The 72089-nt window shown below is 40.3% G+C and overlaps 1 protein-coding gene and 4 long non-coding RNA genes across 8 annotated transcripts in view; 1 reads left to right on the forward strand and 4 right to left on the reverse strand.

Annotated features, from left to right (window-relative positions):
* Nucleotides 1–5735, reverse strand: part of LOC131014053 (uncharacterized) — a 5744-nt gene extending 9 nt beyond the window's left edge. Inside the window, exons 1-3 of one of the 2 annotated variants that reach the window (XR_009097997.1) lie at nucleotides 5530–5735; nucleotides 4191–5431; nucleotides 1–652 (exon numbers count right to left, since the gene is read on the reverse strand). The exon at nucleotides 1–652 is cut by the window's left edge and continues 9 nt beyond it. This is a non-coding gene — a long non-coding RNA (uncharacterized LOC131014053). Of the gene's footprint in view, nucleotides 653–3912; nucleotides 4120–4190; nucleotides 5432–5529 lie in introns of those variants that run through there. The other variant, XR_009097996.1, reaches the window with a different exon arrangement.
* A 10294-nt stretch (nucleotides 5736–16029) lies between these two features.
* LOC131014059 (uncharacterized) lies at nucleotides 16030–17240 on the reverse strand. Its single transcript, XR_009098005.1, has 2 exons — nucleotides 16935–17240; nucleotides 16030–16342 (listed from the first exon to the last, which is right to left on the reverse strand). It is a non-coding gene; the product is annotated as an uncharacterized LOC131014059 (long non-coding RNA).
* A 21487-nt stretch (nucleotides 17241–38727) lies between these two features.
* LOC131014056 (uncharacterized) lies at nucleotides 38728–40978 on the forward strand. Of its 3 annotated transcripts, none has more exons than XR_009098001.1 (4): nucleotides 38728–39719; nucleotides 39873–40227; nucleotides 40548–40661; nucleotides 40764–40978. It is a non-coding gene; the product is annotated as an uncharacterized LOC131014056 (long non-coding RNA). The 3 variants fall into 3 exon arrangements; XR_009098002.1 differs by having other exon boundaries at nucleotides 39873–39980; nucleotides 40159–40227; nucleotides 40548–40978; XR_009098000.1 differs by having other exon boundaries at nucleotides 40548–40978.
* Nucleotides 40979–42975: 1997 nt separating this feature from the next.
* On the reverse strand, nucleotides 42976–45273 carry LOC131014057 (uncharacterized). Its single transcript, XR_009098003.1, has 3 exons — nucleotides 45079–45273; nucleotides 43629–43691; nucleotides 42976–43039 (listed from the first exon to the last, which is right to left on the reverse strand). It is a non-coding gene; the product is annotated as an uncharacterized LOC131014057 (long non-coding RNA).
* Nucleotides 45274–63798: 18525 nt separating this feature from the next.
* LOC131018642 (uncharacterized) lies at nucleotides 63799–65058 on the reverse strand. Its single transcript, XM_057947358.1, has one exon. It carries the CDS (start codon nucleotides 65056–65058, stop codon nucleotides 63799–63801), a length of 1260 nt encoding a protein of 419 aa, XP_057803341.1.
* Between the last annotated feature and the right edge of the window lie 7031 nt (nucleotides 65059–72089).

A 72089-nucleotide genomic window follows, 5' to 3' on the forward strand; every position in this document is an offset into this window, starting at 1 on the left:
TATGTGATCACAGTTTGTATATCATTGAAAACTGAAAAGAGATCAGCTTGAAAAAAAAACTGAAATAGAGATTACAGTTTGTTTTATCACGTACTGTTCCAAATATTTCTGAAACAAGTAATTTTAACATTGGAAAGATAATTCTAAAAGAATTATCTGTTCACTGTTCGTATACCTTTTCTCCTGTTGTATTTGTTGGAAAGCTGAAACCTGTGTTACAAATATTTCTATTATAGCTATAAATACAGAAAATGTTGTTTGTATACCTTTACTCCTGTTGTCTTTATTGGAAAGCTGAACACCTGTGTGTTACAAATATTTGTATTATAGCTATAAATACAGAAAATGTTGTTTGTTGTATACTTCTACTCATGTTGTCTTTGCTGAAAAACTGTGTTATGAATATTTCTATTATAGCTATAAGTACATAAAATGTTGTTTTATCCTGTACCTTTACTCCTAATCTCTTTGTTGGAAAGCTGATGACTGTTTCAAATATTTGTATTTTAGCTATAAGTAGAACAGATGCTCTATGTAAATTCTAAATATTACAAAATGTTGCAAATACTAAGTGAATATTTTTTTGCATGACTGCAGATATTTGAAGACATAATGGCACCTATTTATACGAAGATTGTCGATTTGCATCCGTCTGTCAAATTCAATGATAAAAGTGAGATGTATTCGTTGCTATGGCACTAAGTATGGAGTGGACCAATCATCTATTGAATATATTGTCCATGATAGTGAGGTTATATCAAGTAGCTAATGTACGATCTGTTGTATTAAAAATGCATATGGTCTAGCGGAGTATTATTTTCTTCTTAAGATGTGCTGCAGATAAAAAGTAATTAATAAACTTTCTAAAATTGCTCATGATGTAGTTCATCAAGAAGTGATACATTATGTCAAACATTTGTGCTAATGTTACCTAACTTACTGTTAAGCTTCAAAATATTTACACAAGTTAAAAAGATGCATTTCAGATATTAAATACATTATGTGTAACATATACAATATTTTCAGGCAAATGTGTTTAGATTAAGAAAAGTCCGAATTGGCAGTAAAATTTAAAATCTTCTAAACTGCAATACTGTAGCCTCTTTATGATATTACAGTTATAGTGTTTTAGTTACATAGTTATATACTCCCTCCGTCCCAAACGAAAGTCCTGTTTTCATTTTTGGGCTGTCCCAAACGAAATGTCCTGTTTCTTTTTTGGCAATACACTCTCTCTCTATACTTAATATTTAGATAATTTCCACTAACCCACTTTATCTACTTTTACACATTTCTTAATCTCCGTGCTCAAAAGAAATAGGACATTTCGTTTGGGACGGAGGGAGTAGATTTTATACAGGTATGTGAAAAAAATGATATAATGGTTAAAGTTATATTTACTGCATATGTTATATGCTTCAGCTTTTATATGTGTCCTAAATTGTGCATGAATTATTATAGGGCACAAGGATTCACTTGACTATACCACGTGGTCAGTGTGCTGCATTTAGAAATATCATGAAAGAAGATGTTGTTGTTCGATTAGACATTTCTTCGTCAGAAACAACAATTCGGGAAGTTGTTCCCAAAAAGTCAGATGTCAGCATGCATTGATCCTGAATTTCCTATTCACAAATTCATTTTCAAGGATTTCAAAGAGATAAATGCTATTGAAGATGCTAAAGAGGAGTGTTGTTTGGTAAATAGTTTTACATCTTATTTGATGTGTCATATATATAATGCTTATTAAATCTTTTTTAATATTGGATATATGAACCTGTAGATATTATTGGAGTGTTGGTGGAAAAGGGGTTTATTAAAGATCAGAACAATGCGAAGCTCATAGAGCTTGTGCTTGAGGATTCCAGGCAAGTTTAACATTCTTTATTTTCTGTTTAGTCCTTTTATTTGGAATCTGAATTGTTTTTTACATATACAGTCACAATAAATGTATTGTACTCTTTGGGAGGAATATGTCGACTCATTCCGAATGCAAGCCAGAAATGAACAAACATGCTGCCATTGTTATAATACAATTTTGCAGGCCAACAGTTTACAAGGGTAAAGGTTAAATCTTATATCAGTTTATTCCTTATTTTATTTGTCTTATTAATTCATGTATTAAAATGTATATTGTAGGTGATGTGCGTGTATGCACGAGCATAAATGTTTCTAGGCTGTTTGTGAATTGTGATATTGAGGAGATAACTAAATTCAGGGAGCTGTAAGTATTGCATTTGCAGTGAACTATTTTATGTACATATTATTTAAATTGAGAGAAACTTATAATTTATGTTTTATATGATTCAGTATTTGTAGAGATAGTTCTTTCAAAAAACACACTGTCTATGGATTTGGAAGCTGTGAAAGAGGACGTGTCTGCTGATGAAACACTAACTAGGGTTATTGATGAAATTGTCACAAATGAGGTATTGTTTCTTCTACAACCAATGCTGATTTAATATTTTTATCTGATATGTTACTTGTACTTAACTTAAATTTATTAAAATTATGTAGAATGTAGTTGACTCTACAAACAATGTGTCACTTTTGGTTTTGGGATAAAGAATGCATTACTTTGCTTGGAAAGAAGGCTTCGGAGGTACAGCTGAAAGGGAATGAGGTAATGCACATGGAGAATTTAATGTACATCTCACTATAGTAGGCAGTAAAGGTAAGTAAATATGCATTTTTAATTGTTAAATAAGCAAATGTGTTGGTTTCTGTTTTTCGCATATGCATGTTTCTTCTAAAATACATCTTTTACGACTAGATTATTAATATTGTTCCAAAAGTTATTGAGGAAATGTGATATATTATTAATTTATTTACTTTTTCAACTTTTATAGGTTGGTCACTTTGAAATTATACCTAAGGAAATTGAAAGTGCTCTTATCGGGAAGACTATCCTGTTCAAAATGCAGCTTAGAGCTGATATCAAAACACTAAACGACAGGCCATACACTGTTCTAAAAATATGCAGCAATCCAGATGTGTGGGTAAGTATGCTTCTAAGAGTAAGGATTCTGAAGGAGAACCCGAGGATGAAGATTCTCAAAAATCTTTTGAAGAGGAGTGTGAGGGACTGCCCCAGATCACAACTATGCCAATTCTCTCTGGAAATAGAAAGGTGATCAGTTGGGACTTTGTTCTCTCTTGATATAAAAATTATGCATCTTATTTGTACTTAAGTTTGTTTATTTTGTTTCAGGTTCGTTTGCAAGCCAAGCTAACTCTTCTATTATACGAGACAATGAGTTGGTTGGAGATTATGCAAGGACTTTAAGATGTTCTGTGAAGAGAAATTTGGCAAAAGAATTTGAGGCATCTGTGGGTGAGAAGAAGGTGAAGATGGCTGTTGTGAAGATTGAGAAGGATTAGTAATAGGCATTAGCTTAGCTATGGAATTGTTCTAGGTATTATAATGTATTTTCTGGAACCTTGTGTCATCTTACTTAGCTTTTGGCCACTTTTGTTTTTGTAAAAATTATGTAAGTAGATGACTGCTATGTGATGTGCAATATATATATGCACTGATGTGTCAAATGCAGTAGGATGACATTTGTACAAAGGATAATATTAGCCTATTTTGTAATGAAATATTATCTTGCTACTAAAATATTGAGTACATTTTCACTGTACTGTTATTTTACCTTAAGTGTTTTAAGTTACTATAGTTTTTAGTTTTACATCAAGTTAAAAAAGAATTCAAATTAATGATTTTCATCTTACTGTTTTCTTTATGCTAAGTGTTTTGAGTTAGTAAAGTTTTAGCTTTACATGAAGTTAAATTACAATTTGAAAGAATTCTTTTAGGCCTTTTGGTAGCTATCATATAGATATTTATTTATCAAGAATCATGAAACTACTTATTACAACTACAAAATTTAAAAACTTAAGTGTAATTAAAAATTTCTTAAGGATAATTGAAATAACTGCAGATGATATAAAGGCCACCAGGCAGGCCATCTCCGTGATCACTGGGCAGATCACACTCCAACACATCAAATAAACCATCAAATATTTTTCATATATATTCATTTTAGATGTGGAAATATATTGAATGTGTCACGAATTTGATAAATTTGCAGATAAAGTAAAGGCCACCAGCCAGGCCACCTGCATGATCACCGGGCAGATCACACTCCAGCACATCAAATAAACAAACAAATATTCTTTAAATAACTAACCTGATTATAATGATTTATAGTGTGAGCAGCAATTGTATTAGATTCCCTTAAGTACTCAGAATCGAATAAAACTGGTGGTTTCTGATTTGGCAGCGAGACCGTCCTGCAAAAGATGATCATAATTTATAAAATTTACAAAGGAAGATGTTCATAATTATTCAAGGTTTATAAACATTTAATCAGTTGGTGAAAATTGCAAGTATAATCTTTATTACATGAACCATTATACCCCAAGTGCATGTATGGTGATCATGTAAAATCTAAAGTCTAAGTTTTTGCACTTTAAATTTCACTTTATATGGGAAAGAAATGAAATAAATTAGAATTTATATATATATAATATAGTTAAAAATAAGTTCTCTATACACTAGATATAAAATATTAAGTATCATTTTGTTATCCATTAATTAAATGTATCCGTGCTTATAGAATTTGCTTTAACCAAGTATTTTTTTTAAAATTAAACATAAAAATACTTTTGTTTTGATTGGTAAGAATAAAGAATTACATATCTGTGTAATTGTATTATCCAAAGGTAATGTATGAAAAAGCAATAGCTACTTTTTGGAGCCTCTATGACAGATTATCACCCACTGCAACTGAGATACTTGCTGTTCAAGAATGCACTTTAGTTTTTCAATTCTTATGGTTATGACCGATGGATATATATTTTCCAGCTCTCATATAAATAGAAAATCCAGTTAGATCTTATTTTACAAAATTTGCAGCTTCATCTAAGAATTCTCAGAGAGAGAGTGTAATTGAAATTCAAGGTTCAATATATTCATTCATAGTTTCTCATTTATTTCATAAATATTAAGTATAATTATTGCAAACACTAACTATTTTATGCATTTTCGCAGGTATGTGAAAATGAGAAAATTGACAAAATCTCTAAAGTTTAGTGGAAAGAAAGTGAATACAGATAAAAATGTTACAGGTATTATGAGAAAGAATACTTATCTTCGTGTTGGTTATTTATCTTTAGTTTATGTAAGTTAGTCCACCGACTTCTTCGTCTCTGTCTAAGTAACAGATCATCCTGTGTTTGTTTTTGTGTATCGATTGTTTTGAATTGCTGTCATACATGTTTTGAAAAATAACATTAGTATAGAAATTTATGAGTACATCTAAATATGTGAGAAAAACAAATTAGATACTTATCTTCAAAACTGGTAATCCTGATTCCTTGAGATGTTTATCAAAATTGGCTTATTCGAATTCTCCATCCAACAGGGTACCTATCATTGTTAGGTTAAAAATGAAGTCAGTATAGTGAAATGTTGATAAATAATGGATAGATCTATATTAAAACTTAGAAAAATAGCGAGATTTACACCTTTTTGTTCTTCTTTCGAACCGAGATTTACACCGTCGGTCTCTGTGAGGGTAAGAGCAGCTCTTTCAGTGAGGGATTGTGAGGGAGGGATTGCAAGTGAGGGGTTATGAGGGATTGTGAGGGAACCGAGATTTACGCCAGTTTCAGTGAGGGATTTGAGGGATTGTTTTTGTTCTTTCATTGAGGGATTGTAACGCTATGTTTATCAGCAGCCACCCAACCATCCAATCATCTTTAATATTTAATTAATTTCTCTCTCTTTCACATCACTATATTTATTCCAACCCAACCACCTTTATTTTTGTTGATTTATCAATGACCACTCCAACCACCCGACCACCCAACCACAACATTATATATAATTATTTTATTATTATTTTAATCGTAATAATTTTACTTATATTAAATATAAATTAAAATATTACAAAAAAATTAAAAGGAAAAAAACAAATTAATAAAAATTTAAATTACGACAAACTAAAAATATAAACTACAGCAATGCAAACTCGAAATAGGAAAAAAAAATACATACTAAGCATTTAATTATCATCGCCAAACTTTTGCCAAATGTGTTCGATCAAGTCATTCTTTGAAGCAAGTTTGACCTTTGGCTTTTGGGTAAACAGATATATGCCTAGGGTCTAAGAGAATGTATGTAATCAGCAGTGACTGATTTTGGCTTTGGAATTCTCTTCTTCGATTAAAGCTTTGTGGCGGTTAAGCTTTAGGCTGAGTAGCAATTTCTGCAGAGCTTCAGCTTATGTCGTTGAATCGGTGAAGGTTGAAGTGATCCTCGAGCGCTATTTGTAGGAGAACTCTTGAATAGATCCGTTGGCGTAAATCGTCCTCAAGATTTCTTCCGTTGGAGAGCAATTCGAATTTGGGCTGAGGCTTCAATCTTCGAGGTTCCTTGTCTGTGTGGAAACGGCTCTCTTTGATGGACAGGAGATGTGACATATCTGAAAAGTAACCACCAGATAGGAATGACCTCTGCAGAGATAAGATATTCTGAGATCTCTGCATTTAATGCGGCTGTACTTGTGCGTACGTGGTTTCCTCTGAACGTTGGAAGATCAGTCCTAGGAGGAATGTTCAACTGATACTTGACTTTAGTATCAGTCCTTTGCGCGCATTAAATAATCAGTCTTCAACTGATTCTTCAACTGATACTTCAGTTGGTATCTGCAGTCTTCAGTCTTCAGTCTTCGTTCTTCAGTCTTCAGTCTTCGACACCGCAACTAAACTAGAAACGAACTCTAACACTTGAGTTCAAAATGATTCTAGTCTATTACATATAAGTCCTATGAATTTTGGTATCATCAAAACAAGGGTTAGGATATTCCACAAGGTTCCCAACAATTTCCCTCTTTTTGATGATGCCAAAACCACACAGCAGTTCTAGACAGCAAAAAGACTGAACTCACAGTACAAGTTCTAAACAAGGGGTGAAAACAGTTCCACCTTAACAATAGAACCTAAAAACTTGTACTTAGAGTAAGAACAAAAACAGTTCTAAAAACAGAACAAAAAGAAGACAGAAAAACCATAATCAGAGCCTGGACAAAGAGTCATTGTCTTCAGGTTGAGATCAATAAGAAGTTCATTTCATTAAAAAGGACTGATAAGCCATCAGTCGAGGTACAGAGCAAGACTTACATTGGAGTAAAAAGAAAAACAAAAACATCATGGGAAACCCATGGACTCCAGCAGTCTGCTTGGCTGCGCCTTGAACTTCTTGATCTTCATCTTCTGTCTTCGTGTCTTCGTGTTCCTAAGCTTGTTCCACTCTCACTTGTTTTCCGTTGAATTGAGGTCTCTTCTGAAACGTAATCCTTACAACTTCTGGTGATCCTTTGCTGTTCCATCATCAGTCAAGATTTAGAGGACAGGAGCTACCTTAGAGAAGGTTTCTCTCTGGCTTCCAAACTTTTCCCCTTTTTGGCAACATCAAAAAGAGAGCTGACGACAGAGGCTATGATAAGACGGTACCCAACTCTGAGTCTCAGAAGCTCGTGATAAGATTTGAGAACAGAGTGAGTCCGGATAAACAGAAGAGGAGAACGCCAGTGGGGAGGTGATGAGATGAGGAGACGGAGAAGTGGAGGAGGACAAGAAAACGTAGAAGGCGGAAGATAGAAGAAGGCTGCCTTGGAAGAAGGAGAGGGCTGCCTTATGAGATGAAGATCAGGTTAGTGAATTGGAAAGAAGGAAAGGAGAGAAGAATGGGCGTGAGAAGGAAGAATCGAAGCGGTGGCAGCTGAGAAGACTAATACCGTCGACTCGCCGACCCGGAGTCTGTGAAGAATAGACCCGGTGCGGCTGAAGATACCGGCTAACAACAAGAGAGGTCTCGTTGTTTGTTGCAAGCCAGGGAGGAGCACGATATATGCCATAAGGAATATCTCCTCCAGAAGCGGTGAAGCTTCTTGGTGCCAGGCATGAGAATGGAAGACACTCGCTTCGCTGGATATAAGTGAGGGTAGAGCAAACTTTGACGTCAGAGAGACGTTGAGATCCAATAGAAGGGTCCGGTGAAGACCAAGTATGTGAGCGTCATTCTTCCACTCCATGACTTTGCAGTCATAGATTTCTCCTTTAGTCGGAACAATTTTTCTCTGCAACTTTTTAAACAATTGAAACTTTTTCTCACAGTGAAGGCTGTGGAGAGTTGTTAGTTGGTGCAGAAAAATATTGAAGACAACATGGTATAAATAGACAAGATTTGAACCATGTAAGAAGATGAAAGGTTTTTCGAAAACTGTGCTTAAAATGTATTTGAAGAGAAAATTCGCGTCCGCCGTCACTGCGAGGGACTGCGTCTTCAAAAAGTTGAAAAGCATCATTACATACTGTCATGTCAATGAGCTTTTCAAGAAATTTTATTGCAGAGGCACAAAGGTTGGAAAGATTTTTGGCAAAAAGATCAGGACAAGTTCAATCAAAACAGATTTTCACTTTATAAAAATCTTGTCCTTCTCGGATATTCCATTTTCCAACAATTCCAACAATCAGTTAAAGTTTTTGAAAGAAACTGATCAGTTAGAGAAAAGATTTTGAACTAAAAACTTAAAGCTCATAACTGAAATAACTGATTTTGAAAGAACAAGTATATAAAATACTTACTGATCAACTGAACATCGTAGTCAGTTGATACCACGTGATCCTGGTTGATTCATCAGGATGATTTCTTCTTCAGATGAGCATTCGGACTTCATTGCTTTCCACATCGGCGAACGTAGAAGCAGCAGTTGGTTGACCACCAGTCAGCATGACTGTTTGAGAAAATCTTCAAACACAGCATCACTCTTCAGGGTTGATGAGGCCGATCTTTGCACATAGATCATTGAACCTCTCTTCTGGAAGAGCCTTGGTCAGCAGGTCCGCTCTCTGAATAGCAGTGGGAATCCATTCCACAGAGACATTCTTCTTTTCGACATGATCACGAATGAAGTGATGTCGAATTTCAATATGCTTCACTCTGGTGTGATGAACTGGATTCTGGGAGATTGCAATAGCACTGGAGCTATCGCAATAGATAGGAACTTCCTTTTCGTCGATCCCATAGTCCTTTAGTTGATGGACTAACCACAAGATTTGTGAGCAGCAGCTTCCGGCAGCAACATATTCAGCTTCAGTTGTAAAGGTGGTGACTGAAGTCTGCTTCTTTGAAAACCAAGAAATGAGCTTGTTGCCTAGGAATTGACATGTTCCGGAGGTTAATTTGCGATCAAGCTTGCATCCACCGAAGTCTGAATCTGAATATCCGGTGAGCTTGATGTCGTCGTCTGCTGGATACCACAATCTTAAATTGGGCGTGCCTTTAAGATATCTCAGAATCCGCTTTGCTGCATCCAAATGAGCGTCCTTAGGATCTGATTGATATCTTGCACATACCCCGACTGCAAATGCGATATCTGGTCTGCTCGCAGTCAAATACAACAAAGATCCAATGATTTCTCTGTACTTCTTCGAAGAGACAGAGTTTCCTTCTGAACCTGGATCAACTTTCCAGTTTGTGTTCATTGGGATCTTAACTGACTTCATGTGCTGAATATCGAACTTAGCTATCAGCTCCTTGACATACTTGGACTGGCTGATCAGTATTCCTTCGTTGGTCTGCTTGACTTGCAATCCGAGAAAGAAATTCATTTCTCCCATCATGGACATTTGAAACTTGTTGGTCATGATGTCAGCAAACTTCTTGCACATGCGTTCGGATTTGGATCCGAATATTATGTCATCGACATAAATATGAACAAGCAAGAGATCTTCTCCTTCTTTGAGAGTGAACAGAGTTCTGTCCACATATCCCTTTTTGAAACCTTGTTCAACCAGATACTCCGAGAGAGTATCATACCACGCCCTTGGTGCTTGCTTCAACCCATAGAGCGCTTTCTTCAGCTTGTACACCTTTTCTGGTCCAGCAACCTCAAACCCTGGAGGTTGTTCTACATAGACTTCATCTGTGAGCACTCCATTGAGAAATGCACACTTGACATCCATTTGGTGTACCTTGAAACCTTTGTGAGCTGCGAAGGCTAAGAAGAGTCTGACTGCCTCCAATCTGGCAACTGGGGCGAACGTCCCGTCGTAGTCGATTCCTTCTTCTTTACTGTATCCTTTAGCCACTAGCCTTGCTTTGTTTCTCACAACGTTTCCTTCTTCATCTTCCTTGTTCTTGAAAATCCATTTCAAGCCAATCACCTTTGCATCATCTGGTCGATCCACAAGCTCCCAAACTGAATTCCGGTTGAATTCATTGAGTTCTTCTAGCATTGCGATGACCCACTGAGTAGACTTCAGAGCTTCTTCAATATCCTTGGGCTCTGTAGTTGATAAGAAACAGCTGAAATTCTTATCTTCATTGATGCAGTTCTGATTGATGTCGAAGACGAGGTTGCACATTGATCTCCGAGTCTTGACGCCATCTGATGGTTCTCCAATGATGTTCTCCTTTGAGTGGAGTTCAAACCATCTTCGATACTTCTTGATTTCTTCTGGAGATGGTGGAGTTTCTTCGGTCAGAATGGTTCTGAGGTGTTGAGCACCTTCTAGAGCAGGGGAGAGTTGAGCTGGGGCGGCTTCTGCGCGTTCAACTCGAACTTCAGCAACTGGAGTTCCCCCTTGACTGATGCCATCTGCATTGGCTCCAGTCTGAACTTCAGACCTTTGGTTGATCTTCTGATACTGAAGTATCTCAGCATCTTCATCTTTGCCAGGTCCCCACACCAAGACAGTAGAGGGCTCGATGTTGTGGATTTAAGCTTTGGAACCTTCAGCGATCTGAACATTCTTTTCAGCATCTTGTTCCCTGAAACCATCTGTAGACTCATCAAAGATCACATGAGGTGTTTCTTCAACATAAAGAGTTTGAGTATTAAACACTCGATAGGCTTTGCTTGAACGTTCTGTTCCAGAGTATCCAAGGAAGACTCCTGGATCAGCCTTGCTATCGAAAGTGTTCAACCTCTTCTTATCATTGTTGTGTATGAAACACTTAGAACCGAAAGCATGAAAGTAGGCAATTGATGGCTTTCTGTTCTTCCATAACTCGTATGGAGTTCTTCCATGTCTCTGAGTGAGGAAGGAGCGATTCTGCGTGTAGCATGCGTTGTTGACTGCTTCGGCCCAAAACTTCAAGGGGAGTTTTGACTCGGCTAGCATCGTCCTTGCTGCTTCCTTTAGAGACCGGTTTCTTCTTTCTGCAACTCCGTTCTGCTGTGGAGTTCTTGCTGCAGAAGTTTGATGACTGATTCCTTGTTCATCACAATACTTACGAATGACAGTATTGAGGAACTCAGTCCCACGATCTGATCTGATGCTGATGATGTTGACTTCTTTTTCAACGCACAGTCTTCTCAGCAGCTTTGGCAGTTCCTCCAGTGTCTCTTTCTTCTTGAAGAGAAAGATAACCCAAGTATATTGTGAATAATCATCCACAACTACTAAGGTGTACTTCCTACCGTTGTAGCTTCTTGGAGTGATCGGGCCAAACAGATCCATGTGAAGTAGATGCAGAATCCTTCCTGAGGAGTGTCCTGACTTTGACTTGAATGACGTCCGCGTCTGCTTTCCTCTGAGGCATGCTTCACATTCTTGCTTCTTCTGGAACACAATAGAAGGAAGACCTTCTACCAGTTGATGTTTAGCAAGTTTGTTGATCGTCTTGAAGTTGAGATGGTTGAGTCTCTTGTGCCATAGCCAATTGAGCTCCGAGCAGCTCTTGCTGATGAGGCACGTTTCTGGTGGGCTGTCTTCCCAAGAAACGACGTAGAGACTTCCTTGTCTGAATCCTTTCAGAACCACCTTCTTTTGATTGTTTCTAACAGTGAATTCATCCTTCTTGATCTTCACTGTGAAACCACTGTCACAAAATTGACTCACAGACAACAGATTATGTTTAAGACCAGAAACAAAGCTAACATTACTGATACTGGCGTTACCCATGTTGAGCACACCGTAGCCTTTTGTTTCTCCGATTGAGTTGTCTCCGAATGCAACTTTGGATCCAGCTTTCTCAACATACTGAGATAGATATTCTTTGTAGCCCGTCATCATGTGCTTCGAACAGCCACTGTCCAGATACCACGTTCTGATTGAAGCTTTGGCCTCTTCCTTCTTTTTGTGTTTCCTGACATTGACCTGCAAGGAAGAGTTGCTTCAGGTACCCAATCAAGCTTTGGGTCCTTCGATGTTAGCTCGAGTTCCCTTTGGAACCCATATCTGCTTCAGAGTTGGTGTGGCTGATCTCTTGCGCTTGGTTGAATGTCTGATTGACGTCGTTGGCGCTTCAGGTGGCACATGAGCATTCTTTTGTTGAGAAATCCTTTTGAAGGCCTCACTCTTGTAGCAGTTCTGTCTGATGAGTGGTTGAGGTCTTCTTTGCTCGGCGAAGTATCTTTCCTGAGATACTTGAGTCTTTGCAGACTTTTGGAGACTTGGCTGATGTCCAGTAGTTTGTTGTCGTGGATGACTCAGCATTGCTTGGTCTCCATGGATGTTGTTCCTTCTGAAACTGAACTGAGGATGTCAGATTCTGACTGATGTGACTTTTCTTCCCCCTGGATGGGTGAGGAAGATTCTTTTTGACTCCTGATGTTCCTTCCCGGATCTTTGACTGAAATCTGCTTTCCAACCTTTTCAATAGAATGATCTGGTTGGGGACCTCCTTAGCTCGTCTGTAGTTTCTCGGGGGTGGAACATTTGATCTAGCCATCAGTCTGCGCTTGCGAACTTCATCCATATCATGATCTCTTGATTCTTCAGAGGTTGTGATTTCAGAAGGATCGTCCTTTGAGATGATCATGATATCCTTTCCTTTGACAGCTGCAACCTTTCCTCTGATGCTGTTGACCAGTCCTTTCGATGGAAAGTTGCTCATCATGGGAGACTGCATCATGCAGTTCTTGACTGTTTCTTCCAGCTTGTGATTGAGCCTCTTGATTTCATGAGATGCTCTTTCACATTCTGAGTTGGAGATTCTGAGCTCTTCTTCCAGTCGGCTGTTCTCCATGATTAGCTGATCAAGACAAGTTTCATCCGGAAAGTAGATGATTGTCTGATTCTTAGCTCGTTCATCATTGATCTCCTTGTCCATTTTCTGATTTTGCTTGAGGAGATCTTCGAACATTTTCCTCAGCTGACAGTGATCAGTCATGAGCTGATCAAACTCGTCAGTTTCATCGGATGAGCTATCTCCAGATTCTGAGTCCTCTCCTGAAAGCATTAGGAAGTTATCAGTAAATGGAGTTTTTGAGTGAGAGTTTACCTCTGAGCCATTCATTCCATTGTCGTAGCTGTTGTCAGCCACGCTTTCTGATTCATTGGCCATCAGGGCTCGGCTCTCATCATCTGAGCTGGAACTGTCGAAGTCGGATGATTCTGATGTGTCTTTGGAAGAGTCAGCATCGTCAGCAACCATCGCTTTCTTCTTCGAAAAGCTACGATCTTTCTTAGCTTTCAGTTCTCTGCGCTCAGCTGGAGTCAGATCAGGGCATTCATGTCGAAAGTGCCCTTTCTTTCTGCATGCAAAGCATTCCATATCTTTGATGTCGTAAACGGCTGACTTCCTTTCTCCGCTTCGATCTGTGGAATGCCTGGAGTTGCTTTCTCTTTCTTTTCCTTTGTAGTGCTGCTTGTGGAACCTTCTGTACTTCCGGAACTTGGACTCCATCTTGTTAAATCTTTCAGTCAACAAGGCATATTGACTGAAGAAGTCCTCTGGGTTGAGTTTCGTTGGTTCCTTGATCTGCTTCTTGCCTTCTCTGTTTGATGCCTTCAGTGCAACTCCTCTTGAGGTTGATGGACCATCTTCATCTGATCCTCCAGCCTTCTTGTTACCAAGATTTCTCAGAAGGTCGAACTCATTTGCCATGAGATCGGAGAAAAGCTTGTTTGTCGGGAGCTGACTGAATCCTGGCTTATGTTGATGAGCGACTGAGTAGATCTGCCATTCTCCACATAGCAGTGCTCGAAGAATCTTCAGGTTGATTTCTCGTTGAGTGTATTTGTCTTTGGAAATGGATTGAACTTTATTAAAGATGAGATTGAATCTTTGTAAGCTGATGGGATGGCTTCAAATCCCTATGAATAATCAAGTTTCAACGGACCATCTACGATGGGGGAAGGGATGGATTTGGGGACGAAATTGGGGCTTGGGCAGCCAAACGCCGCCGTCCGCTGTCTCTGACGGTGAAGACTGGTGTGGAGATGGGATAAGTATACAGAGGAGATTGAGGCAGCGAGAAACTGGTGTCGGAAGAAAATGCGGCCATGGATCGCGACGTGGAGGAATCTGGTGTGGAGATGGGGCAGCGGCGCCACCTTGGGGCTGGATTGTGGCGGGGAAAGGGGAGAGTGGCCGGATTGCGGCGAGGAAGGGGGGGAGTCGCCGGATTGCGTCTTGGTCTGGTGCGGAGAATTTGATTGAATTCTATTCTATAGAAATAAAAGTTGTGTGCTGTGTATTAAACAAAAAATAATGAAGTCTTTGTAAAATAAAAATAAAATAGTATATGTGGAATTAATTTGCCACGTGGAATGAATATTATAAACTTAAATGCTCTAGAATTGTAGGGATTTTGAATGGTTAATTCTTAGATATGCCACGTAGGACCCCGGATTAAGGAGAACACAGGAACCCCAAACCGTATTATATAATGATTCTTTGGGCTTTTTCCAACTGGAAAATAATTTGAAATTCTTCTATAATAATATAATAATTAATGCTATTTTATATTTGCTGGAAATGCTTTGTTAAAAATTGGCTTTATATTAATTTCTTAGATGTACGGCAGTTTCCAATCAAAGAGTGTAAGTTATGTGTTGCTAATCCTATTTTTTTTTTTTTTTGTTATAAGACTATGGAATCAAATTCCTTTTTGTTTATAGTATGATTACAATTTTGCTTAGTGAATTAGAATTATCGAGTTACCATATGCAGAAATTTAATGTTAATGTATAATTTTAATGGTATAAGGGTAATAATGATTCAATACTTTAATTGTTATGATGAAATTGTTATTTGTATTTAATCTTATAAGGTCCAGCGTAATACTTTAATTCAAAGCATTAGGTGTTAAGTAATAAGTATTGTATAATTTATGTTAAATTGTTTTAGTGATCTTTTTTTTTTTTTTTGACTTGGGGGGAGATTGTTTTAGTGATCCTAGAGAATAGTTTATACATAATTAAATAAATTAGCATTTTGATGCATTTATATTTCAAATGTTATAGCAACGAATTATCTTACTGTGATTCAATTCATGTGAGAAGATATTTTAGTTGCTGTTCTTAATTTAAAAATTTTGTGCCTTATTAAATTTATGGTAAAGCAGAATCGAGTTCTATGAAGAGTGGTGGTCTTCTTGAGGAGTCTATCACCTGTACTTCAAATTCTACATCTTCTATTGTTTTAGAAGAAATTGCAAGTGGTATGTTGTTTTTGGATGGATTACATTTTTTTGGAGTGTAAAGTGTTAAGTGTTAAGTGATTTATGTCGGAAATAGTTGGTAATTTATTATGATACTAGCATTTGCATCCCGTGCAATGCACGGGTAAATATTTTAAATTTTTATATTTACATAAAATTAATACTAATTCAATTATTATACTTATAAATATAATAAAAAAATAATTTTAATTGAATATATCTGAATTGAATATTGAAAAATAAAAAAGAATTCACAATTATAAAATTTGATATTATGAAAAACAAAAAAATAAGTTAAAAAATTAAAAATAAAATACTAATTAAAAAGAATTAAAAATATATTTATTCAAAAAAGATGAAAGAGGAGAGAGAAGTTTATAAAACTTTAATAGTATTTAAACAAATTTAATTTTTACATTTCAAATAAAATATTTTCATAAAATATATCATATTAAAGCTCTTATCGTGATCTTTAATTTTGTCACACCCCAATTCTTGAAATAATAACTATAACTGGGGTACCACTAATCAGTAAAATGAACAAGGGAAAAACCTTGTGAAATCCGAATTGAAGGGATAACAATCGGGCATCGCCCCTTTAGATGAAGAAAGACAAGTATCCAATTGATACAAATCAATCAACAAACATGACAAACGTCAGGATCACAAGTTTAGTTTCATGCTTCAGATAACCAACATTCCTTAATCAAAATACTTGAGAGTCAAAAGTCTAGGCTCAACAAAAGATATCGTTTAGAGTCATAACATAAAGGTCTTAAGTCAAGAGAACGAAAGACAGATAAAGGCTAGTACTACAGCGGAAGTCAAAACACGGAGTTGAACCCTAGCCTCAGCTCTCCCCGTCAACACCAGCCATCAACCTGAAAAACATTTGAAAATATTTGGGCTAAGTACTAATGTACTTAGTGGGCTGCAACTTTTAAAACATTTCACAATTCGTAAGAGCAGTTTGTCCAATCATTCATGACATAACTTAGAAGGTTTTAAAGTAAATGAACTTCTAAGCATATTAAAGCATTTCATTTTATAAGCGCGCTGTTGTCACACTCTGCTCTGTTACTCGCTGTGATCCCGGACCTTTTAGCCACCGACGGATCCCTCATTCCCATGATACTTGCCCTGAGGACGTAACTCAGACAAGTTGAATTGACCTCGGGACGCTACCCAGGCAGGCCTTACATGATACATGCTCCGGAACACATCCAACCGAGCACCCTTATAACGCCTCTTGCATGAATTAGTGCACGATGGAGATCAACCCACCGAAACAACTAACAAGTGTACACAATTCTCAAATAACGTGTTAGGCCATAAGAGAACCTCGATCGATCCATGAATTGCGAGCCTTAAATATAACAGAGCGCACAAAAACATTTATTGGATAAACAGTTTTCATTTCATGAAATATTTAGAGCTTAATAACTCAAGCATACATTTGGAAAGTAAGCCCACCTGATCTTCGGTGCGGAAGATAGAGATGATCTTAAGCTGTGACACCGTCCTGTGGACCAATTCCTACAAGACGAGTTCTTAACACTTAGCACGTATCATGGATAACGAAAACCGTTGTCTACTTAAGGTCTCTAGGTCAACCTATTTCCGGACTTACAACGCAAAATCGAACTAGGGATTATGCATTTTACATACGTTAGCTTATCTTGATGCCTTATCTAGGTTAACTCACTCATTTTCATGAAAACTTTGCACAAAACATATCCCAAACTCGTCATGCACATATACATAATATTTCATGAAACATCCTTTAAAACCAAGTTTCAAACTTAGAAAATAATTCAACAACTTGAGCTCTTAAGGGGCTGTTTTGCAACAGACACCAAATCTATCTCGAGTCTCTAAGTGAGGCTCCAAAGGACATTCTGGAAACTAGAAATTTCAAGGATCATTCTCCAATTTGAATCGAATGAAACAGAGTTCAAACGAGCAAGATATACCCACTCAAAGATGGGTATTTAACAAGCAAAAATCTGAAAATTTCAGATTTCCAGATTAGAACCAAGTCAGCGGGCTTTCTTTAAAAATTCATATCCCTCTTTACAAAACTCCACTGGGAACTCCAAAGGTCAATCCGAAAACTAGGGAGAGAGTGTAACACTTTAAAGTTGGATTTACCCCAAAAAGGTTCATGGTTTAGGAGATATTAACACCCAAAGTTCAGTGCACAAAAAGAGTTCAAGTTCGGCAGATTCAAAATTTAAATCCGAAAAACCACTTTAGGCTTACCAAAAATTCTACAAATGAGCAAATACGTTCCCAACATGTCAATTAATAATCAGTAGAAAAATGGGCTTGAGAATCAAAGATTTAGGTTGGCCTTTGCCACCTCAAAGTCGTAGGTTTGTAAAACCTACTGGATGGTACAACGAATAAGAACTAGAATTCAAGAATTTATACCGGTTGTTTTCCTTACTCAAAAATAGTGAGGCCGATACCAAAAGAAAGACACGGGAGTGTAGAGGGAGATATTCAAGTTTCAAAGGTTTTCATCGATTGAAACTTAACTTATGGCCTCCCAAAGATTGTTTACCAGAAATTCATTCCAGACATGCAGTGATGTTCAAAAATTCATAAATAAATCATACGAGCTCCAAATATTCTGAAATTTTATCATAGTATAGAAAACATATTAAAACCGATACCCAATTAATTTGGAAAATTTTGGGAACCGTTTGGATGGCTGCAATCGCCTTGCAAAACACTGCCGGAGCAGTGTGCTTATGGCAGATTCGCTGCCTTACCTCATGCACAATTTTTCACCCAATAATGTAACACCCCGTACTTTTCCTTATGTTGTGAGATAGTGTCTTAACACTATTGAGAGAACTGAGATGTCGAGATGCGAGAATATTTTTTTTTAACCAGATAAGACAGTTTGTCTTTTAAATAGAGATACGAGTGACTAAACCGATGATAGAGTTAGAGTGATGAGATTCGAGAAATGAGCTGAGATAGAGATGCTGATTGAATTGAGTTGAGATTTTATTTTATTTCCGACTACTGGGAATAGATTTACCAGATACCGAGTTATCAGAGATTGACTGACCTATTAAGAAAATAGGAATGATGAGTTGACATAGAGTCGAGGAAGAAAGAGTGAGAACCTTGATGAAAAGAGTCGGTCAGAGAGACGTTTAGCTTGTTTGTGTTTGCCGGCTGCTTTGATGTGATGTTATGTGAATTTACGTGACTGATTGATTATGTGATTTTCGTGATGTGTGTCACTGTGACCAAGTTATTATGATTTTTATTTGAGACTTTAGCATTTGGAATTTTGATTAAGTTTCCAAAGCAAGTGTGGTTTAATTTTTATCGAGAAATCGAATGATGCCGGTTTATGAAAATTTTTCCAAGCATAATATTTTTTAAATTATTTTTCCTACGAAGAGGAATATTATAATTGAGTGAGTGCACTAATAATAGTGCTATAATTATTATTTTGGTCACATGAATAATTATATTATGGTACCTTATTAATGAGTGACATTTCCATAGTTATTGTGATTTTATTTAATCACCCTTCTCACACTTTATTTTAATTTCTCTACCATATGTTATATGCCTCAAATTACTAAGTGTAGAGATTGAGAGTGTATTATTGAGAGAGTAGAGATTGAGAGTGTAGAGATTAGAGTGAGAGAGAGATTAGAGTGAGAGAGATCATGCTTTAATTGCCAAATATTCCCTAAGATCTCAAATCTCTTTAAAGATACACAAGATCAAATTAAATCTTGTAAAGCCAATTCTCTCTCCCTCACTTGAAATTTTCGACCAACTCACCTCTCTCCCTCACTCACAATTTTCGCCCAACACACACACTCATCTCCTTCATCTCTCATTTCCACCATTTTCCTCCATTGATGAAAACCTTCGAAGCTTCCAAAAATATTACCAAACACCTCAAACCACTCTAAAATATTCCATAAACACATTCTAGCCACTTATAATCAAGAGAATCCTTGAAGAAGAGCTCCAAAGTTAGAGTGAGAAAGTGTGAACTTTGGTAAGAATTTGGGTAAGTGACCATGTTTTTCCATGAATCTTGCTTGTAGGATGTTGTGTGTGTGTATTCTTGAAAGATTGAAGCAAGAAAATCACCCCCTCCCTATTTCCTTAATTTTCGAAAAAAGTGGGTCTTCACCCCTTTAAAATTTTTCTTTTTCTTTTCTTGATTCAGGGTGAAAAATGAGATTTACATGATGTTTGTTGATGATTGATGTATGTTGTGAATTATGTGCCGTGAGATGTGAAACTTCGATGGAAGTTAGTTTACCCAAAAATGGGAACTTTTGAGTCAATGATTTAAATGATGAATTGATGATGAAGATGAGTTCATGAGATGTATATGATGATGATTGATGGAGTAATTTGAGTATATGATGTCAATTGATGAGTTGGATGTGAGTTAGTTTAATAAAATTAGGGATATGTGTATTCATGCTCTAATTTGTGAATTGATGGTTTATATGTGAGATTAATTGGTTAAAAATGAGAGATCTTGAGTAGATTAAAGATTCATATGTGTTTATAAAAATTTCAAAGAGTTAGTGTAGTAAAAATTAGGACTTTTTGGTCTATGTGTTATTTAAGTGATTTTGCTTAAGATATATGTTTTTAAGCATGATAGTAGTGTCTTTGTACATTTGATTAAGTCTATTGTAGGCTAAATAAAATTTTGGCTTAGTTTAGTTTGTATGAGTTTTGAGTTCTTGTATGATGTGAGTTTGATGCTTGATAAAATGAGATCAAATTGCTCTATGATCATTATGTGAACTTTATCCATGTTTTGTTGAGAGTTTTATGTTGATACATGGATTTTCATTAAAATATAGTTTACATGATAAAAAGAGAATGAATATGTGAATAATGAGTTATATGATGTAAAAGATCATATTTGAGTATTTGAGTAATTTTCGAGCATGAAATTGAAAAGAGAATTTGTTTGATGCGTTCGTTGAAGTGTTTTCTATGAGATTTGAGTTGATGATGAAAGAAAAGAGTCGAGATTGAGTATTATGAGTATTTTGTTGTATTTGAATGTTTTTAAGTGCTATAAGTGCTTAAAATGAGCTTTGATGAGTTTGCTTTGTATGAAATGTTGAGTTGAGCATGTTTGCTTGTGTGTATGTTTCGGAGTCATTTTTCACGACGCACTGACCTACTGTTTTCGAGGGGTTCTTCAAGTCATTTGGACTTCGTTTGCTATTTTTATTAAATGTAAAACTAAAACTGCTACGTTCTGCCGAATTGTTCGGTGAGTAGCCAATAGAGTCATCGTTTCCTTAGAATTCTGGAACCCAAATTTTTATGGTTGGGATCTGAGTGTCTTAGCTAAGTACCCACCAAATTTCAGACCTTTTTGACAACGTTTACTATTTTTCAAAAATCAAACGTTTCGGTTGCTAAAAACTGCCAAATATGGTAGACTGTAGTAAAACAGTCATATCTCCTAAAATACTTGGATTTTTTTATCCTACTTTTTTTTAAATGAAACTAGACTCAAAGAGGTTTCTTTTGGTATAAGTTACGACCCCAGGAGAGTTCTGTACAGAGTCTGGTGAGGTTTTAAAGTTGAGTCAGTGCAGAGTGAAGTTTATTTTTGACTTGTCTATGTGTGTTTTTCATATGCTTAAGTGTTTATACTTGTTTAAGTGCTTGATTGCTATGAGTTTGAGCCGAGTCGAGAGTTAAGTCGAAAATAGGACGTGTGAATCCTTAGAAGCCGAGTATACCTAGGGATTGAGTTTTAATGGGTAAACAGACGTTGAGTGAGAAGTTATAATTAAGATGAGTTTGGATTTAGAAATTGAGTTTCTGACTAAGGTTTGTTTTATCACATGAACCTTCGATGACGATGACGATGTGATGATAACATATGAAGGCCCGAGCGAGACGAAGAAGTAAGTTGCCTGATTTCTTTCCAGGATTAGCGAAGGACTTCGGGTGGGCAATATTTTGAGTATAAATATATTATCATATGAGCTTTCTAAAATGATTTGATGATATAATGAGATTAACAAATGTTTTGAGATAAATGATGTTTGAGAACTGTTTGACTTGCCAATTTTTGATGTTGAACCTGTATGTTACCCTCTACTGATGAGACGAATTCGGTCCTGCCACAAGCGGGATTTGTGCACAGAGGTGACTGCGAGCCGTCTTCGGGTCGGCCGGTCACGGTACTTGAGAGGGAGGCCTACTTCTCAGTACCTTGTTAATGATGAGTTGTAGATGTGGTACATGCATGATGAGTACTTTGATAGCGCTATCGTTTATTTATGATATCATGATTATGAAAACTGCATGCACAGATCCATTTATGCTGACTTATTTCTGTGTATTGCTGAAATGTGGCAAGCTTCAAACTTATAGCTCTAAGAGCACCTTTATTGTTCTTCGGCTTTTGCCCACTGAGTATTATGTACTCGCGCCCTGCATGTATTTCTAAATGTGCAGGCTAAGCAGGGAGCGAGATAGGTCTGGTGCTGGTGGGGGAGAGTTTCAATCGATGTATTTTGAATTTCTACTTTGCCTTTATGATATTAGAGTCTTGATGTGTGAGATACTTAGTTTTCTTTTGAGATCAAGCAATACACTCACGGTTATGTGTCTTCATACATATAATCGGTTCGCCTTTTGCTGCGATACTCTGCATATTATGCTTCCTCATGAAAAATGAGCTATACCCGTTTTGCTTTTGTTCGTGAAATTCGTGATAATTAAAAAGTTATGACAATGTTGACGTTTTTACCCTTGGGCTAATTTTATGGAGTTTTTCCTTAGCATGCTTTGATGTGAGCTTCCGCATGACGTTCACCTAGTTCTTCTTATCTTTTATTCTTTAAAAATAGTCGTATCGATACTCGTACCCCGCTATCACTAGCGTCGGGTTTTCGGGCTGCGACAAATAAACTCTACCAAAATAAACATCCAAAATCATAAAACATATCCTCAAATAATATATCACACATATGTGTAAAAATCCATAGTCATAAAGCTTTTTCAGTTGAGAAAATCAAAGAAAAACTCACCCTCGAAGCACAACCTTCACTCTAACTTTACGCCCTAGTTTTTCCACACTCTCCCTTGCTTTGATACTTCTCTTGGGGCTTCAAGAGTTTATATGGAGTGTGATAATGGTGGGAGAAAAGTTGTGAGAGTGGGGGAAAAGAGGAGGGACGAAAATGAAGAGAGGTGGAGAGAGTGAGAGCTTTTCTTGCCTTGGTATTTTTCTTGGAGTGAAATTGAGTGAGTGGGAAGAGTTATCAGCCAACTCTTGGCTTTAGGAAGGGGTGGGGCACAAAATTTAGGGTAGGGTAGAGGGGGGGTGGCTTCCACCAATGCATGGATGCATTGGAGGTCACATTCTACTAGTTCCCATGCACTTTTAATCATTATGTTGGCAAAAATAATAAAATAAGGGTGGCTGATCACATGTAGGCTTGGGCTTGAAAATTGAGCTGATATTTAACTAAATAATGGGGCCTAAAATAAGCCCAAGGCTTGTCCAAAAATCGGCCCACCCTTCGGCCCTTTCTACGAGCCCGTTCTCGCCCAAACCCGTTTTAAAAACAAATACGTATTAAACTAAATATGCACTTTGCTTTTCATACCTTGAAATAAAAAGTATGCATGTATATACATAATGATTTAAATCAACATCACACGGAAATATAAAATAATCATCTTCTTATTTTCCATTTTTCTTAAGAGAAAACCTAGGCATCAAGACTCATTAAATCATCGCGAGGATAATTATTCTGTTTAATCGGGAATTAGGGACCGATCATATCCTAATAATATCAATATGATATTATGAATCCTAGGATCGAAAATTCGAGGTATTACAACCGACCCTCCTTTCGAAAATTTCATCCTCGAAATTTGTACCTTGGTATGGCAATTCGGGGTACTGTTGGTTCATGCTAGACTGTAGCTCCCAAGTTGCCTCTTCTCGCCCATGGCAATTCCAAATCACCTTCACCATTAGGATCTCTTTATTTATAAGAACTTGTATCTTTCTATCACTGATGTATACTGGTTTCTCCACATAACCAAGATCCGGCTCAAAGGTTAGGTCATCATATGATATCACGTGGTTGAGATCATACACGTATTTTCTGAGCTTCGATACGTGGTAAACATCGTGCACTCCTACTAGAATGGGAGGTAGTGTTAGCTTATAGGCATTCTAACCTACCTTTTCTAGTATTTCAAACAGCCCGATGAAGCGAAGGCGCAGTTTTCCTCGCTTGCGGAATCGCACCATCCCTTTCATTGGTGATACTCTGAGGAAGACCTTATCTCCTACCTCAAAGGCTAATTCTCTTCTTCGCTTGTCTGCGTAAGACTTTTGTTTGTCTTGAGCTTCTTTGATTCGCTTGCTAATCTGTGCCACGACATCTATATTTTCTTGGACCATTACTGGCCCTAACATCTTCTTCTCACCTACCTCGTCCCAATAAAGTGGAGATCGACACTTTCATTCGTACAACGCTTCGTACTGTGCCATCCCTATGGTGGACTGATAACTATTGTTGTAGGCGAATTCCACAAGTGGCAAGAGTTTCTCCTATTGCTCCCCTTGATCGAGTGTAACTGTCCTCAACATGTCTTCTAGAACTTAGATAGTTCACTCAAATTGTCCATCCATCTAGGGATGGTATGTTGTACTGAAACGAAGTTTAATGCCTAAGGCGTTCTGGAGGCTGGTCCAAAATCGCGATGTAAATCTTGTGTCTCGATCGGATACTATTGTACTGGGCACGCTATGAAGGCGGACTATTTCTTTAACATATACCCTGGTGAGCTTATCGAGGTTCCAAGTCATCTGGACTGGTAAGAAGTGAGCTAACTTGGTTAGTCGGTCGACAATGACCCAAATTGCCGTGTTTCTTATTTTTGACCTGGATAGCCCCACTACAAAATCCATCGTGATGTGCTCCCATTTCCATTCTGGGATTTTTAGCAGTTGTAGAGTCCCACCTGGGAGCTTATGTAGGGCCTTCACTTGTTGGCACACCAAACACTTTGCTACGTGGAAAGCTACGTCATTCTTCATACCTTCCCACCAGAAACTTTTTCTCAAATCTTGATACATCTTGGTTCTGCCGGGGTGAGCGGCATACGGTGTGGAGTGTGCTTCTGTGAGAATCTCCTCCTTTAGTGTTGGGTTGTCGGGTATGCACAACCTTTCTCTAAAGGTCAGGGCGTTATCCGCTTCTTCCCTAAATTCTAGGGGTCCTCCCGTTTTGCTAGCTAAACGTTTCTTTTCTGGGGCCTCACTCTGTCGCTGGGCAGAGATGACTCTTTCCCGGAGGTCTGGTCTCACAATCAATGCTGCTATGCATTCCTGGAGTGTTTCTGGAGGTACTACTACCTCAAGCCTAATTGACACGTCGAAAACATTAATCGTGCATGCTAGGTTTCCCTGATCTCCTGCTGCTTGGTACTGGTTAAGGGCATAGGCCCTAGCATTTCGTGGCTGTCCTTGGTATCCTCCAGGACCTTGGTTCTGTCGTTGTTGGTGTTAGGTCCGGGGGGGTCTCGAATAGGTGTATGGGGGGGGAATACACCTATAGGCTATTTTTGATCTATCTACCAACCTCAATCAGAGGGATCTCAGTCAGAGATAGAAAAGAAACTTTTCATGCAAACCAGACACCTGTTTAACCGAAATTAGTTTTGACCAACAGGGTTGACGACTGATACTGAAAGCTCTTCAGTAAAGAGTTATCAGTTAAGTCACTAGAACTTAACTGATTTACGTAAGGGCTTCAGTCGTGTTTGCAACAATAGAGATGATATCTCTCTTCCTTACTATCAGAGGATAGTACAGTCAGATTGATATCACACGCAGCGGAAATTAAACTTAGTTTCGAATAGCCTCGGTGGAGCAGATAGTTGGATTAGGGTTTCTCTAGCTGTTAGTCAGTGTTCAGTTTTATCAAATGAAATAGCATAGTTATGAAAGTAAAACTGAAAGCTGTAAATAACACAGAGACTTTTACGTGGTTCGGAAAAACTCTTTCCTACATCCACGGCTGGTTGATCAGACCAAGAATCCACTCCGCAAGTGCTTGCCTGGTGCACTGCAAACCGTAAACTGAAGATAAACTCTCTTCAGCACCTACACACCTCGCGTAGGGTTTCCTTACCTACACACCTCGCGCAGGATTTCAGCACCTACACAACTCGCGTAGGATTTCCCTGCTAAGCACACCTCGTGCTCAGACTTCCCTTTCAGAGTTCAGAGTACCTTCCTGAATCTCCGAGTCACTCAAACACTCTTATGGGGGAGAGGTTTAAACGAGTGCCAACTATACTTACAAAGAACAAGTTCTTTGAAGCAAGTTTGACCTTTGGCTTCTGGGTACACAGAATATATGCCTAGGGTCTAAGAGAATGTACGTAATCAGCAGTGACTGATTTTGGCTTTGGAATTCTCTTCTTCGATTCAAGCTTTGAGCGGTTAAGCTTTAGGCTGAGTAGCTATTTCGGCAGAGCTTCAGCTTATGTCGTTGAATCGGTGAAGATTGAAGTGATCATCGAGCGCTATTTGTAGGAGAACTCTTGAATACATCCGTTGGCGTAAATCGTCTTCAAGATTTCTTCCGTTGGAGAGCAATTCGAATTTGGGCTGAGGCTTCAATCTTCGAGGTTCCTTGTCTGTGTGGAAACGGCTCTCTTTGAAGGACAGGAGATGTGACATCTCTGAAAAGTAGCCACCAGATAGGAATGACCTCTGCAGAGATAAGATATTGAGATATCTCTGCATTTAATGCGGCTGTACTTTGAGCGTACGTGGCTTCCTCTGAACGTTGGAAGATCAGTCCTAGGAGGAATGTTCAACTGATACTTGACTTTAGTATCAGTCTATGGCGCGCATTAAATAATCAGTCTTCAACTGATTCTTCAACTGACACTTCAGTTGGTAACTCCAGTCTTCAGTCTTCAATCTTCATTCTTCAGTCTTCAGTCTTCAGTCTTCGACACCGCAACTAAACTAGAAACGAACTCTAACACTTGAGTTCAAAACAATTCTAGTCTATTACATTTAAGTCCTATGAATTTTGGTATCATCAAAACAAGGATTAGGATATTCCACAAGGTTCCCAACAATTTCCCCCTTTTTGATGATGCCAAAACCACACAGCAGTTCTAGACAATAAAAAAAGACTGAGCTCTCAGTACAAGTTCTAGACTAGGAGAGAAAACAGTTCCCCCTAAACAATAGAACCTAAACAACTTATACTTAGAGCAAGAACGAAAACAGTTCTAAACACAGAACTTAAAGAAGACAGAAAAACCATAAATCAGAGCCTGGACAAAGAGTCATTGTCTTCAGGGTGAGATCAATAAGAAGTTCATTTCATAAAAAGGACTGATAAGCCACCAGTCGAGGTACAGAGCAAGACTTACATTGGAGTAACAAGAAAAACAACAAAAAAACATCATGGATAAACCATGGACTCCAGTAGTCTGCTTGGCTGCGCCTTGAACTTCTTGATCTCCATCTTCTGTCTTCGTGTCTTCATTGTTCCTAAGCTTGTTCCACTCTCACTTGTTTTCCCTTGAATTGAGGTCTCTTCCTCTTGGCGTATCTTCCTCATGATCATCCTGAAGAAATAGGACGATCATTTTGCTTGATCGTCTTCAGTCTTTTGAGAATAAGTCTCTTAAGAATTTCCCCCTTTTTGGCAACATCAAAAAGGCGGGATTTTGACTGAAGAATGAAGCTAAGACCACTGCGTGGAAACTGAATCGCAGAATGGTCCAGAGAAAGATGCTGAGGGTCAGAGGTATACGGAGAAGGCGGAGGGTTTAGAAAAAGAAAAATGAAGAGTGAGGAGAGGAGTGATGAAGGAGATGGAGAACGGGGTGGGATCAGTTTGAGAGGAGGGTTGATGGTGAAGAGAAAGAGGCACATGAGAGGAATTGTGTGGAGGAGGAAAATCGACTGAGTGGCTATCGTGAGGATAGACACAGTCGATGTTGCGCCGGTTGACAACGAGCTCCTGCTCATTGTTGTTGCTTGGCATCGAAGCTTCACAGTGGGCAAGAGGCCTCTATGTGAAGACGATGAAGTCTGTGTTATTTCAGACAGATACTTCAAGCCGATGCACCGGGCATGAGGATGGAAGATGCTCGCTTCGCTGGATACAAGTGAGGGTAGAGTAAACTTTGACGTCGGAGAGACGTTGTGATCCAATGGAAGGGTCCGGTGTAGACCAAGACTATGAGCGTCATTCTTCCACTCCATGACTTTGCAGTCATAGATTTCTCCTTTAGTCGGAACAAATTTTCTCTGCAACTTTTGAAAAAATTGAAACTTTTTCTCACAGTGAAGGCTGTGGAGAGTTGTTAGTTGATGCAGAAGAATCGTGAAGACAGCATGGTGTATAAATAGATAAGATGTGAACCATGTAGAAGATGAAAAGGTTTTTCTAAAACTGTGCCTAAAATGCAATTGAAGAAAAATTTCGCGTCCGCCGTCACTGCGAGGGACTTTGAAAGGCATCATTACATATGTCATGTCAATGAGCGTTTCAAGAAATTTTATTGCAGAGGCAAAAAGGTTGGAAGGATTTTTGGCAAAAAGATCAGGACAAGTTCAATCAAAACAAATTTTTTTCTTTTATAAAAATCTTGTCCCTTTTCGGATATTCCATTTTCCAACAATCAGTTAAAGTTTTTGAAAGAAACCGATCAGTTAGACAAAAGGTTTTGAACTAAAAACTTAAAGCTCATAACTGAAATAATCGATTTTGAAAGGTAAGCATTTAAAATACTTACTGATCAACTGAACATAGTAGTCAGTTGATACCACGTGATCATGGTTGAATCATCAGGATGACTTCTTCTTCAGATGAGCATTCGGACTTCATTGTTTTCCACGTTGGCGATCGTAGAAGCAGCAGTTGGTTGACCACCAGTCAGCATGACTGTTTGAGAAAATCTTCAAACACAGCATCACTCTTTAGGGTTGATGAGGCCGATCTTTGCACATAGATCATTGAACCTCTCTTCTGGAAGATCCTTGGTCAGCAGGTCCGCACTCTGAATAGCAGTGAGAATCCATTCCACAGAGATATTCTTCTTTTCGACATGATCACGAATGAAGTGATGTCGAATCTCAATATGTTTGACTCTGGTGTGATGAACTGGATTCTGGGAGATTGCAATAGCACTGGAGCTGTCGCAATAGATAGGAACTTCCTTTTCCTCGATCCCATAGTCCTTTAGTTGATGGACTAACCACAGGATTTGTGAGCAGCAGCTTCCGGCAGCAACATATTCAGCTTCAGTTGTAGAGGTGGCGACTGAAGTCTGCTTCTTAGAAAACCAAGAGATGAGCTTGTTGCCTAGGAATTGACATGTTCCGGAGGTTGATTTGCGATCAAGCTTGCATCCACCGAAGTCGGAGTCTGAAAATCCGGTGAGCTTGATGTCGTCGTCTGCTGGGTACCACAATCCTAAATTGGGTGTGCCCTTGAGATATCTCAGAATCCGCTTAGCTGCATCCAAATGAGCTTCCTTAGGATCTGATTGATATCTTGCACAAACCCCGACTGCAAATGCGATATCTGGTCTGCTCGCAGTCAAATACAGCAAAGATCCAATGATTTCTCTGTACTTCTTCGAAGAGACAGAGCTTCCTTCTGAACCTGGATCAACTTTCCAGTTTGTGTTCATTGGGATCTTGACTGATTTCATGTGCTGAATACCGATCTTAGCTATCAGCTCCTTTGCATACTTGGACTGGCTGATCAGTATTCCTTCTTTGGTCTGCTTGACTTGCAATCCGAGAAAGAAATTCATTTCTCCCATCATGGACATTTGGAATTTGTTCGTCATGATGTCAGCAAACTTATTGCACATGCGTTCGGATTTGGATCCGAAGATTATGTCATCGACATAAATTTGAACAAGCAAGAGATCTTCTCCTTCTTTGAGAGTGAACAAAGTTCTGTCCACAGATCCCTTTTTGAAGCCTTGTTCAACCAGATACTCTGAGAGAGTATCATACCACGCTCTTGGTGCTTGCTTCAACCCATAGAGCGCTTTCTTCAGCTTGTACACCTTTTCTGGTCCTGCAACCTCAAATCCAGGAGGTTGTTCTACATAGACTTCATCTGTGAGCACTCCATTAAGAAATGCACACTTGACATCCATTTGGTGTACCTTGAAACCTTTGTGAGCTGCGAAGGCTAAGAAGAGTCTGACTGCTTCCAATCTGGCAACTGGGGCGAATGTCTCGTCGTAGTCAATTCCTTCTTCTTGACTGTATCCTTTAGCCACAAGCCTTGCTTTGTTTCTCACAACGTTTCCTTCTTCGTCTTCCTTGTTCTTGAAAATCCATTTCAAGCCAATCACCTTTGCATCGTTTGGTCGATCCACAAGCTCCCAAACTGAATTCCGGTTGAATTCATTGAGTTCTTCTAGCATTGCGATGACCCATTCAGTGGACTTCAGAGCTTCTTCAATATCCTTGGGCTCTGTAGTTGATAAGAAATAGCTGAAATTCTTATCTTCGTTGATGCAGTTCTGGTTGATGTCGAAGATGAGGTTGCACATTGATCTCCGAGTCTTGACGCCATCTGATGGTTCTCCAATGATGTTTTCCTTAGAGTGGAGTTCAAACCATCTTCGATACTTCTTGATCTCTTCAGGGGATGGTGGAGCTTCTTCGGTCAGAATAGCTCTGGGATGTTGAGCACCTTCTGGAGCAGGGGTGAGTTGAGCTGGGGCGGCTTCTGCGCGTTCAACTTGAATTTCAGCAACTGGAGTTCCCCCTTGACTGATGCCGTCTGTATTGGCTCCAGTCTGGACATCAGACCGTTGGTTGATCTTCTGATACTGAAGCATCTCAGCATTTTCATCTTTGCCAGGTCCCCACACCAAGACAGTAGAGGGCTCGACAGTGTGGATTTCAGCTTTGGAACCTTCATCGATCTGAACACCCTTTTCAACATCTTGTTCCCTGAAACCATCTGTAGACTCATCAAAGATCACATGAGGTGTTTCTTCTACACAAAAAGTTTGAGTATTGAACACTCGATAGGCTTTGCTTGAACGTTCTGTTCCAGAGTATCCAAGGAAGACTCCTGGATCAGCCTTGCTATCGAAGGTGTTCAACCTCTTCTTATCATTGTTGTGTATGAAACACTTAGAACCGAAAGCATGAAAGTAGGCAATCGATGGCTTTCTTTTCTTCCATAACTCGTATGGAGTTCTTCCATGTCTCTGAGTGAGGAAGGAGCTATTCTGCGTGTAGCATGCGTTGTTGACTGCTTCGGCCCAAAACTTCAAGGGGAGTTTTGACTCGGCTAGCATCGTCCTGGCTGCTTCCTTTAGAGACCGGTTTCTTCTTTCTGCAACTCCATTCTGCTGTGGAGTTCTTGCTGCAGAAGTTTGATGACTGATTCCTTGTTCATCACAATACTCACGAATGACAGTATTGAGGAACTCAGTCCCACGATCTGATCTGATGCTGATGATGTTGACTTCCTTTTCAACGCTCAGTCTTCTCAGCAGCTTTGCCAGTTCCTCCAGTGTCTCCTTCTTTTTGAAGAGAAAGATAACCCAAGTATATCGTGAATAATCATCCACAACTACCAAGGTGTACTTCCTACCGTTGTAGTTTCTTGGAGTGATCGGGCCAAACAGATCCATGTGAAGTAGATGCAGAATCCTTCCAGAGGAGTGTCCTGTCTTTGACTTGAATGACGTCCGCGTCTGCTTTCCTATGAGGCGTGCTTCACATTCTTGCTTCTTCTGGAATACAATAGAAGGAAGACCTTCTACCAGTTGATGTTTAGCAAGTTTGTTGATCGTCTTGAAGTTGAGATGGTTGAGTCTCTTGTGCCATAGCCAATTGAGCTCCGAGCTGCTCTTGCTGATGAGGAACGTTTCTGGTGGGCTGTCTTCCCAAGAAACGACGTAGAGACTCCCTTGTCTGAATCCCTTCAGAACCACCTTCTTCTGATTGTTTCTAACAGTGAATTCATCCTTTTTGATTTTCACTGTGAAACCACTGTCACAAAACTAACTCACAGACAACAGATTATGTTTAAGACCAGAAACAAAGCTAACATTACTGATACTGGCGTTACCCATGTTGAGCACACCGTAGCCTTTTGTTTCTCCAATCGAGTTGTCTCCGAATGCAACTTTGGATCCAGCTTTCTCAACATACTGGGATAGATATTCTTTGTAGCCCGTCATATGCTTAGAACAGCCATTGTCCAGATACCACGTTCTGATTGAAGCTTTGGCCTCTTCCTTCTTTTTATGTTTCCTGACATTGACCTGCAAGGAAGAGTTGCTTCAGGCACCCAATCAAACTTTGGGTCCTTCAATGTTAGTTCGAGTTCCCTTTGGAACCCAAATCTGCTTTAGAATTGGTCTGGCTGATCTTTTGCGCATTGTTGGATGTCTGATCGATGTCGTTGGCGCTTCAGGTGGCACGTGAGCATTCTTCTGTTGAGAAATCCTTTTGAAGGCCTCACTCTTGTAGCAGTTCTGTCTGATGAGTGATTGAGGTCTTCTTTGCTCGGCGAAGTATCTTCCTTGAGATACTTTAGTTTTTGCAGACTTATGGAGATTTGTCTGACGTCCAGTGGCTTGTCGTCGAGGAATTGGCATGGCTCGACTGGACTCAGCATTGCTTGATCTCCATGGATGTTGTTCCTTCTGAAACTGAACTGAGGATGTCAGTTTCTGACTGATGTGGCCTTTCTTCCCCCTGGATTGATGAGGAAGATTCTTCTTGGCTCCTGATGTTCCTTCCCGGATCTTTGACTGAAATCTGCTTTCCAGCCTTTTCAATAAAATGATCTGGTTGGGAGCCTCCTTAGCTCGTCTGTAGCTTCTTGGAGGTGGAACATTTGATCTGGCCATCAATCTGTGCTTGTGAACTTCATCCATATCATGATCTTTTGATTCTTCTGAGGTTGTGATTTCAGGAGGATCATTCTTAGAGATGATCATGATATCCTTTCCTTTGGCAGCTGCAACCTTTCCTCCGATGCTGTTGACCAGTCCTTTCGATGGAAAGTTGCTCATCATGGGAGACTGCATCATGCAGTTCTTGACTGTTTCTTCCAGCTTGTGATTGAGCCTCTTGATTTCATGAGATGCTCTTTCACATTCTGAGTTGGAGACTCTGAGCTCTTCTTCCAGTCGGCTGTTCTCCATGATTAGCTGATCAAGACAAGTCTCATCCGGAAAGTAGATGATTGTCTGATGTTTAGCTCGTTCATCATTGATCTCCTTGTCCATTTTCAGATTCTGCTTGAGGAGATCTTCGAACATTTTCCTCAGCTGACAGTGATCAGTCAGGATCTGATCAAACTCGTCAGTTTCAACGGATGAGCTATCTCCAGATTCTGAGTGGTCTCCTAAAAGCATCAGGAAGTTATCAGTATATGGAGTTTTTGTGAGAGATTTTACCTCTGGGCCATTCATTCCATTGTCGTAGCTGTTGTCAGCTACACTTTCTGATTCGTTGGCCATCAGGGCTCGGCTCTCATCATCTGAGCTGGAACTGTCGAAGTCGGATGATTCTGATGTGTCGTTGGAAGAATTAGCATCATCAGCAACCATCGCTTTCTTCTTCGAAGATCTGCGATCTTTCTTCGCTTTCAGTTCCCTGCGCTCAGCTGGAGTCAAATCAGGGCATTCATGTCGAAAGTGCCCTTTCTTTCTACATCCAAAACATTCCAATTCTTTGATGTCGTAAGCGGCTGACTTCCTTTCTCCGCTTCGATCTGTGGAATGTCTGGAGTCCCCTTCTCTTTCTTTTCCTTTGTAGTGCTGCTTGTGGAACCTTCTGTACTTTCGAAACTTGGACTCCATCTTGTTGAATCTGTCAGTCAACAAGGCATATTGACTGAAGAAGTCCTCATGGTTGAGTTCCGTTGGTTCCTTGATCTGCTTCTTGCCTTCTCTGGTCGAGGCCTTCAGTGCAACTCCTCTTGAGGTTGATGGACCATCTTCGTCTGATCCTCCAACCTTCTTGTTAGCAAGATTTCTCAGAAGGTCGAACTCATTTGCCATGAGATCGGAGAAAAGCTTGTTTGTCGGGAGCTGACTGAATCCTGGCTTATGCTGATGAGCGACTGAGTAGATCTGCCATTCTCCACGTGGCAGTGCTCAAAGAATCTTCAGGTTGATTTCTCGTTGAGTGTATTTGTCTTTGGAAATGGATTGAACTTCATTCAATATAAGATTGAATCTTTGTTCCATTTCCTCGACAGATTCATTCTTGAGCATGTGGAAGGAGTCGAATTTCTGGCAAGCTATGGAAAGCTTATTCTCCTTGATTTCCTCAGAACCTACGCACATTCTTTCCAGAATGTCCCACATCTCCTTTGCTGTTCTGCACTTGATGATCTTCATGACATGCTTGTCGGGAACGGTGCCGGAGATGATGCTTTTGGCGAGGTTGTCTAACTCATCTTGCATCCTTTCTTCTGTGGTGAAGTCTGCCTTTGACTTGGGCTGGTCCTCATCGTAAGGTTCCTGATGGATGTCATTAGGAACCCTTTTTACAGTTTCGGTGATGATGATCGGACCGCTGGTGATGACTTCCCACATTCTGCAATGTTGGGCGGTGAGGAAGCTTTCAAGCCGAAACTTCCATATGTCGTATTTTTCAATACTAAACATAGGTAGAGAAGATAATCTGCTGTGGTTAGTCTCCATCAAAAAAAGAGAGAACAGATAACAGCAGATAGAGCAAATAGCAAGCACAAAAAAAAAAATAAGAAAGAGTAAAACTTCTTCGAGACCTTTAAGAAAGGATCTAGTTCAAGTAGGAACTAGTCAGAGACAGATAGTTCTTGCGAACAACCTGCTCTGATACCAATTGTTAGGTCCGGGGGGGGTCTCGAATAGGTGTATGGGGGGGGGAATACACCTATAGGCTATTTTTGATCTATCTACCAACCTCAATCAGAGGGATCTCAGTCAGAGATAGAAAAGAAACTTTTCATGCAAACCAGACACCTGTTTAACCGAAATTAGTTTTGACCAACAGGGTTGACGACTGATACTGAAAGCTCTTCAGTAAAGAGTTATCAGTTAAGTCACTAGAACTTAACTGATTCACGTAAGGGCTTCAGTCGTGTTTGCAACAATAGAGATGATATCTCTCTTCCTTACTATCAGAGGATAGTACAGTCAGATTGATATCACACGCAACGGAAATTAAACTTAGTTTCGAATAGCCTCGGTGGAGCAGATAGTTGGATTAGGGTTTCTCTAGCTGTTAGTCAGTGTTCAGTTTTATCAAATGAAATAGCACAGTTATGAAAGTAAAACTGAAAGCTGTAAATAACACAGAGACTTTTACGTGATTCGGAAAAACTCTTTCCTACATCCACGGCTGGTTGATCAGACCAACAATCCACTCCGCAAGTGCTTGCCTGGCGCACTGCAAACCGTAAACTGAAGATAAACTCTCTTCAGCACCTACACACCTCGCGTAGGGTTTCCCTACCTACACACCTCGCGCAGGATTTCAGCACCTACACAACTCGCGTAGGATTTCCCTGCTAAGCACACCTCGTGCTCAGACTTCCCTTTCAGAGTTCAGAGTACCTTCTTGAATCTCCGAGTCACTCAAACACTCTTATGGGGGAGAGGTTTAAACGAGTGCCAACTATACTTACAAAGAACAAGTTCTTTGAAGCAAGTTTGACCTTTGGCTTCTGGGTACACAGAATATATGCCTAGGGTCTAAGAGAATGTATGTAATCAGCAGTGACTGATTTTGGCTTTGGAATTCTCTTCTTCGATTCAAGCTTTGAGCGGTTAAGCTTTAGGCTGAGTAGCTATTTCGGCAGAGCTTCAGCTTATGTCATTGAATCGGTGAAGATTGAAGTGATCCTCGAGCGCTATTTGTAGGAGAACTCTTGAATAGATCTGTTGGCGTAAATCATCTTCAAGATTTCTTCCGTTGGAGAGCAATTCGAATTTGGGCTGAGGCTTCAATCTTCGAGGTTCCTTGTCTGTGTGGAAACGACTCTCTTTGAAGGACAGGAGATGTGACATCTCTGAAAAGTAGCCACCAGATAGGAATGACCTCTGCAGAGATAAGATATTGAGATATCTCTGCATTTAATGCGGCTGTACTTTGAGCGTACGTGGCTTCCTCTGAACGTTGGAAGATCAGTCCTAGGAGGAATGTTCAACTGATACTTGACTTTAGTATCAGTCTATGGCGCGCATTAAATAATCAGTCTTCAACTGATTCTTCAACTGACACTTCAGTTGGTAACTCCAGTCTTCAGTCTTCAGTCTTCGACACCGCAACTAAACTAGAAACGAACTCTAACACTTGAGTTCAAAATAATTCTAGTCTATTACATTTAAGTCCTATGAATTTTGGTATCATCAAAACAAGGATTAGGATATTCCACAAGGTGCCCAACAGTTGGTTTCCGGGATTTTGTTGTTGGGGTGCTCCTCTTCTTTTCTTTGGGCATGCTGAAGCAAAATGCCCAGGTTCCCCGCAGTAATAACAAACATTTGTTCCTTTCATGCATTCCCCTAAATGGGGTTTCCGACAGTTTGGACAAGGTGGTGGAGCTATAGCTTGCGGCTGTTGGTTCTGGTGTTGATTTTTATTTTGATTTGCCGCCCATGGTTTCTTCCCATTTCCATTCCGAGGGTTTCCACCAGTTCCCTCGTTCCATTTCCTTTTTCCTTTACCACTATCCTGAGATGGTACAATTCCAGATTGTTCGGTAGATTTTCCTTTTTCCTTCGGTAGCAGTGATTCAATGGTGAGGGCTCTGCTCAATGTTTGTGCATACGTAAGACCTCCTTGGCTTGCTAAAGAAATCGCTATCTCATGGCGCAATCCATTTCTGAATTTTTCTACGCGCTTCTCATCAGTGTCCACCAGCGTCGGAGCATATCTTGATAGCTGATTGAAGGCTCTATCATACTCCGTAACTGTCCCAGCTTTCTGTTTCAAATTCTAGAACCCGTTCTACTTCTTCTGTCTATAGCAACCTGGTATGTACTTCTCATACAACACAGTCTTAAAATCTTCCCAAGTAAAGTTTTCCCACTGTTCCTCAGTCATTGTGCGTCTCACTGATTCCCACCAGAAGTCGGCTTCGTCCACCAATTGGTAGGTTGCACAAGTTACTTTGTCTTCGTCATCGCAACGGATGTAGTTAAAGATACGCTCTATAGCCCTTACCCATTTTTCGGCGTCTGTTGGATCGCCCAGCCCGTCAAACGTTGGAGGTTTTTCCTTACGAAACTTCTCTTCAGCAGTACGATTTGGTGCTACTTGTTGGATAGGCTCTTCAGGGATGAATCCCCTGCCGTGTCCGCGACCACGACCACGTCCTCGTCCCATACCGCGTCCTCTTGGTGCATCTTCCATTCTGGTTTACGAATGATATTAACACAACAGTAAGACTCATTCTACATACATACTGTTAGGTCCGGGGGGTCTCGAATAGGTGTATGGGGGGGGGATACACCTATAGGCTATTTTTATGACTATCTACTGACCTCAATCAGAGGGATCTCAGTCAGAGATTAAAACGAAACTTTACACGCAAATAAAGACTCCTGTTTTACTGAAATCAGTTTTGACCAACAGGGTTGACGACTGATACTGAAAGCTCTTCAGTAATGAGTTATCAGTTAAGTTACTAGAACTTAACTGATTCAAATAAGGGCTTCAGTCCTGTTTGCAAAGATAGAGATGATATCGCTTTTCCTTACTATCAGAGGATAGTTCAGTCAGATTGATATCATACGCAGGGGAAATTAAACTTAGTTTCGCAATAGCCTCGGTGGAGCAAGTTGTTGGATTAAGGTTTCTCTTTGCTGTTAGTCAGTGTTCAGTTTTATCAAATGAAATAGCACAAGTATGAATGTAAAACTGAAAGCTGTAAATAACACAGAGACTTTTACGTGGTTCGGAAAAACCCTTTCCTACATCCACGGCTGGTTGATCAGACCAACAATCCACTCCGCAAGTGCTTGCATGGTTCACTGCAAACCGTACCCGTGTGCTTGCCTGGTGCACACAACCGTAAACTGAAGATAACCCCTCTTCAGCACACACACACCTCGCGTAGGATTTCCCTGCTAAGCACACCTCGTGCTCAGACTTTTCACTCAGAGTTCAGAGTACCTTCCTGAACTCCGAACCACTCATACACTCTTATGGGGGAGAGGTTTAAACGAGTGCCAACTATACTTACAAAGAACAAGTTCTTTGAAGCAAGTTTGACCTTTGGCTTCTGGGTAAACAGATATATGCCTAAGGTCTAAGAGAATGTATGTAATCAGCAGTGACTGATTTTGGCTTTGGAATTCTCTTATTCGATTCAAGCTTTGGGCGGTTAAGCTTTAGGCTGAGTAGCAATTTCGGCATAGCTTCAGCTTATGTCGTTGAATCGGTGAAGATTGAAGTGATCCTCAAGCGCTATTTGTAGGAGAACTCTTGAATAGATCCGTTGGCGTAAATCGTCCTCAAGATTTCTTCCGTTGGAGAGCAATTCGAATTTCTTCGAGGCACTACACCAAAAATGCACATACATAACGCCTCATAGATAACGGATTTTTGAAATATCCGTTATGTATGAGCGCCCTTTTGCATAGATAATGGATATTTCAAAAATCCGTTATGAGAAAACTGTTACCTATGATTATTTATAACGCTTTTGAGTATACTGTTATCTATGAGTGTTATGTATGCTCATTTTTAATAACGCGTATTTATTACCGTTATGCTTTGTGTTATGTATGAATACACTTTAATAACAGTTATTAAAACCATTATGATGACTGTTATGTATGTGTGTGTTTTTTAAAATAAATTAAAAATTATTGATTTTATAATTTAGTGCTTGGCTGCTTGCACTCCCATTCCTCTCCACATCTTTAACCTTACAAAACAAATCGCCGCCGCTCCCAAACCCCAATCACTCCCCCGCCGCCTCTCCTGCCGCCGCCGCCCGCTGCAAATCTCAAGCGTCCTATCCTCTCCTAAGCTGAAGACCGACGAGCAGGAGGCCTTCGTCTCCTGATTCGGCCCCGACGAGTCGTGCAAGGGCAGCGACGTTCTCGCAGAGGCCCTGGAGCGCGAGGGCATCACCGACGTCTTCGCCTACCCCGGCGGCGCGTCGATGGAGATCCACCAGGCGTTGACGCGCTCCGACATCATCTGCAACGTCCTCCCCCGCCACGAGGGCGACGCCTGCGCCTCTGGCGTCTGTATTGCCACCTCTGGCCCCGGCGCCACCAATGTGGTCTCCGGACTCGCCGATGCCCTGCTCGACAGTGTTCCAGGAAACCCCATCGTCGTCGAAGCCTGCCGCCGTTTTCTGCAATTTCTGCCATCAAGGTAGAATCCCTAATTTTATTCATCCCCTTGAGCTAATCTCACTCTAAAGCCCTAATTTCGTTCATCCCCTACAGCTACGCCCCCATTATATTATTTTGTTGTTAGATTTATGAACTTAGAGCTGGTTGGTAACAATATGAATTAGTTTAGGGCTTTTGCTTGAATTTTGGAATGAGTTCTAATGTCAGGACTGGGCTGATTATATTGCAGCCTGAATTCATCATGCCATCCTTGATCGTCTTCCATCCTTGATCCTTCTTCTTTATCTAATTGCTCTCTCTCTCTCTCTCTCTCTCTCTCTCTCTAACAATGTGTCTTCCTTACCCCCAGCCGATTGCAGCTGCTTCACCATTGCCCAGTGTGATTTTTTTTCCTTGCATTATCTGTCTCTAAATGTGAGATTGAGCTATTTTGTGTTAGATTTCTGAAAATTTGCAGCTTTTCTTTGTGTGTGTGGATGAACTTGAATTTGGTGTGAATGAATTTGAAATTGGTGTTGTTGTTGAGGCTATTGTACCTATGGCATCTTGTATTCCATGTGCAGCAGCTAAGGTGGTTACTTAAATCTTCTCTTGATTTTGAAGTATATTATTTAAGGCAAGAGAGAGAATGCTCTTATCTTTTCATAGTGAAAATATAGCTGAACTGAGTACTTATTATCTTCTGCAGTAATAGTCAATGCTAAAAGCTCATACCACCAAGTCCTGCTATCTTTTTTTTTTTCACCAGTCTCTCTCTATAATCATTTGTAGCGGATGCTTCTTTAATTGACATTGCCATAGCAACAATGGCTTTGGGTCTTTCAGAAAATTGGGGCCACAGTTGTTTTGCATCTGCAGGTATAGTTAGATAACACTAATGTGTATTCCGTGTTTGATACCTTGAGTCGATATGTCAATGTCCTGATTTTAGAAGTTTCTGTGACTTTTTTATCCACAGCAGCAGTCAAGAAATTATTTCTTCAGTTTATTATCTCTTTGAAATGCTTACAGGGATGTACGTGCAACATCATATGCTGATTGCCATGGATGGAACTAGCCGACTAGCTTCCCTGCAGTTTATTGCTGGTAAATCATGCAAATTCGGTTGCTGGCTTAATGGTATGTAGCATCTCCTTATATGATAGGTTGATATGGGCATCATCTTTTTGGCCACAGTAACTTGTTCCGGTCATTGCTTCATTCTGTTATATTGTTCTGCAAACTAGAACGCTGGCATTTTCTTTGTATGAACATTTAGCTAGTTTTGCTTCGTGATAGCATCTGACATTCTGGGCAGAACATTTGATGCAGATGCACAAACAATTCTAGCTCGCGAAGGAAATATTGATTTATCATTTTTCCAAAGGTACTATTATAATGCCATGTGGTCTAGCTACTATTTGAGATTTTTTATTTTGAGGTTCCTCATTTCTTTAAGGTGAATGCTTGATGTGTTCTTTCTTGAAGAAATGAACTAAGATCCTTCATCATCCCTTATTATATCAGTGCTTTATTATAATGTTCTATCATCCCTCATCATCATAGTATTAAACAAGAGCTGTCATTGGGTGCATTTTTCTATTAATTACTTGCTATATCATCCTCATCTACTCAGTGTTTTTCTAATTAAAGTTTATTATGTTTCAGCATTAAGTTTGTCATTTTGTTCTCATTTTTCTTGAGCAGGTCATTACAGGGGTGGAAGTCTAAAATAGTGGAGGTCTAATCGTTGCTTGGCTATTGCAACCAGTGGAGGTCTAAACCAGCAAAGGACCGGGGTGGAAGTCTAAAATAGTGGAGGTCTAATCATTCTTTCACTTATTAATTGATTTTTTTCTATTGGAGTATCATGATGCTCTACATTGTGATTCTTGGTTGGCTCTTTGTATGATTTTGTGGCAGGTTTGTGGTGGATTAAATGAGTCGTACGTTGAGCTGGAGATACTTGTGAATTCACAAGAAAATTGTACCAGATGGCTAGCTAGTTGCATATTTAATATGTTTAATATTTTTGTAAGGCATAATAGTATAGATAGAGCAGTTGTTGAATTTTGACTATATTCAAATCTTGTATGAATTCTTTTTTATGATAATAATATAAAATTAAATATTTTGGATGATATATAATACTATTATTGTTGGTTTTATCATTTATACTGTTATGTATAAATTAATAGATAACGGAGAAATAGAAATCTAATTACGGTAAAAAACGTTATACATAACGAATTACCAAACGTTATTAAAATCAAAAACCGTTATGTATAGGTGTGTACATAACAGTGAATATTAAACTTTCATGCCGGTTTGAAACGTTATGTATAATACTATAGATAACGGATATAATGCGTTACGTATATATAAACAATCGTTATGTATAATAGAATAGATAACGGATATAATACTATAGATAACGGATATAATCCGTTATGTATAATAGAATAGATAACGCTTAAATCTCCGTAATGTATGAAATCCACATACATTACACCATTATATATTACGGATGTTTTCGCACATAGATAACGGATAAAATCCGTTATCTATGAGCGAATCTGGCGTAGTGAGGTTCCTTGTGTGTGTGGAAACGGCTCTCTTTGATGGACAGGAGATGTGACATCTCTGAAAAGTAACCATCAGATAGGAATGACCTCTGCAGAGATAAGATATTGAGATCTCTGCATTTAATGCGGCTGTACTTGTGCGTACGTGGATTCCTCTGAACGTTGGAAGATCAGTCCTAGGAGGAATGTTCAACTGATACTTGACTTTAGTATCAGTCCATTGCGCACATTAAATAATCAGTCTTCAACTGATTCTTCAACTGATACTTCAGTTGGTATCTGCAGTCTTCAGTCTTCAGTCTTCGTTCTTCAGTCTTCAGTCTTCAGTCTTCGACACCGCAACTAAACTAGAAACGAACTCTAACACTTGAGTTCAAAACGATTCTAGTCTATTACAAATATGTCCTATGAATTTTGGTATCATCAAAACAAGGGTTAGGATATTCCACAAGGTTCCCAACACATACACATACCTAGATTAAGATATATCACTTCTATGGTGTAACCACGTGAAAGACTAGTTCTATGTGGGAACAAATCTTAACTTAAGTGGAATAACTTAAGTGAAACCTTAACCTCATGTCATTTCTTCTACGTTGTAACATATCTAAGTTAAACGTTGCTATCTTATCATTCCTTACTTAAATTGATCAAGCGGAGCTTTCACGACTAACATTTCTAAAGTATCATTGGGTAGTACTCAAACGGTTTGTAAGAGGACTCATCATTCGTATCGTACAGGCAGTGAACCTAAAACGATAACATAAAACTTTTCGTTCATTTAATCATTGGTTTCTTTTGAAACCTTAAAACATTTGGACACTAAGTGTCCCTTTCATGAAAACTCTTCTTAATTCGGAAAGATTAAAGGAATCTAACTCGACCATAAATTCATTGATTCGTTAAGAGATCGGGTAGTCCCAAACACGACATACATACATACATTGGTTATATGAGCCGGAGACTCAAAATAACAATATGAAAGTGATAAGCATTCCATATAACATCATTCATTGAAAGCGCGCACTTCTTAAAAACTTTGAAAGCATTTAAAACTTTTGCACTTTTAAAGCATACCTTGGTTGAGGCAGTGTGACGGCGAGCTGAGGTTCAACAACTTTCTTAGAAGTCTAGAGGAACTATTCTAGACTCGACATTAGAAGCTTTCGGTAATCAGAGACATGAAAGAAAACTTATGCTCTGATACCATTCTGTCACACCCCAATTCTTGAAATAATAACTATAACTGGGGTACGACTAATCAGTAAAATGAACAAGGGAAAAACCTTGTGAAATCCGAATTGAAGGGATAACAATCGGGCATCGCCCCTTTAGATGAAGAAAGACAAGTATCCAATTGATACAAATCAATCAACAAACATGACAAACGTCAGGATCACAAGTTTAGTTTCATGCTTCAGATAACCAACATTCCTTAATCAAAGTACTTGAGAGTCAAAAGTCTAGGCTCAACAAAAGATATCGTTTAGAGTCATAACATAAAGGTCTTAAGTCAAGAGAACGAAAGACAGATAAAGGCTAGTACTACAGCGGGAGTCAAAACACGGAGTTGAACCCTAGCCTCAGCTCTCCCCGTCAACACCAGCCATCAACCTGAAAAACATTTGAAAATATTTGGGCTAAGTACTAATGTACTTAGTGGGCTGCAACTTTTAAAACATTTCACAATTCGTAAGAGCAGTTTGTCCGATCATTCATGACTTAACTTAGGTTTTAAAGTAAATGAACTTCTAAGCATGTTAAAGCATTTCATTTTATTAGCGCGTTGTTGTCACACTCTGTTCTGTTACTCGTTGTGATCCCGGACCTTTTAGCCACCGATGGATCCCTCATTCCCATGATACTTGCCCTGAGGACGTAACTCAGACAAGTTGAATTGACCTTGGGACGCTACCCAGGCAGGCCTTACATGATACATGCTCCGGAACACATCCAGTCGAGCACCCTTATAACGCCTCTTGCATGAATTAGTGCACGATGGAGATCAACCCACCGAAACAACTAACAAGTGTAGACAATTCTCAAATAACGTGTTAGGCCATAAGAGAACCTCGATCGATCCATGAATTGCAAGCCTTAAACATAACAGAGCGCACAAAAATATTTATTGGATAAACAATTTTCATTTCATGAAATATTTAGAGCTTAATAACTCAAGCATACATTTGGAAAGTAAGCCCACCTGATCTTCGGTGCGGAAGATAGAGATGATCTTAAGCTGTGACACCGTCCTGCGGACCAATTCCTACAAGACGAGTTCTTAACACTTAGCACGTATCATGGATAACGAAAACCGTTTTCTACTTAAGGTCTCTAGGTCAACCTATTCCCGGACTTACAACGCAAAATCGAACTAGGGATTATGCATTTTACATACGTTAGCTTATCTTGATGCCTTATCTAGGTTAACTCACTCATTTTCATTAAAACTTTGCACAAAACATATCCCAAACTCGTCATGCACATATACATAATATTTCATGAAACATCCTTTAAAACCAACTTTCAAACTTAGAAAATAATTCAACAACTTGAGCTCTTAAGGGGCTGTTTTGCAACAGACACCAAATCTGTCTCGGGTCTCTAAGTGAGGCTCCAAAGGACATTCTGGAAACTAGGCATTTCAAGGATCATTCTCCAATTTGAATCGAATGAAACAGAGTTCAAACGAACAAGATATACCCACTCAAAGATGGGTATTTAACAAGTAAAAATCTGAAAATTTCAGATTTCCAGATTAGAACCAAGTCAGCGGGCTTTCTTTAAAAATTCATATCCCTCTTTACAAAACTCCACTGGGAACCCCAAAGGTCAATCCGAAAACTAGGGAGAGAGTGTAACACTCTACAGTTGGATTTACCCCAAAAAGGTTCATGGTTTAGGAGATATTAACACCCAAAGTTCAGTGCACAAAAAGAGTTCAAGTTCGGCAGATTCAAAATTTAAATCAGAAAACCACTTTAGGCTTCACCAAAAATTCTACAAATGAGCAAATACGTTCCCAACATGTCAATTAATATTCAGTAGAAAAATGGGCTTGAGAATCAAATATTTAGGTTGGCCTTTGCCACCTCAAATTCGTAGGTTTGTAAAACCTACTGGATGGTACAACGAATAAGAACTAGATTTCAAGAATTTATACCGGTTGTTTTCCTTACTCAAAAATAGTGAGGCCAATACCAAAAGAAAGACACGGGAGTCTAGAGGGACATATTCAAGTTTCAAAGCTTTTCATCGATTGAAACTTAACTTATGGCCTCCCAAAGATTGTTTACCAGAAATACATTCCAGACAGACAGTGATGTTCAAAAATTTATAAATAAATCATACGAGCTCCAAATATTCTGAAATTTTACCATAGTATATAAAACATATTAAAACCGATACCCAATTAATTTGGAAAATTTTAGGGACCGTTTGGATGGCTGCAATCTCCTTGCAAAACACTGCCGGAGCAGTGTGCTTATGGCAGATTCGCTGCCTTACCTCATGCACGGTTTTTCACCCAATAAACTCTACCAAAATAAACATCCAAAATCATAAAACATATCCTCAAATAATATATCACACATATGTGTAAAAATCCATAGTCATAAAGCTTTTTCAGTTGAGAAAATCAAAGAAAAACTCACCCTCGAAGCACAACCTTCACTCTAACTTTACGCCCTAGTTTTTCCACGCTCTCCCTTGCTTTGATACTTCTCTTGGGGCTTCAAGGGCTTCTATGGAGTGTGATAATGGTGGGAGAAAAGTTGTGAGAGTGGGGGAAAAGAGGAGGGACGAAAATGAAGAGAGGTGGAGAGAGTGAGAGCTTTTCTTGCCTTGGTATTTTTTTTGGAGTGAAATTGAGTGAGTGGGAAGAGTTATCAGCTAACTCTTGGCTTTAGGAAGGGGTGGGGCACGAAATTTAGGGTAGGGTAGAGGGGGGGTGGCTTCCACCAATGCATGGATGCATTGGAGGTCACATTCTACTAGTTCCCATGCACTTTTAATCATTATGTTGGCAAAATAATAAAATAAGGGTGGCTGATCACATGTAGGCTTGGGCTTGAAAATTTGGCTGATATTTAACTAAAGGGTAATTTTAAACACAACCCCCAATTTTCTCACTATAGCCCCTTATTTAAAAAAAATAATAAAATTAATTATGATTTTACTATTATACCCTTATAACTTTTATTTTTAATCTGTAGTAAATTCTAAGTTATAAAAATTAATTTAAAAGTACATCACGTATAATTTTTTCACAAAAATCAAATAACCCCATCCTGATCTAATACAGATAAATCATATAGCCTCCATCCTGATCTAATATTAAAAATACTGATAAATAACCTTAATAACTCCATGTCTCCATCTTTAATAACGTGAATTCACAAATAAATAGTATAGCCCCATCCTGATCTAAAATATTAAAAATACTGATAAATAACCCTAATAACTTCATCCGTATAGCCCCCAACTCAAATTTTAATTAAAACGCAGAGAACAGAACACAGGAAAAAGAAGAAGAACATCAACATAAGAAAGAACAAACTTCAACATCATCTTCACTCATCTTAAGATAAAAAAAGGCTACCACTTTATTGATATAATGCTCAAACTCTTGACTCATTGACATACTGTAAAAATCGTGAATTCATACAACAGTAGAGAATTTGATGCCAAGAATTTTGAGAGGTAAACTATGAAGCCACCACCCTCCTCATGAATTGATACAATCATTCTTCTCCATCAGAGCCACCCTCCTCATGATATCATGCTGAATTCATACAACAGCAAAATGGACGCACCAAATTCTTCTTCTCCATCAGAGCCACCCTCCTCATCCGCATCAGGGAGTTCTGAAACCACATGAATCAGGTCAATCAACACAAAAACATACAAAAGCACAGGACATATTTTCTAAAATAGATAGAGTTTCGACCAAATAAATAATACTACTAGTATAGATAGAGTTTCTAATTAATTCCTTGCATTTTTCTTCGATTTTCCTTGTGGGATTTCTTTGAAAGGTGATTGTGATGGAGTCCCGGCATCAGATAAGCAGCTATTTTTATCTGGGCTTTTTGTCAAGCACTTGGTGGACTTCTTCTCCGCGGTCTTTTCTTCACTGAGCTTTTGCTTCATTTACATTGCCGTTTTTCTTGAAATTCGAAAGATTCAAGCTTTTTGTCCAGAGAGGAGTGGGGTTCTCCGCCGATGACGAGATCGATTTAAGCTTCTGAAAACGGGTTTGGACTTGGAGATGTGAAGGGAGGCCGTCGTCGTTGAAACCGGCGCAGTTGCCGACGGCGACCTGCTTGAGAACGGTGGCGTCCATCGCCTGAGATAAGAGCTCCTACACCGCCTTGTTATCGTCGCTATCAGTGAAGAAATCAGCCATTGTTGGTGGGCAGCGAGAATGAAGAGCGTATTTGTCTTCTTCTCCATTATTCATGTTCTCCATTAGAAATATTTGAGTTGGGGTTATAAAAAGCTTGAGGTTGTACGCAGTGTTCTTTGAAAATTAATTTTAAAAACTGATTAATTTGTTATAAATTTTTTGATGGGACAATGAGGGTATATTAGTACAATTATAATTATTTTTATTATTTTATCAAACAAGTGGCTATAGTGAAAAAATTGGGGGCTGTGTTTAAAATTACCCTTAACTAAATAATGGGCTTGTCCAAAAATCGGCCCACCCTTTGGCCCTTTCTACGAGCCCGTTCTCGCTCAAACCCGTTTTAAAAAACAAACATGTATTAAACTAAATATGCACTTTGCTTTTCATACCTTGAAATAAAAAGTATGCATGTATATACATAATGATTTAAATCAACATCACACGGAAATATAAAATAATCATCTTCTTATTTTCCATTTTTCTTAAGAGAAAACCTAGGCATCAAGACTCATTAAATCATCGCGAGGATAATTATTCTGTTTAATCGGGAATTAGGGACCTATCATATCCTAATAATATCAATATGATATTATGAATCCTAGGATCGAAAATTCGGGGTATTACAAATTTGATATGCATATTAAATATTTTATAATTAATCGAATTTCACAATTTTGGAAAGAAATGTAACAACAAATAAGAAGCTAAAGAAAATGAAAATAAAAAGAAAAATATATAATTTAAACATAATTCTTCAATTTTATTATAACTACAAAATTGCCACTCAATTTTGAAATTAATTTAAAATTGATTTCAAATTGGAAACTCCATTTTTAATATAGTATAGATTTACTCAATTAAGTATTTTAAAATTTTCTTTTGCAATTAATAAAATTCTAATATTTTTGCGTGACTACATTTTTGGTTGGAAATAGTTAAAGTTAAATGTTATTAACAAATGAAAATGATTGAAAATATTTAAAAATGATTTATTATAATCTTTTATAATTATAATTATAATTTTTTTTCAAAAAAGTAATCAACAATATAGATATATGTAACATTTATTGAATTTCACAGTACAAATTATTTGTAACTTGGTTCCTATCATACAAAAATGAAGGAATTGTTGTTGAAGTAGTTAGAAAAAATGAAATAATATTTTGTTTTAAAAAATTTAAAGGATAGTGAGTATATGCAATTTGTTCTTTGTTGAGTTAATGAAAATGTGAAAAAGATTAAAAAAAAAAATCATATGTTTAAAAATACATATAAAAATTGTTAAATGAAAAATTAAAATTAAATTCAAATAGAAAATATATGCCATGCAGTTGGTGGATAAAAGACACATGCAATATTCTTTGAGGTATACATGTGTTACTACTTTGAATACTAAAAGTTTTTCAGAAAATATAACGAAATATATATCTACCAAAACTACAGCACTTGGTTTGAATTTGGAGGGAGCAAAATTTTATGTATTCTTAAATATATTAAAGTTAATAATGAATTCATTAACTTCGCCTTTGTTAAAAAGATACTCCCTTCATTCCAGTAATGAAGACGAACTTTTCTTATTGGGTTGTTCCAATAATAAAGACATACTTCTAAACAAGAAAATAATTAGGGGTGAGCCACAACACTTTATCACCTAAACTACCTTTTCTAAATCTTTGTGCCCAAATGAAGAGTGTATTTATTATTGGGACGGAGGAAGTAGATTGTTATCTCACAATAATATATTTTCTTTTTATATACACTTACGAAAAATTCTATAATACTACTATGATGTATTACAAATTTGTATGTATTACTTCAATACACTTACGAAAAATTCTATAATACTACTATGATGTATTACAAATTTGTATGAATATGTAGCCCGTTCATCGCACGGGTAAAATACTAGTATAGGGGAAGACTAAAATAAGAGCATTTCTTAAGATAAAAATAAGAATCATTTTCAGCCCTTAGATCATCAAGATCTACGGTTGACTCGTAATCCTGTTGGATAGATTTATGGTCCTGAGTTAGAAATATATATATATATATATATATATATATATATATATATATATATATATATATATATATGAAAGCTTTGCTGTGTAAATCTATGAATTGCGAAAAATAATTTTTTTGCTACCTATGAGATTCGAACTCGAGACCATGAATTCATCCAACAAGGTGATGAATCAACCATAGATATTGATGATCTAAGGGCTGAAAATGTATTTTTATTTTAGCACACTCCTATATATATATATATATATATATATATATATATATATGGAGAAGACCCATAGAGAATGGTAAGTAGTTTGAGAATGGAGAATCAATCTTAGTCTTTAGATTTGACAAATCCAACGGTTTATATTATTAATGCTTATGTTTTTTTAATTTCGTAGAAGGCTATTTAAGTAATTCCTTATTATAATGGAACCGTCCACTTAGTTGTAAAATTGAACAAAATCTCTTTATTTGCGGAAGTTTACAAACGGATATTTGGATTGATTTTTTTTTTCTTTCATTTCTTTGTTAAACATGTTGGTGAAGTCTAACGTTCAAACCTACCTAAACTAGTCGGAAAAGGACGTCGGAATCACCTGTATCGAAGTGTGAGAGGGGATTTGCTTGAAAACTTGCAGACGAGATTTTTTAAGGTAAAATTGCATATCAAATATTGGTTTACAAAGCGTATTTATAGGATTACATTAGGGCGAAGGGTAAAAGGGGCTTTTCATGTCGTTCACGTACTCCACATGCGGCGTACGTGAACGTTTCTCTCTCCACTAACAAACTCTCTAATTATTTTGCAGCTTTTTGTTAAACACGTGCTCTTTTCCAGCTCTCATTACTGGTTGTTTCCACTCCCTAGGTCTTCTCCGTATGTCGCTTTAGTGCTGCGCTGTCCTCTCTAGTCTGCGCAGACCTTCGGCGGCGCCGCTATCTTTTATGATGTGGCTTTGCCTCTTTCGATCCGAGTGGGCCTGGGGTTTAAACCAGCTTCTTTCTTAGTCTGCGCAGACATTCGACGGCGCCGTTGTATTATTTCGACGATCGTGTGATGTATCCACGCTTCTTGAGTCCAGTGTGTTCCGGGGCTAAGTCGGCGCCGCTGTCCTTGTTTGGGGTAGGATGGCTGATGGGATCCTCACTCCTCATCAGCTACTCCCCCCTAGTCTACAAAAAGGAGAGCTTTGAATTTTCGTAGCTGTGCTTGAAATCAGGTTTCCCCTATTTTAGTCTGCACCGACTTATATCGGTATCGCTACTTTGCCTTGACCGTTGTGTGACGCGATTCTGCTCTTCTGAGTCAAGTATGCTTAGAGCTTGGTTCAGTTTCTTTCTCAATCAACGATGCCTTAGACTTGCGTTGCTTTCTTGTCAAATATGTCTTCTGAGCCGAGTATGTTAAGGGCCCCAAGTCGGCGCCGCCGATCCGTAAGGTGGCTGATGGGATCCTTGAATTTTCGTGGCTACACTGGTTCTTCGAGTTTCCTCTAAACAGCGCAGGCTTCAGTTGGCACCGCTTCCCTGGTATTTCTGGGTGAGAAGTTTTTGAATTTCTTTTTGTAATTGTATTGAGTGTTTGGTGCTTTCTTGTCTTCGTATGGTTTTTCCCTCTGTCTATGACATCTTGTCATTGAATGACTGACACCTTTGCTATTCCCCGTACCCGTCTTTTCACAGCTCCAGACTCGATCTACACCCTCCCTTTTCAACCGCCATTTTTGAGATTAAATCTGGACCCTTGAAATTTTTAACCCTAATGATTTCCCTCCTTTTCGGTCTTTTCGAATCCCCCTCCTCTATAAATTTTCGTTCTCTCTCCTTTTCCTTCTTCTCTTTCTTCCTTCACTCTTCTGTTGCAATTTTTTTTTTCTGTTTCGGTTTCTCCTTTCCCCCCGCCGGTCGTTCCCCTTTCTCTTCTCGCCCTCCCTGTCGCTAGATTTAACCAGGTATCTCTTCTCTCCTTCCTCTAGCTTTGTGATATTTTACTTTTTCCTTTTAACGGCTTCTTCATCCCCCTTCCTTCCCCTTTCTCGCTCCGTGCTGTTTTCTTGTTCGCAATTTTGCACTATCCATGGCCGCTTCGTCTGCACTTCCCCAATCCACTCTGTCTACCCGGTCCATGAAGATGATAAGGGATTCCCTTCGTATCGATGTTGGTGATTCGGATTACAAAATCCGGATCCAAAATCCCGCTGACCCTGATTCCGATATGCCTAATACTTTCCGGGGCATTAATCCTGACGTTGTTCCGATTTGGGTCGATCAAGTTGATGCTGGACTGCGCATTCCTCCTTCTCCTTTTTTGATTGAACTATGTAATTTGTATGGCATTCCCTTTTTTCAACTTTCTCCTTCTTCTATTCGTCGAGCCCATGTGCTACATATAGTCTGCGCCGCTAACGATTATCCTTACAGCGCTGCCCTCTTCCATAAGACCCATGTTTTGAAACGAACAGGGTCCCATTATAACTTCACCTCCAAGGCTGGGGGTTATATGGCTTTTATGAAAAAAATGACCTCTTTAGACAAAGATTTTCAAGATAAATATTTCTTTGTCCAAACCCGAAATGGCACTTGGCCAGACATCATCGGTGCCGATGCCCAACTTCAATGGCATGAAACTAAGCATCTCACCCCTTCTAGTTCTGCGCGTGTTTAGCCCTATTTCGTGATGATTTTATGAGTTTTCCTGCTGTGCATTCGAGCTCGTTTCGTACCTTTTTGCTCTATATTTCACGTGCTTGATGATCTTTTTGGATGTACTATTGTCGCGTGCAGGATTCGCGAATTGCCGAGCGTTTTGGTATTGTTTCGAGCATGTTTTGGAGTCAGGCTCACGGCCGCCGCCGCCAGGCGGCGGCCGCCGTGGAGACGGCGGCCGCGGCCCCACGGCGCAGGCCGTGCAACCTTGGGAGCAATCTGCGAAGACGGACCACGGCGCCGCCGTGTCACGGCGGCCGCCGTCCACGGCGCCGCCGTCTCACGGCGGCCGCCGTCCAGACGCCGGCCGCGGCCCCACGGCGCGGGCCGTACAATTTTTGGAGGAAACCGCGAAGGGGCATCACGGCGGCGCCGTCCCACGGCGGCCGCCGTCCACGGCGCCGCCGTCTCACGGCGGCCGCCGCCCCTGTGCAGATCTGGCAGTTACGGAAATTGCTATAAAATCCGATTTTGAGGGTTTTATTTCACACTTCCGACTCCAGCAGCCTCCACCTGCGATTTTATGTTTTTTCCCATAGTTTAGATAGATAGAAACATTCTAGATACTTGTGGATTCCGCTAGATCGTTGATTTCATTGGATCGATTGTAAGTTCTTCATTTTGATTAGTTAATCTTTACAAGCTTTCTCGTTATTGCATTGCTTAGATAATCGTTATTCCATGTTCAATTGATGAATCGTTGTTCTTTAATCTCGCCTAGATAATCGTTGTTTATGATTGATTGATTTATCTAATGCTTTCTAGATTGCTAGTTAAAACCCTAGGTTTCTTAGTTTCCTGCGTTCTTAATCTGCTTCCTTCTCATTCCGCCTAGATAGATTTATATGCTTTCTGTTGATTCTGCATTAGATAATTACAAGCTTATTTAATTACGCGCTAGTTAATCGGAGAGAGTGCCAGACCCAATTACCCGATTAGAGTGTTTAGATTTCTTTTAAGTTTCTTGTGAGCAATACGGTTAGAGCCCTGCTAAGTCTTCCTTGTGAGACGACTTGAGTCACCTTACCACCCTAGGACGACCTCGTATAAATTCGAGTCCATCCGTTAGGTGTTTTTGGATGAGTCAAATTTTGGCGCCGTTGCCGGGGAAGGCTTTAGGCATTTGATTGTGTTGCATTGTTTTCCGTGTTTTCTTTTGTTTATTTCTTTTGACTCGGTTATTTTCTCCCTCCGGTGCGTTTGATTTGGTTTGCTAGTGTTGTGTATGCAAGGTCGTCGTAGCTTGAAGAGAAAGCTAGTGCCTTACTTTGACAACATTCATCGACCTCGTGAGGTCCTTTCAAGCCTGGAGAAGGAGTCCGAGTCCAGTTCGAGAAGCCTTGTGGAATCACAGTTTAGTGAGGAAAACTGTGAAGAGAGAATTGCTTCCAATCCCATTCTGGAAGCCGTTGAGGAGACACTTTCCGTGCATTCTGAAGAAGAAGAAGAAGCTCGGCCCAATCCTGACCAAGAAGCAATGGCGGAGCAGAATGTCCAGTACATGGGAGATTTTTCCAGGCCAGTTATTGGGACCACTAGCACTTCTGCGATAGTGTTTCCCACGGCGGTCCGGAATTATAATCTGAAGCCCAACGACTCAAACCTGCTGCCGCTCTTTCACGGGATGCCCAGTGAGGACGCCTTGCAGTTCATCCGTGATTTCTGCACCCAAGTGCAGACCTTCCCACTGCTGGAGCTCACCGAGGATCAGTTGAGACTCAAGTGCTTACCTTATGCACTCAAGGACCGGGCGAGAACGTGGTTATTGTCCTTGCCGCCGAACTCCATCACCACATGGGGAGAGGCAAGTGAGAAGTTCATGCTCAAGTACTACCCTAATCACAAGACTCAAGAGATTAGGAGCCAAATAATGAACTTCATGCAAGGAGCTGACGAGCCTTTCCACGAGGCTTGGGAGAGATTCCAAGAGCTCCTCCGCCAGTGCCCACAGCACCAGTTACCACCTGTCATGTTGATGCAGTTCTTCTATGACGGATTGATTCAGACGGCACAGTTTATGGTGGACAGTACAGCAGGGGGCAACATTGCCCGGAAGACAGCTGATGAGCTCAAGGAGATTTTCAACACACTTGCAGCGAGTTCTCAACAGAAATCAGCTAGAGGAAGGAGGGTTGAAGCCAATGCAGTTGCTCCCAACAATGAGCTTCAGAAGCAAGTAGCAGAATTGATGAGGCAAGTTCAGCACCTCAAGATGAACCAGGCAGAAGCCCCACCAGTTCACGCGCCACCAGCAGAAGGATGTGGAATTTGTGGCGATTTTGGTCATGGAACCAACGCGTGCCATCGCATGGGGGGATTCACACCTGAAGGAGAAGCAGAGGTCTATGCTGCTCAGAGCTATCCGGGGAGGCCTCAATTTGAACAGAGGCCTATCTTTAATCAAGGGCAACAAAGCTCCAATTCGGGTTGGAGAGCTCAGCAGCAGAACTACACTCAAGCTTATCAGCAGCAGCAGCCCCCGCAGTTTCAGCAGTATCAACAGTTCCCTATGCAACAAGGGAATTTTCAGCAACAGCAGCAATACCAGAATGCCCCCCAACAGTTTCAGAAGCAAGCTCAATCGCAGAAGCCGTCTCTCGAGGACACCATGCAGTCCTTCATGGAGATGACCAAACAGAACATGGAGTCTCAGAGTGCTACCATCAAGCGCCTCGAGACTACAGTTGGGCAACTAACAGGAGCCCTGAATCAGCTGCAGCAAGAACAGCCGACCGGGAAGTTCCCGAACCAGGACAAACAGCCGCATCAAGCTCATGCCGTTGAGGTAGTCAAGGACAAGGCCCAAATAACCATGGGGAGATGGAGAAGCAAAACTGTGCAGGCAATCAAGGCTACCCAATGCCCCAGTGAGCCATTGCCACCCATCACTGTTGCACGAGACCAACCACCACCCAAGCAAGGAGATCCAGGTAGCTTTATTTTTGATATTAGCTTAGGTGGGGTTGAAAAGGTGTTTGGGATGCTTGATTTGGGCGCGGCAGTCAATTTGATGCCGTTTGATATTTTTGAGAAATTGGGTAATAAAAGGCTGAAATGCACGAATATGAAGATAGAGCTAGCTGACGGCTCTATTAGTAGCCCACGGGGCCTGGTTGAGGATGTTGAGGTTGTTGTGAGGGGAATTAGAGTTTTGGCTGATTTTGTCGTCCTAGATGTGGGAAAAGGGATTAGAAGCGAGAATGGGCATCTCGTGCTACTCGGCCGACCCTTTATGGCTACCACCCATACTCGCATCGATGTGGGTACGGGAACTGTAAGTATGGTAGGGGTAGGTAAAGCGGTAACATTCTCAGTTTTTGATAAAAAACCTACTACCCCCACTTCCTTAATTCAAATCTGCTCTTATGTTGAAACATTTGATGCTTTGGATGAGGATTGTATTGTGCAGGAATTCCTTAATAAGTTTCAGGAGGAGGACGAGATTGTGGAGGAATTCCTTGCTACCTTGCAGGATGAAGCTGACATTGAGCAGGAATCTCTGGATAAGCTGCACGAGGAAGGTGATATTGAGCAAGGTTTTCTGTGTGCCTTGCTCCTAGAAGAGAAGCTTGATGAGGTTGGGTCATTCAATCTCGTGGGATGTGTGGATAGAGGGCCATCCCAGGATACGAGCATGGAGGACTCATTTGGAGGACCCGCAGCTGCAATTCAAGAAGATGTGTTTACAAGGGCACTAAGGCAGCTGGATCTTCAATCGGATTTTGGTTAAGGGGTTCTCTTAGTCGGGCTGGCGACTTAAAAACTAGCGCTGCATGGGAGGCAACCCATGTTTTCTTGCTTTTTCTTGTTTCGTTTTTCTTTCGTTTTGTTTGTGTTGTGTTTTGTTGCTTCTGCTGTTTGGTGCAGGTTGTTGCGTTGGAGACTGCTTGTTCTTTGGATAAGAGAGAGGCAGACATCGTGGGACACTACAGACTCACCACTGGATCGGTATTTAGGGAAGTTTCCTCTTTCACCTCTCTTTTTGTTTGCACTGAGGACAGTGCCAGATTTTAAGTGGGGGGGGTGTTTGTTGGTTTTTGTGAATCCTGTGGGTGTTTTTCTTGTTGTATTCCTGGGCTTTCTTGTGTTGGGGCGAATGGTCCCCTTATCTTGTCTTCTTGCTTGTTTTTAAGTGCATCGCATGTTGATAGTGATTCATTGGCGATTCTGGATTGTGTTTGTGTTGTTTGTTGTCCTTGTCTGTCATGATTGATTTGTTCCCAACATGGTGTAATTAGCTTAAGGTTTTGATGCAACACCCTGCTGAGCAACTCTTGACGTGATTTGTCCGGTAGATGCTAGGGGGAGTGTCTTCAGTGCAATTTTCTAATATCTTTCTGCTGTGCTGAATTGTTTGGTTGGTTGTTGAGTTCTGATAGCTCTGGGTCTCTGCTCCTCTAATGGTTTCATTATGAGCATGGGAAACCACATGAGAATATTTTGGATCACCTCCAAAAGTTCAATCTCGTGAATTATGGCCCATCTATTAAGAGCGAAAATAACTTGACTCAAAAAAAAAAAAAAAAAAAAAAAAAAAAAATGAACGAATGTGAAAAAGGAATGAGTTATGATTGTAAAGGAAATTGCATTAGGAAATTCACCCCTAGCGGAGAATCGGGTCTGATCGGATTGAGTTGTATCACCTTGTTGTTGCATTTTTAAACCTTAACTTTGAACATCTGATTGGGGACATTGATTTCTTGAAGGACTTGGATTGGGTTGTGTTTGCTTGGTGAGGAGAATCGCTTGTGGATTTTCTGTCAATGTTGTGATTGTTGCTTGAGGACAAGCAAGGATTTAAGTGTGGGGGGGTTGTTTAGCCCTATTTCGTGATGATTTTATGAGTTTTCCTGCTGTGCATTCGAGCTCGTTTCGTACCTTTTTGCTCTATATTTCACGTGCTTGATGATCTTTTTGGATGTACTATTGTCGCGTGCAGGATTCGCGAATTGCCGAGCGTTTTGGTATTGTTTCGAGCATGTTTTGGAGTCAGGCTCACGGCCGCCGCCGCGGCCCCACGGCGCAGGCCGTGCAACCTTGGGAGCAATCTGCGAAGACGGACCACGGCGCCGCCGTGTCACGGCGGCCGCCGTCCACGGCGCCGCCGTCTCACGGCGGCCGCCGTCCAGACGCCGGCCGCGGCCCCACGGCGCGGGCCGTACAATTTTTGGAGGAAACCGCGAAGGGGCATCACGGCGGCGCCGTCCCACGGCGGCCGCCGTCCACGGCGCCGCCGTCTCACGGCGGCCGCCGCCCCTGTGCAGATCTGGCAGTTACGGAAATTGCTATAAAATCCGATTTTGAGGGTTTTATTTCACACTTCCGACTCCAGCAGCCTCCACCTGCGATTTTATGTTTTTTCCCATAGTTTAGATAGATAGAAACATTCTAGATACTTGTGGATTCCGCTAGATCGTTGATTTCATTGGATCGATTGTAAGTTCTTCATTTTGATTAGTTAATCTTTACAAGCTTTCTCGTTATTGCATTGCTTAGATAATCGTTATTCCATGTTCAATTGATGAATCGTTGTTCTTTAATCTCGCCTAGATAATCGTTGTTTATGATTGATTGATTTATCTAATGCTTTCTAGATTGCTAGTTAAAACCCTAGGTTTCTTAGTTTCCTGCGTTCTTAATCTGCTTCCTTCTCATTCCGCCTAGATAGATTTATATGCTTTCTGTTGATTCTGCATTAGATAATTACAAGCTTATTTAATTACGCGCTAGTTAATCGGAGAGAGTGCCAGACCCAATTACCCGATTAGAGTGTTTAGATTTCTTTTAAGTTTCTTGTGAGCAATACGGTTAGAGCCCTGCTAAGTCTTCCTTGTGAGACGACTTGAGTCACCTTACCACCCTAGGACGACCTCGTATAAATTCGAGTCCATCCGTTAGGTGTTTTTGGATGAGTCAGCGCGCGTCACTGATATTGAACATATTCTTCTGACGCGATTGACCGAGGCCCGGGTCAAGGAAGTTTTGGATGTAAAGGTGCTAGTGACTAGACCCTCTGTCTTGGCCGGTGCAGGCTTATTCTCCCGCTATCCCCTATCTCCCGAGGGTATTAAATGTGTTTTAACATTAATACTTTTCATGTTTTGCTTTTACGTCCGCTCCTCTTTCTTGTGAATGTCTGATTTGTTCTTTGGATTGTGTTTCTGATGTGCCTTCCATTTTGTTTGCTCTGTGTTAGGTATGGATACGTGGAAAACCCCGTCGGTTGGTGTCATTGATAGTTTAAACTTTTCCCAAAGTGGTGCTATTGAACCGTCTCCAGCTGCGTAGACTGTAGGCGGCGCCGCGCAAGCCATTGCCGCGGGGTCTTCCGATTCTCGACGCCCCCTAGTTAATCCCCTCCGGCTTCGCGATGCGGATACCGGAAATGTGGAAGAGGATGATCCTCCAGTTCTGAAGAAACGCAAAGGCGCTTCGACTAAGAAGCAGTTGCAGCAGAAGAAAAAGAAAACCACGACGTCTACGGCGCAGCCGAAAACTGTCGTATTGTATTCAAAGGATGCTACCTCCTCTGCTCAGATGCCTGTTTCTCCTCATCGTTCCCGCGATGTTGGGGTGTCCTTTGGAACGGGGATCGCCCCTCGTGTTCTTGGAGATCTAACTGGTGAAGAATGTCGATCTCAAATGATCGCCCAGATTGCTCCGGCTGATCTTCAAGCTCAGGAGTCCTTGAACCGCCGGCAAATGGCGGATGGCCTTGTGATGACGATTGAGACGGTGGGCTTATTTTTGTTTATTCTATTTTCGCTTTTTTAGATGTGTGTTCCCTAAGTTCCTTTGTTATATCATCTGCGCAGGCTAGGGTTGAATGTTTGGTTGTTGTTCGAAGTCTTCTCCGTGCAGAGGGCGAGGTCCAAGCCAAAGATAAGGAGTTCCTAGCGGCGCTGGCCTGATGTACTACTGCTGAAGAGGAAGCTCGCCGTTTGCGAGAGGAAAACGAGAAGTTGAAGGCGGAGAGGTTGTCCGTTGATACGGAGCTGGCTCGGGTTCAGGGAGAGTTAGCGCACGTGAAGCATGAGAATGAAAAAGAACTTGCAGCCGCCGCCCAAGATCATGCGGAGAAGTTGGCTGCCCTCAAGCAGGAGATCGTGGCGAAAGAAAACGCGGCTTTCCAGAATGGCATTAAGCAACACCGGCTGCGCTACTTTCTTTCCCCGGAGGGTCATGCGTTCTTGCGTATCATGTTGCAAGAAACTATCATCGCATTCACCTGTACCCTCGAATTGCTGACTGCTGCTGCCCCAGCGTTGAAATGGCTTGTCAAGGAGTCTACCCAGATTACTCTTAACTTGACTCAAGCTTCTCCCGAGCAGAGAGCCTTGTGCGAAAATGATGCGGTGCTGCATGCCATTGATTCCAATGCTCTTGGAAAGATTTTGGGTATCCGCGCTGATTCGCCACCGACTCCCGAGTGGTGGTTCCCTATTGCAGACAAGGCCATCAACTTGTTTGTGATGGGCCGCAATGCTAACCCTCCGTCTACTCTGCCTGCTCGGCCCTTTATTAGGACGCCTTATATGGACGAGATCCGCTCTCGTATCCGATCAGTTCGGGGTAATTACCCCGGTGGCGGAGTGTTCTATGAGCCAGCTCCCGTGATCATGGCGGCGCCGGCTTCTTCCGCGCATGAATCTCCGCAGCCCGAACCTTCCGGTGGGGACAGTGGTGGCAACACGGATGAGGAGATACAGTTGGAGAAACCCCCAACTCCACCTTCCAACCCTTAGATGCTAGAACGCTTCCTCTTCTGGTTTTGAAAACTTCATATTTGTAATGAGACTTTCATCTGATGAGAACTGGTGTAACTTGTAATTTATTTGGCTCTTCGTATGAATCTTTCCTTTTTGGTATCTTCTTCTTCTTTGTAGCCATTCATTATTTCGTGTTTTGTTTTTGTAAATGTCGTGTGTTGTTTATAAATTCTCTGTTGTTATTGCGCAAAGATATTTCTCGAATCAGATTACTCTCCGAATGACAGCTAGGACCGTAATCTTGATTGATGCTCTACACCCCCATACTCGTCAGAATGTTCGGATTCTTGGTTCAACCATGGGAATTTTGGCTGATTCTTGGGACAAAATGTTTGTCTGCGCAGACTTGGGATCTTGGTCTGCGCGGACTGGGGACCTGGACCATCGTTTTTTAAGTCTTGCAGTTAATGCCTCGAATTTGTGCCGTGAATTTATGCAGTTTATGCCTCGAATTTTGCAATTTAATGCCTTGAATTTGTGCAATTAATGCCCTTGGATTGTGCAATTTATGCCTTGGATTGTGCAATTTATGCCTTGGATTTGTGCAATTAATGCCCTCGTCGTGCAATTTATGCCTTGGATTGTGCAATTTATGCCTTGGATTGTGCAATTTATGCCTTGAATTTGTGCAATTAATGCCCTCGTCGTGCAATTTATGCCTTGAATTTGTGCAATTAATGCCCTCGCCGTGCAATTTATGCCTTGAATTGTGCAATTAATGCCTTGGATTTGTGCTTACGTCATCTTCTTAACCTGTGTTGTAAGTTATGTTGAAGAAAACATAAGAGGCGAATTTCCCCTAAAACCATAGATCTTTATTGATAACGACCATGGCCCCAGACCTCATTAAAACCCCTGTGGGGAAAAAGAGTATCTGGTCTACATAATGATGGGACATGAATAAGATTCACACATAGAATTTCTTGAGGTGATTGATGTTCCACGGCCTCTCGAGAGCTCTCCCCTCTTGATCAGACAGATGATAGGCTCCGCCTTTTAAGACTTCGGTGATGATATATGGTCCTTCCCAGTTAGCTTCAAATTTCCCAGTAGCTTTCAGAGCATCCGCGCGCTTGAGTACCAGATCGCCCTTCTGGAATCGGCGCTGCTTGACCTTCTTATCATACCCTGCTTTAATGATGCTTTTGTACTTGGCAGCCTTGACTTGGGCTTCTTCTCGCTTTAGATCTATGAGGTCCAGCTCAAGCCTGCGCAGTTCTTCATTCTGCGCCGGATCATATGTACAAATTCGATGTGATTCTAACATTACCTCTGCTGGAATGACTGCATTTGAGCCATAAACCAAAGTGAACGGGGCTTCTCCTGTGGCTGTTTTGGGACTGGTACGCAGCGCCCACAGGACCGTGTCCAATTCTTCTGCCCATCGTCCTCTGCTTCTTTCTAATCTTTTCTTGATTCCCTCACAGATAGTGCGGTTAGCCAGCTCGACTTGACCATTGGCTTGGGGATGGGCTACTGAGACGAATCTCTGCTCGATGTCCATCCTTGAACAAAAATCCCCAATTCTTTGACTAGTGAACTGTGCTCCATTATCTGATATTAGAACTCTGGGCAGCCCATATCTGCAACAGATGTTTTTCCAGATGAACTTTTCGACGGTGGTCTCATCCACCCTTGTTACCGCCTCTGCCTCCACCCATTTCGAGAAATAGTCTACTGCCACTATCAAGAAACATTTTCCTCCCGGTGCCGTTGGCAGTTTACCCACAATATGAATTCCCCATTTGTCGAAAGGATATGCCGAGTACATCACCCCCATTAGTCGATGCCAGGCCAGTAAAAGCCTGCTCTGATGATTTTTCTGGTCAGGTCTTTGTATCCTGCATAGTTTCCACAACATTCCTGATGGATTTCCTTTAGAGCGAATTCTGCCTCCTCCGATGATAAACATTTAAGGAACGGGTTCGTGAAAGATCTCTTATAAAGCTGGTTGCTGATCAAACAAAAATTTTCATATCTAGCGTATTTGCTGTGTCTCCCTCCATTCTTTCTCCCGTACGTAAGAAATGAATAATTGGGGCTCGCCAATCATCCCCCACCTCGACGGCGCAAACTTGAATCCCTGGGCTTTTCCTTGGTTCAAACAAGAGTGTGATTTCGTCATTCCATGATTGTTCAACGGCGCTGGCCATCCTTGCTAGCAAGTCAGCCCTTCGATTTTCTTCCCGGGGTACTTGTATTATTTTCAATTCTTCAAACTTTTCCTTGAGCTGCTGCATCTGATCATAATAAGCTCTCATTCTATCATCACGAACCTCACATTCGCCTCTCAACTGCTGGGCTACCAGTTGCGAATCGGTCTTGATTATTGCTGTGTCTGCTCTGAGCTCCTTCAAGATATGGGCAGCCCTTATCACTGCCTCATATTCTGCCTCGTTATTTGACAGCTTGTCCTCAAACTTGATCGCGAACTGGTAGGTTCCATCCTCTGGCGATTCAATGTATATTCCGACTCTGCACCCCTCTTTGGTGACGGAACCGTCGACCTGGGCCGTCCATGGTCCTCGCAACGGCCATCTCGTGGTCTCTTGAATGAAGTCAGCTAGGGCCTGTGCTTTAATGGTTGTACGCGGTTCGAACGCCACGTCATATTCGCCCAGCTCAATGGCCCATTTTACCATTCTTCCTGCGAGGTCTGGCCTCCCCAGGATTTGTTGAAAAGGCAGCGCTGTTCTGACGATAACTTTGTGTGACAAAAAGTATGGGCGCAACTTTCTTACCGTGATCATGATAGCATAAGCTGTTTTCTCTACTGCGGTGTATCTGATTTCCGCTCCTTGGATGATTTTGCTCACGAAATAAACTGGCTTCTGCGTACCCCCTTCCTCCCGCACTAGCACGGCGCTCAAAGATTCTACCCCCATCGAAGTGTATAAATATAGTGGCTCCCCCGATATCGGCTTGGTCAAGACGGGTAGTCCTTTGAGATATTCCTTGAGGTCCTCGAAGGCTTGCTGGCACTCGCTACTCCACTCGAATCGACTTTCCTTTCTCAAAATTTTGAAGAAGGGCAGACTTCTTTCTGCTGACCTCGATATGAACCGACTTAGTGCCGTTATTCGTCCGTTCAGTGTTTGTATCTCTTTGATGTTCCGCGGCGCCGTCATGTCAATAATAGCTCTAACTTTGTCTGCATTCACTTCTATCCCCTCAGGCGTAACCTTGTATCCCAGGAATTTTCCTGACTGCACCCCGAAAGTACACTTAGCCGGATTGAGCATGAGCTTGTGTCTTCGTATCACCGAGAAGATTTCCTCCAAGTCGTCCGCATGTGTGCGTGCTTCAGTGCTGCGTACCAGCATGTCATCTACATAGACCGACACATTCTCTTTCAATTGATCTTTGAAGATTCTGTCCATCATTCTCTGGTAAGTAGCCCCAGCGTTTTTTAGTCCAAATGGCATACTCAAATATGCGAAGATCCCTGCGCAGACTGCGAATGCTGTTTTAATAACATCGTTCCTGTACATCTTAACCTGATGGTATCCTTGGTAGGCATCCATCATTGACAAGAGTTCGCATCCTGACGTTGCGTCTACTAATTGATCAATCCGTGGCAATGGGTAACAATCCTTTGGACAGGCTGCATTGAGGTCCCGGTAGTCCACACACATCCTCCAAGTCTTAGCCTTCTTTTCCACCATGACAGCGTTTGACACCCAGTCCGGGTATTGCACTTCTATGATATGTCCCGCTTCTAACAACGCCTATATCTGCTCTCGAATAGCAGCGTCCTTTTCAGTACCGAAGTGTCTCGTCTTTTGCTTGACTGGCTTGATCGTGGGATCCACGTTCAAACGATGCTCGGCTAGCTCTCTGTCGATTCCTTTCAGGTCCACCGTAGTGAACGTGAATACGCCAGCGTTTCTGCGCAGGCAAGCTATTACTTTTCTTTGCAATTCTGGCTCCATATGTGCCCCGATTTTGGTAGTAAATCCCTCCTTATCCTTGAAAAGCTCAATAACCATGCACGTATCATTGGTAGTGACGAGGGGTGTTTTATCATTTCCCCTTTGCAGCTCTGCGATCTCTCTCCGCTCGGGCTCTAAAGCCGTGATCACTCCAATTTTTCCCTTCTTGCTTGCCTCTACTTGGTGTACTGACCTTTCCCGTTTTTGTCCGGAGTATTGAGTTAATACTTGTACATGGCATTTCTTCGACACGGCCTGGTCTCCCCACACTTCACCAATTTTGCCTCCTTCTAAGGGGAACTTCATCTTCAAGTAAAGAGTAGAGATGATTGCTTTAAAAGAGTTCAGCGCCGGTCTCCCAAAGATCATGTTGTAAGAGGGTTTCGGTGCGTCGATGACCAAGAACTTGACCATTCGGGTCTTTTTTCCCCATGGTTGCCCTATCGTCATTGGCAACTCAATTATTCCCACCGGTAGGACTGATTCCCCTGAAAACCCATAAAGAGGAGCCACAGCGGGCTCTAGCTTAGCCTCCAAACCCATTGCCTACCAGCACTCTAGATATAAGATGTTGACGGCGCTGCCTGAATCAACAAAGATGCGGTGTACCAATACGTTGGCCACATTGGCAGAGAATACCAAGGCGTCGTCATGAGGATAGAATAAAGACCTAGCATCCTTTGGTCCGAAGGATATTATCGGTTCATCGGGCGCGGTGTTGATTGTCATGACAGCTTTGTCATAGTATCCAGATCTAACCGTGCGGGCCAATTGTTTTTTGGCCCTGTTAGATGTTGGTATATTATTTTCTCCTGTAATCATGTGTACCTCTCTGTCATACTGGGCGTGGTTTGCGGGGTTGTGTCTATCCTGGCTGTCTTGCCTATGATTTCTTTTTTCCCTTCTCTCCTCATGTATGTGTCTTCTTTCTCTGTCATCATGGTCGCGGCGGGTGCCATCCCGCCGGCGCCGCTCATCCTCCCTACGTTCATCGTAACGGTTCTCTCTATATGAGCCTCGTGGTCTTTCTATGTATTGATCCAGGAACCCCTTCCTGACCAAAATTTCTAGTTGATGCTTCAAATGTCCGCATTCGCGGGTGAGATGACCGTAACGGTTGTGATATTCACATAACAAATTGTTCCTGCCTGGGGCTGGGGCTCCGGGTTGGTAATCTTTTGGAGCTCTGAAATAATTCTCTTCTTTGATCTGGTGGAAAATTTCGTCTATGTGACGATTCCATTGAGTTGGATTTTGCAAATCATCTCTGTAACCCCCTCGCTCTTCCCTCTTCTCTGTCTGCGCCGTGATTAATGAACCTGTTCCAGCTTCGATGGCCATCGTTGGGATTCTGGGAGGTAGACCTCGGTAGGGATTCCTCGGGATGTATTTTTCTCCAGCATCTACATTGTCTTGCTTCTTAGGCTTGAGCTTATCGGCCTCTGCCTTTCTTGCCATTTTAGCGTCTTCCAGTTGGAGGTATCCCGGTATTATTGTCATGATGTCTTCGAAACTGGTGGGCGGCTTGATCTGGAGTGCCTCAAAGAGTGGGCCTTGTTTCAACCCTCTAGCGAAAGCATACCACTTAATCTGAGATTCGGCGTCTGGTATGTCTAACGCGATTGTGTTGAATCGTGCCACATATTCACGAAGTGTTTCTTGTGGTTCCTGCCTGATGTCCATCAAGGAAATTGGTGTTTTCCCCACCCGCTTTGCGCTGGCAAACTGTCTCATGAACATGAGGTGAAGATCATCGTATGAGTATATAGAATTATTTCTCAGATTGTGGAACCATCGCTGGGCCATGCCCGATAGAGTCGTGGCGAAGATCCTGCATTTGATTCCCTCCCCATACTGATGTAGCGCCGCCAGCCCCTCGAAACGGGCTATATGCACAAATCACTTGATTATTCCATCCCTTTCTACGTATAAACCTCAAATGCGGTAAAATATAGCCATAAACGCAGGCTTGGTAACGAAACCCCCCTTCTTCCCTTTGATTTACGCCAGGATGAACAGATCTAAACTAAACATGGACAAAGACACTCAGACATTCTCTCAAATCTCACGCCTTAGCCCAATTTTCCCACAGACGGCGCCAGTTGGTGAAGTCTAACGTTCAAACCTACCTAAACTAGTCGGAAAAGGACGTCGGAATCACCTGTATCGCAGTGTGAGAGGGGATTTGCTTGAAAACTTGCAGACGAGATTTTTCAAGGTAAAATTGCATATCAAATATTGGTTTACAAAGCGTATTTATAGGATTACATTAGGGCGAAGGGTAAAAGGGGCTTTTCATGTCGTTCACGTACTCCACATGCGGCATACGTGAACGTTTCTCTCTCCACAAACAAACTCTCTAATTATTTTGCAGCTTTTTGTTAAACACGTGCTCTTTTCCAGCTCTCATTACTGGTTGTTTCCACTCCCTAGGTCTTCTCCGTATGTCGCTTTAGTGCTGCGCTGTCCTCTCTAGTCTGCGCAGACCTTCGGCGGCGCCGCTATTTTTTATGATGTGGCTTTGCCTCTTTCGATCCGAGTGGGCCTGGGGTTTAAACCAGCTTCTTTCTTAGTCTGCGCAGACATTCGACGGCGCCGTTGTATTATTTCGACGATCGTGTGATGTATCCACGCTTCTTGAGTTCAGTGTGTTCCGGGGCTAAGTCGGCGCCGCTGTCCTTGTTTGGGGTAGGATGGCTGATGGGATCCTCACTCCTCATCACATGTAGTTATTAGATTGAATTCTATAATTTATCAAAATTCTTATGTCATCATACAAAGAGTTTAAGTTTTTAAATATAGGTATCTTTTTTTCTCATCCACCGAAAGCAATGAATACAAGTACGTTTTTCAATATTTTTTTATGTCATGAACGTCATCACACCATTTTTTCAATTTATAGAGCGAGACAATTGTAATATTACCAATCAAGCTAATACTCTATTTTTTTTAAGATTCTGGAGAGTGACTCGACCATACTCCATTGTTGCCGATACACAGAATAAAATACATGGGACAAAAAAATTCAAAATATTTTATGTTTGCAATTTATAATCGATATTCACAATTTTATTACGCTTGTTCGATATTTTTATTACGCTTATTCGAAAAATTATATGTTAAATATTTTATATCAACAATTAACATTCAAATATTTTATTAAGGAGTTCGTAATTTTTGTATGTTTATTCGAAATATTTTATATCAACAACAAAAATTCGAATATTTTATTTAGTTATTTATAATTTTTTACGCTTGTTCGAAATGCAATTCTCAATCAGATATCAATGATATTATTTAGGAATATAATACGTAACGAATAATCATAATTTTTTAATGAATAAAACCATGCTAAATGAAAATAACAAAATATATTCAATGAACAAACTCAATTTCTAAATGAATAGAACACTTAATTGTTTATAGCGCTATCCAATGAACATGATGTCACACCCAATTCTGGAATAATCGAGGTGCAACTAATTCATAGAAATAAACAAGGAACAACCTTGTTAAAACCCGAATAAAATAACAAGTCGGGCTAGTCCCGTTTGGATCACAGTTTAGTGTCATGCTTCTGATAACCAACATTTAGAATGAAATACTTGTGAAATAATAGTCTCGGCTCAACAAAATATATATAGAAGTTGAGAGTCTAACCTCACTAAGAAACATAATTCAGAATTTACATAAAGGTCTTATGTTAGAGAAACAAAAGTCATAAGAGCTAGTGCAACAGCGGAAGACAAAATACGGAGTTGAACCCTAGCCTCAGCTCGCCCCGTCAGCACCGACCAATCAACCTGAAAAACATTTGAAAGTATTTTTGGGCTAAGTACTAATGTACTTAGTGGGCTAGCATTTTTGTAAACATTTCATAATCATAAGAGCAGTTTATCCAATCATACTTGACATGACTTAGAAGGTTTTAAATTCAAGTAACTTCTAAACATGTCAAAATATTTTATAATATTGCGCGCATTTGTCACACTCCCTTTCCGTTACTCGCTGTGATCCCGGACCTTTTAGCCACTGACGGATCCATTACTCCTGCTTACTTGAACTGAGGGCGTAACCCAGTCAAGTTTCCATTTGGGACCCAATGCTCCGGAACACATCCCGTCGAGCACCCTTATAACGCCTCATACATGATTAGTGCCCGAATGGAGATCAACCCACCGAGTCAGCTAATAGGTGTACACAATTCTCAAATAACGCGTTAGGTCAAGAGAGAACCTCGATCGATTCATTATTGCGAGCCTTAAACAGAGCAGAGTACACAAAATATTTTATCGGATAAACAGTCTTCATTTCATTTAATCATTTAAGCTCAATAGCTAAATCATACATTTGGAAAATAAGCCCACCTGATTAGGCAATGCCTGTCGTTTAATCTTAACTTTGGATCGGAATAGCAGCGCTAGTCCTCACGGTCTACAAAGCCTACAAGAAATCTATAATCTTAATAGGTCTCCTGAATTAAATCTTAAGTCGTGCTTATCATCCTATGAGTCACTTAGCCGGGTTTTCAAAATTTAAAGAATAAATAATTGAAAACAATTCTCTTGAGTGAAGAACACCAACAATATTCTTACTCGTCTTTCTTGTGATTGGAGTTTTAAAAACCAATTAAATCATGATGCAATGCATGACTCATTTCATACTTAAGCATAATAGTCTACTTAAAAAGCACAAGTCCAAGACACATAAACAAAGGCAGCCCACTGCCGCCTCTGCCCCTGTCGCAGCCCGATCCCGACACTAGTAATAGCGGGGACCGAGTATCGATACGACTAATAAAAGAAAGGGGAAAGATAGAAAGAATACATAGATCAACAGCGGAAGCTCACAAAGAAACGTGTTAAGGAAAGATCATCATAATTCATCAAAAGGGTATATTTGTCAATATCGTCATAACTCGATAAATATCAGGAATCTCAACATGAAAAGCAAAACAAGTATAACTCAATTTTTATATAGAGTCATAATATTCAGAGTTTGATAACGAAAGGTGAACCGACTATATGTATGAAGACATATAATCGTGAGTAAAATGCTTGATTTAAAACAACATAACTTCATATCGAAACTCTATCGACAAAACAGTCATACGATAGAGAAAGAAAACGCCAACCCGAAACATTCCCCACCAGCACCGCACCATACTCCCCCTCCGCTTATCCTGCACGTTTAGAAATACATGCAGGGCGTGAGTACATAAATACTCAGTGGACATATCGCCGAAAAACAAAGCTGCTCATAGAGCTATAAATTGAACTTGCCACACTTCAGCAATACACAGGAATTATATCTTAAAGGAACCTGTGCAAGCAGTTAAAACTCAACATCATTAAAAAATGAATGAATGACTCAAATGACTGCAGTCAAAACTCAGCAAGTAAGTACCACATCTACAACTCATCATTATCTCAACTCAGGTACTGAGAAGTAGGCCTCCTTCTCAAGCACCGTGACCGGCCGATTCGCTCAACGGCTCACAGTCACCTCAGTGTACACTAGCCCTGGCAGGATAGCTATCAACTGCCCAGGACCCGATCGTCTTATCTCAACAGTAGAGGGTAAACATACAAGCTCCACATCATCATAAAAATATTGGCAAGTCAATAATTCTCAAACATCATCATAATCTCAAAACATCAAAACATCTCATAATTTCATCATCATTTAAAACAGTTTAGAAAAACTTTTAAACCGTATACTCAAAATAATGCCCACCTGAAGACCTTACTCAAAATCTCCCGTCAAAGCAGAGTTACTTATTACCTTGCTCTGCTCGTGTCTTCAGGGATCATCATCATCATCGAAGGTTCATGTCATAAAATGAATCTCGATTAGAAACTCATTTGACTAATTCTCAAGTCTTAACTCGTGCTCTATCTCATATTCTATCTCCTTACTCAACTCTATATAAACTCTTCACTCGTCTCAAATCCTTAAGTTCAAGGATAGGTTTCAAGAAAAATCATGGTTCTAAGTCTCGATTTATCTCTCATATAAGGCTCGTCTAATCTCATTCAAACACATAGGCAACACAATCACATAAGGCACATAAGCAATCACAATCAAACATCATCAAAACATGCTCTGTTTATACACTGACTCAACTTCAAAATTTAAACTGTTCTGACTCCGACATCTCCTGGACTCGAGACTCATACCACAAGAAAGATCTACGAGTCTAGTTTCATTTAAAAAAAAGTAGAGTCGAAAACTCCAAGTTGTTTGAGAGATATGACATTTTTACCACGATCTACCATTTCTGGCAGTTTTGAGCAATCGAAAGTTACAATTTTTGAAAAACAGTAAACGTTGTCAAACTGGGCTCAATCTTAGTGGATATCTAGCTAACACAATAATATTGATACCATAAAAATTTGGAAAGCTAGATCACATAGGAAGCTACTGAAATGAATGACTCTTTCCCCTGTTCTCTGAATTTCTCGGTAGTAATGTGCAGTTTAGGTTTTGTATTTTAAAGAAATATCAAACGAAGTTGAAATGGCTTAAAATTTTATCAGGGTACTCAAGACTCATGTAGGGACTTGCTATAAAATGTTCAAAGCTATTAGACATCGACAAACCATCGATCACAGTAGGTCAGTAGGCCTACGGAATTTCTCCAATTTGGACTCAAAAATCATATATCTCAAAAACATCTCTATCTTGAATACAACATCATAATACTCAACAACAAACTCATACCAAAACTCATTTCATCACTTCTAATCATCAATCTAAACCATCACTTAACATCATAGCATGCTCAAGAACTCATATAACCACTCAAATCTTCAAATTAACTCAAGAACTCATATTCGTTATCACTCATTTCTAATCATCATTTTAATCCATCAACTATCATAACTACAATCTCTAAGGCTCATTTATATACTCGAATCCTCACTCTCTTCATGATCTTCAACTTGAATTAGGAGTTGTTTTAATACTCTAATCATCTATATACATGCTCATAAAGCTTAGATATAAGTAGATTCATGTGTTTAGAAGCTTACTCTTATGATCTGTATAACAAAAAGTATAACTCCATCTTCATGATTCCTAACTCAAACCTTCAACCCAGCTTTTGTTTTACGGATATACGAGTGTTTTCAGCTTGATTAAAACGGTGGTTATGGGACACAAGTAGCTTACGAAGCTTTTTACCAGCTCATCAATGGCGTTGGGTAATGACAGTCGAGAGAGAAGAGAGAAAAGAGAGAGGAGGGAGAGGAAAGGGACGTCTGTTCTGGGGGATGAAAGAGAAAGGTGTTATATATATAACCCCATTTACTTAGCCATCAAGTATTGGATAATTAACACATGCTTAATTATCCACTTGCATAAAATATCTTATCCGTTATCAATGTTTATCCACTTGCTTTGACTCCTCTCTCTCAAAAGTAGGTTCCGCACTAGAGCAGAGAAATGCTCGCCAGAGGAATGCATTCTCTGTCATAGCAGAGGACTGACTTCCCCTCTGTCTGGGCAGACGAATGCCTTCGCCTCTGGCATAGCAGAGGACTGACTTCCCCTCTGTCTGGGCAGACGAATGCCTTCGCCTCTGGCATAGCAGAGGACTGACTTCCCCTCTGTCTGGGCAGACGAATGCCTTCGCCTCTGGCATAGCAGAGGACTGACTTCCCCTCTGTCTGGGCAGACGAATGCCTTCGCCTCTGGCATAGCAGAGGACTGACTTCCCCTCTGTCTGGGCAGACGAATGCCTTCGCCTCTGGCATAGCAGAGGACTGACTTCCCCTCTGTCTGGGCAGAGGACTCGGCTCCCCTCTGACAGGGCAGAGCTCGCGTCCCGAGCAGAGCTCGCAAGCCAGAGCAAAACTCCCACGCCATAGCAGAACTCCAAGGTCAGATTTTTAACATTAACAACGTTCAACCATTAACTCTATACATCCTTATTTCCTCAATGTATTACATTCAGTAGTTCTTCATCGAAAAAAACAATAGCTCAAACTATTGGAAAATCTCATCTCATCATAAACTTATATATATATATATATATATATATATATATATATATATATCTCAGTAAAATATTTCTCATAAAATACTGATATGCAAAATAATAATAGCTGTATGCTATTTCCCGATTTTAAAAATAATCTCGTTCTCCAAAATCTTGAAAATAATCCGTGTTAACATAACACAAAACAAATCATACTCACATCATCGTAACAAATAGTCACGTAGACAATCACTCAAACCATCTCAGATAAAACACGGATACAATTCACATCAAAGCAATCAGCAATCATCTCTCAATTAGATCATCTCTCAGATCGACTCTCCCTTCTATAGGGTTTCTCACTCACTTATCTCAACTCTATTCTTAATCAGATGTTCCTATTAACAATAGGACAATTAATCTCACAGATACCTCTGTATCCGTCATCGGGAAAAATAAATTATGCTCTTTTCTCAATTCAATCAGCATCTCTATCTCAACTCGTTTTCTCAAACTACTCACTCTCTATCCTCATCATTGATTCTATCAGACTCATCTCTCCATCTAGAAGAATAACTCGTCTCATCAAAATAATGTAACTCTAATGCTCAATATCTCTATTTATCATCATTACTCCATCTCATTTTATTTATAATCTCATATCTCAGTACCGCAGTACTCTCTGTAGTGTCTCGACACTACTACTACTCATAAAAGTACGGGGTGTTACATCCTACCCCCCTTAAAAAAAATTTCGTCCCGAAATTTGAGTTATTCTCTTTCGGGAAAAAGCTCGAGATATTTTTCTTTCATCTTCTCTTCAAGTTTCCATATATGTTGCTCCCTCTTGCTCATG

Source organism: Salvia miltiorrhiza, chromosome 3, assembly GCF_028751815.1.
Source record: "Salvia miltiorrhiza cultivar Shanhuang (shh) chromosome 3, IMPLAD_Smil_shh, whole genome shotgun sequence".
Taxonomy (NCBI): domain Eukaryota; kingdom Viridiplantae; phylum Streptophyta; class Magnoliopsida; order Lamiales; family Lamiaceae; genus Salvia; species Salvia miltiorrhiza.

Excerpts from the sequence above, each read along its gene's own strand:
- LOC131018642 (XM_057947358.1), bottom strand. The coding sequence starts at position 65,058 with ATGGCCCAGCGATGGTTCCACAATCTGAGAAATAATTCTATATACTCA.